Source organism: Dendropsophus ebraccatus, chromosome 4 (assembly GCF_027789765.1).
Source record: "Dendropsophus ebraccatus isolate aDenEbr1 chromosome 4, aDenEbr1.pat, whole genome shotgun sequence".
Taxonomy (NCBI): domain Eukaryota; kingdom Metazoa; phylum Chordata; class Amphibia; order Anura; family Hylidae; genus Dendropsophus; species Dendropsophus ebraccatus.
The window spans coordinates 29,234,302-29,306,390 of record NC_091457.1 but is presented as its reverse complement, the minus strand read 5'-3'; the positions used below and the strand labels follow the sequence as shown (position 1 = coordinate 29,306,390).

General features: G+C 41.7%; 1 protein-coding gene across 1 annotated transcript; it reads left to right on the top strand.

Moving 5' to 3' along the window:
- Positions 1-24,324: 24,324 nt before the first annotated feature.
- Positions 24,325-70,880, top strand: AHNAK (AHNAK nucleoprotein). Its single transcript, XM_069965382.1, has 5 exons — positions 24,325-24,399; positions 44,185-44,262; positions 48,178-48,328; positions 51,460-51,647; positions 52,559-70,880. The coding sequence occupies exons 3-5, from the start codon at positions 48,178-48,180 to the stop codon at positions 69,998-70,000; spliced, it is 17,781 nt and encodes a 5,926-aa protein (XP_069821483.1). The 5' UTR covers positions 24,325-24,399; positions 44,185-44,262; the 3' UTR covers positions 70,001-70,880.
- Positions 70,881-72,089: the final 1,209 nt, after the last annotated feature.

The window sequence follows — 72,089 nt, the reverse complement described above, 5'->3', positions numbered from 1 at the left end:
GTCCTGCTGCTCTAACTGGGGTCTGGGACCAAGTGACCTATGGCTCTGCGGCCAAGTGATTGGCAACACTTGGAATAATAAAGGATTTGGCTGATGTGGTTGTTTAGGTGACTTTGGCTCCTCTTGTTGGCTAGGCGCATAGGGCTGATCTGCTATTCTGAGTGTATTAATGACATCAGCACATCTGTCGTGGTTATTATAGGTGTCTATTACTGATGCATACCTCATTCATTATGAAATCATCCTTACTGGACTATTAACCCTTAGTTGTTTGGGATATTTTTCCATCTCTGGGCTCACATGTAAAAACACCAGATAAACACTAAACTTTTATAGGACAACACATTTGGGCCTAACAATCTGAAAAACAGAATCTGAAACATGTCTCCAGTATAAGGAATAGGGTCAATTTATTCTGTTAAAGGAGAAGTCCGATGAAAATTTTTCTTAAAGTATTGTATTGCCCCTCAAAAGTTATACAAATCACCAATATACACCTATTAAGGGAAATCCTTATAAAGTGCTTTTTTCCCTGCACTTACTACTGCATCAAGGCCTCACTTCCTGGATAACATGGTGATGTCACTTCTTGGATACCATGGTGATGTCACTTCCTGGATAAAATGGTGGTCACTTTTTGGATAAAATGGTGATGTCACGACCCAACTCCCAGAGCTGTGCTGGCTGTGACTGCTGGAGAGGATGATGGCAGAGGGATGCTCAGTGTCCCTCCAGTGCCCTGTGTCCCTCAGTGTCCCCCTGCCATCATCCTCTCCAGCAGCCACAGCCCACACAGCTCTGGGAGTCGGGTCGTCACATCACCATGTTATCCAGGGAATGACATCACCATGTTATCCAGGAAGTGAAGCCTTGATGCAGTAGTAAGGGCAGGGAAAAAAGCACTTCATAAGCATTTCCCGTAATAAGTGTATATTGGGGATTTGTATAACCTTTGGGGGGCAATACAATACTTTAATAAAACTTTTCACCGGACTTCTCCTTTAAGAATGAAAGATGAGGAACATAACAATTGATCCTATTTTATTACAATATCCATGTGACTAAAAGCTCTTTTCCCACCATATGACTGTGTGATGTTTACATGGCCTGGATAACAGTTTTCTAACACGTACAATGAGGGGAAACAAGGATATGACAGAACGGATTTAATCTGACCAGTGATTTACTTATCTCATCTACTCTATTAAATTACCATTTGTGTTTGGCAGAGCTGAATGTACACGTTAATGGAGTAGTCAGGGGTGACGGCCGCTGACAGTCTTCTGTCTATGTTCACATTTAGAAAAAGGGATCTTAATGATTTGTTGCCAGCAGTTAAAAGGGTTCACTACCACTATAACACATGACATTCTGCAGCAAAGGAGTAATGCTGCCATAGTCAGTGACAAACCGTATTTACAATGTGTTCTTCATAAAATGGATCGGAGTAAATGCATGTCATAAATGTTGAAAAGTGAGGCGGTAGGATTTATAGTCCATGAAATCTGTGGGAATGATTGACAGGCAGAGAGGCCTCTAACGGGTCTCTTTGCCTTTCAATCATACTCACAAAGCGCGCTGAGGACTCTCCATCCAGATGACTAGTTCTGCCTTTGTCCCGGGCTTGTGTGGTGGTATAAAACACGTTTTTCCTGCATATACATCTAACACCGAAGACCCACCTGGTATGGTAGGGGAGCTGTCTGGTCAATTTATTTGGTGCAGCTAGGAGCTATATCGGCACAATAGTGCTGATTGGTTCTCATTAAAGGGAACCTGTCGCCAAGACAATGTACAATGTACAATGTAGGTTACAATTTAACCTACCGCCATCATGCTATAGAGCAGGAGGAGCTGAGAAGATTGATGTATACATCTTTATGGGAAAAGGGTCAGTATAACTTATAACATGTTAATTGAAATCCATGCCCATTCTCTGTTAAAGAGTCCAGTGGGCGGTGTCACTCAATGGACTGGACTCTTTAGCATGGAAGCATCAGAGATTTCCATCAATAAATTACAAGATATAAAAAATCTTTTCCCATATAGAAATATATCAATCCACTCATCTCCTTCTGCTCTATAACATAAGGCCCATACCTGTGGATGGGGGAAATAGTTTTTTCCTGGAATACCCCTTTAAGTGCATAGTTGCTAACTTTGCTAATGAGACACCAGGGAGATTCAGAATAGATCCATACAAAGTGGTACACTATGGTAGTCGCCTTTTTTTTTTTTTTGCTGAATAAGGATGAGGCCTACTCATGAAGTCTTTGCAATGTGTCAGAAAGGATCCTGATATGTGTTGTGGGGTGAGTAGCAGCAAGACAGTCCGTCAGACTGGTCAGTCCTGTTAGGTCGCATCTTTGGTGGGAGGATTAGGGCAATTTGTGGCTATGGTAACATTAACAAGCAAAATCTCAGCTAATATGTCAGCCGAGTATCATAATTGTATAAAAGTTATAAAACATTAGGCTCCGTCTTTATAATTATCCTAGCATAAAACTTAGCATTAGGTATAAATATTTGTGGAAGAAGGTGTTCAGAAACCCCAGATGGTGGTTATGTCATTGTTGGCTTTGTAATTGTACTAACATACCTGTCTATAATGGAAACATATAGCTGTTATGTAACCCAATCATATGGAATGTTGAAGACTGTAATTTAATGATGTGAATCTCATATAATCATCTACCGATTCAGCAAAAGCTTCTACTGTGATTGCAAATCTGAGTAAACGTGCTGTATGGTGGCCTGTCATGTGAAAATGTATGTCACTAACCGTGTCGGGTAACCTCGCTAACTGGATTCTATTTCGGCTAAGGCTGGCTTCTTACCGTCACTTACTGGAAGAGCACAGACACCATGATGGTGCCTAATAAAACCTATAAACCAATGGGGTTCAATGAGAGCCATTGGTTTCTGATGAAGTGTGAACAGAGCCTACACTGTGTAATACTGCTTTTATAGAAGTCTGAATGCTTACTATGATGCTTTTACACCCAGACCTGTTGATGTCTATTCATTCATCGCCTGGAAGTATGTGTTAAATGTGTCCGAGCTGCAGTCTGGCCTCCTGGTATCCCTTCTCGGGTTACAAACCTGTGTTTACCAGACCATGCTCCCTTAGCTCTCCATCCACCTCCTATCTCTACTCATGTTGTCCATCGCAGTGCCCACCTATTGTGATTGTGTGCAGAAAGACAAACAAACAAACAAACAGAACCCATAGTATTCCCTGCACCAAAGACTGTAGAAATATAGTAAAATTTAGTAGAAAGGGCAATAACAAGATGAGTGAGAATGTTGTTATAAGGCTTGTGTGACCGACCGCACTGTGTATGTGAGCGAGGTAGATGGCTGTGCAGAAGCGTGGATCCTCCTGCCACCCCCAGCGGCTTGGATCCTTATACCTCTGGGCGTCTGGCAGTGGCTTACCACTCTTCCTATTTAGAAAGCTTGCACACTCGGCTAAGTGATCAAAGGAACCATAGGTGATTTAATGAGCCATTGGCAGTTTTACAGTATTCGACATGAGTGCTTACATATGTATGGCCAAACATGCAGGATCCATGTACAGGAATATTCTGCTTATGGGGAGGGGAGGTCTGCATGCAGCCTATCTCTATCAGAACAAAGGGGTTAGGCAGTGATTTTTCACCATCATCAGTTAGTAGACGGAAGACCACCATACTCTTTACGCCAACGGCCAAACCCACCACAACTGGTGGGTACGCCTGACAAAAGTATAAGGTGTATTGGGACCTTAAGGGCCGTATTAGCTCCATATTTAGGAGCAAGTGAGCATTGACCTGCCATGTCAGCACTCATTTGCTCCTGATTCTCCGCTCTCTGTTAGTGCTATTAGACGCACCAACAGCAAGCAGGGGGAAATGGGTGGGGGGCCCCGGGATGCTGCCAGAGGGGCCGCCTTTAATAAGAGACGACTACCTTCCCCGATATGTTCCCGATGTGGGAACATAGCTTAAAGGTTGCTTGATCACGAATTATCTGGGTAAGTGCAGACAGTGTGAGATGCCTGCAGGTTGTTTGAGTACACTCTCCACTTCAGGGAGAGAGAATGACCGAAATTTAAGGGGGATTCTGGTATTTTAAGAGTGCGTTCACACGTACAGGATCTGCAGCAGATTTGATGGTGCAGATTTGAAGTTGCAGATTCAATGCAAAGTAACTCTGGGCCATCAAATCTGCTGCAGATCTGCTACAGATTCAAATCTGCGCCATCAAATCTGCTGCAGATCGTGTACGTGTGAACGCACCCTAAAAAGAAAAATGCCTAGAGACAAGGAGCAGGGTGAATTTTTTTTTTTTTATGTGGACCAGAAAACCCCTTTAAGTATGTGTATACCGAAATACAATGCTAAAAATTTCTGTGTAATTCTTTCTTATCTTGCTACTATTGTTACAGTCTCCATACAACTGGTGCCTTTATCCCTGGTCTATAGGTATTTATGACCCCTAAAGTCTGATAAGGCCAGAGACATAGTAACAAATATTTGTTTTGATTGTCTCCTGTTCATCTTGTGTATAGAGTTTTGTGCACTTTGTATATTCTTTGCTTTAAGTGAATATAAACAACCACCAGCAACACAATCTTGACATAAATCTTTTTTTATTGGAATTATCAATAAATTGCTTAACTTTTATCTCAACAGTTATCTCTCCCATCCTCCATGGGGAGGAGGACATATGAATGTTCAAAATTTGTGTTCTCTATGAAGCCAGACAGCTGTGGCAGTGGCTTATCTCTCCAACAACAAAGTGGTTTGCAGTGAAAATCCATCACATCATACCCCCTACCTCCACCAACATTATCTGTCTCAGGAGGCCCCATACACTGATGGCTGAACCTTCCAGCAGTGGCAGGTTTGGCTGACATCAGTATGGGGACTGTAAAGGGGAAGACCAGCAAAAAAATATTCCTTCAATTCAACTGGTGTCAGAAAGTTATATTGATTTGAAATTTAGTTCTTTTTAAAAAAAATCTCAAGTCTTCCAGTACTTATCAGCTGCTGTACATCCTGCAGAAAGTGGCATATTCTTTCCAGTTTTACAATGTTCTCCCTGCTGCCACATCTGTCTGTGACAGGAACTGTCCAGAGCAGGAAAGGTTTTCTATGGGGATATGTTACTGTTCTGAACACTTCCCGACACAGACAGAGGTGGCACCACAGAGTACTGTCAGACTTGAAAGAACATACCACTTTCCGCAGGACAAACAGCAGCTGATAAGTATTGGAAGACTTGAGATTTTTAAAGTGACCAGGCCCAGGCTGAAGCACTGGAGGCGGGCTGACCCACCCTTGGTGGGAGGAAACCCCAGCCCCTCTATGATAGGGTTCCATTAATTCTAATGGAGTCACGTCATGGAGGGGCTGAAGTTTCTTCCCACTAAGGGTGGGTCGGCCGCCTCCAGTGCTTCAGCCTGGGCCTGGTGGTACAGTCACTTTAAATAGAAGTAACTTACAAATGGCTCCCTCCATACACATGAATGCTCAATTTGGCTAAGCATCCATGTGTTCTGAATGGAGAAAGGGAGGATAGGCTGCTGCCAGACTCCTGCCAGTGGTTTATCTGCCCCAGAACAAAAGGAAAGGATGGGTCAGCTGAAATTCAAAATGCCCAATACTTTTTCCCTCCAACATCTACTGTCGGGAGGCCCTCATCCACATCTGATGGTCAGCCAGTCCCCTAAAATTGACGCGTTCATCCAAATCATGTCCATGTAAGACAGCTTTCAGCAGACTATACTTAGGCCTCATTCAGACAACTGTAAAGCGACTGCATTTTAGCATCCATATCATGTTTGCAAGTCCCAACCTGACTGTGTGTCTAATGACTCAAACTAACATCAGCATAAAAATCTATAATACTGTAAGTTCAGGTCATTAGACTTGAGGCCAGATTGCCTGCTAAAATACAGCTGCATTTCGGCTGTCTGAATGAGGCTTTGATCTGGCCATAAAGTGACAATCATGCTGAAAATTGTGCCATGTATTGCCAGGTATAGGCCTCCTGGTATTGATTTTTCCATAGAAAAGAGAAGAACTGAACCTAAATGCCGCCATACACTTAAACCACTATCTTGTAACAATCTCCAAGTGTTCATTGTACAACCAGATGCAGGTGTGCGAGGTTTTGACCCAGAGGGCCCGAACGTAGTCATAGTTTTGATCAGTCAGGGTCTCAATGCTAAATAGTCAAGAGAAGTGTGCAGAGTGGTGTGTGTGTGTTTGGGGGGGAGGGGGGGTTGGTTTTACAGTAAAAACAAAGAGAATTGCTTTGTTAGCTCGGCAATCTGCTTATCAGCCTGCTGCTTTTTGAAGTCTGTGTTGCTCCATGCCACTCCACCCCAGGTGACTGGAAACGTTTAATCCAGTCCTGGGAGACTTCTCTCAGGACCGGAACCATCTTTTTCAGGGCCCTGGGGCAGACTTCAAAGGCAGCAGGATGATAAGCAGATTGCTGAGCTAACCAAGCGATTGGCTTTGTTTGTTCTGTAAAATTCGCTCATCTCTACTTTTAGGCTATGGTCACCGCTAGTATGAGACCGGCCGTCCCGGCCTGATGACCTTTGGCGCCGCTGGGTTTTCATGCGGGCGCATCAGAACTCCCCACAGCACTCAACGGAGCATGCGACCGGAGCCGCTTGCTCCATTGTGTGAACTGACAGGGTTTTCTGCGGCCGCTATTCACTGAATAGCGGCCGCAGAAAACTGACATTTTCTACACCGATGTGTAGAGTGTATCTCTGGCAGGGATTCCCTTAGCCTGCAGCACTACACAAGTACCGCAGAAATCATAACCGCTGTAACAACGCCCATGATTTCTGCAGACCTTATGTAGTGTAAATCTGCAAAAGTGCATGTTAAAACGCTACAAACGCTACAAAGCGCTACAAAAACATTGCCACTTTCTGCAGAGACAGCACCACTCATGTATTCAGTTTGGGTGGGGCTTTGCAAAGCAATTCCATTGAAGTGAATGGAGCTTAACCACACCACACCTGAACTGGAGACAACTGGAGTCATATTGTTTCTAGATAAAATTGGCCATAATTTTGTAGCACCTGATAACCACTTTAAACACCTTTGTTTTAGTTATTTGCCATATATGTTTCATATATAGCCAGTACTACAAACATTTGATTAAACAAAACTTGCAGTAGTACATTACAGAGTTTTACACTGTCACATCATGTGAACAAGGCCTATGAGAAATGGCCACTTGTGACGAAGAAGAAAAAAAGTTTTACCATAACAGGATTCATTTCCTCTTAGATCTCCTTGTCTGATGGCTTCTTAAAGACGACAAGTCAGCACAGAAAGAAACCATACCAGAATGCACAGGAGAATACGGAAAAAGCCATTTCCTCCCCATAACCACTGTGTGCAGTTTCAAGACACTTTAAAAGTAAAAGCGACCACACGTGGTTTTCTGTATACATAGGAAATACAGGCACTTGTAAAGTTTATAAACGCACGACGTACAGATAAATCACAACTATACAATGATGGGGGCTAAAGCCTTCAGCATGACAATCCTCTATGAGATAATGTCTACCAGAAATATGGAGAGTAAGCTAGAAGGAAATGTTAGGAGTAGATAGAGATGTCTGATGATATTCTATGGTTTCACTTCCTAGTGATTAGATCTAAGGATGTATTCATACCTGACCTTACAGTGTGTTACATTTCTTTGGAGAATAGTATTCTGTAGTTTCTACACATCTGCATATCCCAAGTCCCTCTCTCTCTCCTAGAACTGATCTGTGGGTCCCACATCGTACATATAAATGGGATGCGGGGATGGGGAACCTTCGGCCCTCCAGCTGTTGCAAAACTACAAAAGCTTTGGCTGTCCAGGCATGATGGGAATTGTAGTTTTGCAAAAGGTGGAGGGCCAAAGGTTCCCCATCTCTGGCTTACAGTATGAGGAAGGTGCAATCCACTATCTTAGGAATACCATGTTTCCCTAAAAATAATTAGGCATTATATAGAAAAATTTTTTCCAAAGAGGCACTCTGACTTATTTTCAGGGGGTTGTCCTATTCCTCTCTCCCCTCGGGGAGAGGGAGAAGAGCGGCACGAGACAAGCACAGGGAGGGAGAGAGGTGAGCGGCACAGGACAAGCATTGGGAGGGAGGTCAGTAGCACGGGACAAGCACATGGAGGGAGGGAGGTGAGCGGCGGCAGGTGGTGGTGGGTGGCCTTAATGTGGAATTACAGCGAACGATTAATGATAATTTTAGGTTCAGATCTAAATCACTGATCAACAGCATGCGAACGATTTTTCGATTACACCGAACGATTACCGTTTAAATCCGAACGATATAACGATATTTCGCACAATAATCGTCCTGTGTAATAGGGCCCTTACTTTCAGGATGCCGTACTAGGACAGTTGGTACACAAGTTTCTGGAGATAATATTTTCATTCAGGGATTTATTTGGCAATTTTTTTTTTTTTTTCCCCTGGATCAACATAGTAGGGTTGTAGGGTAACCCTTTAAAAATGTTTCATGATTGTTCCATGCCAGCAAGCTCCCAGGTAGTGGTCACAAATGCGGACAGAATAGGGACCCTTTTTTTTTTTTTTTTCCTATGGCCCCTGAACATGTGTAGGTCTGCCTATTAAATGAATGGTTGTGCGCAAATGCGGAGCGTTACGCACTCTGGATGTGTGAATCGGGCTTGAATCCAAAACAAGGAATCACAATTGTCTGTCAAATCTAACTTCTCACAATTATACTAACAAAATGTAGAAATTGGGTGTGTATGTCTTGAGATTGTATGTAGCCGACATGTGGTTCATTGGCCCGTGCTTCTACTTGTCCTCGCTTTGTTATTCTACACTTTGAATATTTAAATTAAAGACGGTTGGATTGGGCGTCATTTTCCTTATACATATTTTTCTCCCATAAATCCTTGCAGCACAAGGAGCGGCTTCACTAGGACAGGTTTGACACATCCGTATAGATCTGTGTGTGATGAGCCTGAGGGGCTTTAGAAACCTGTAATTGTCATTGTACAGAGAGAGAAAATATGAGCTCACGGCCTGAGATCTGACAATACGGCTATTGTGCACGTAGAAGAGGCTTTTACAATACTGAACTGTAATGACATGACTACTGAGGTGTCACCAAAGGTCTATAAAAAGTCAGGGTGTCCCCTGCACACATTATATACAGCCATATTGCCACACTAGACGTTATACTGCTCTATAACCCATTTATAGTTATAGGCATGGCAAGCTTGAAAAATGTCAGCATAGTTAAATGTATGGTTGAAAAAGACATGTCTATCAAGTTCAACCAGAAAACAATGGATTCCTTTCTATGGAAGGGCTTCTCATACTTTTCTTACACATCCTTAAAAGAGTATTATAACTTAAAATGGAGCAACTAGTCACCACTAGCACACATGCCGACACTCTCTTCATTCTATATGGGAGAGGTAGCTGAGAATTGAAATAAAGGACAATGAGACTAGAAAGTGATTAAAGTATTGTATTGCCCCCCAAAAGTTATACAAATCACCAATATACACTTATTACAGGAAATGCTTATAAAGTGCTTTTTTCCCTGCACTTACTACTGCATCAAGCCTTCACTTCCTGGATAAAATGATGATGTCACGACCCGACTTCCAGAGCTGTGCGGGCTGTGGTTGCTGGAGAGGATGATGGCAGGGGACACTGAGGGACACCGGGCACTGGAGGGACACTGAGCATCCCTCTGCCATCATCCTCTCCAGCAGCCACAGCCGCACAGCTCTGGGAGTCGGGTTGTGACATCACCATTGTATCCAGAAAGTGAAGCCTTGATGCAGTAGTAAGTGCAGGAAATACAGCACTTTATGTGCATTTCCCGTAATACGTGTATATTGGTTATTTGTATAACTTTTGGGGGGCAATACAATGCTTTAATAAAAATTTTCACCGGTCTTCTCCTTTAACTATGTTTCTAGACACAGAAACATTTTAAGGGTGCAATTACACGGACCTATAAAGGCCTGGTCAATATTGTAAATGAGCGTTGATCTGCTAGATCGCCGCTCATTTACGGGGCTTATGGTGCGCTTACACAGACAGATTTATCTGACAGATCTTTGAAGCTGAAGCCAGAAACAGACTATAAAGAGGGAAGAGATCATAAAGGAAAGACTGAGATTTCTCCTCTTTTCAGATCCATTCCTGGCTTTGGCTTCCAAGATCTGTCAGATAAATCTGCCTGTGTAAACGCACCATTACATAGCCCAATAATCAATTAGCAAGGGATGCACGGACATCATTAGCGATGTCTGTGCAGACCTTGCCCAAACAGTTAATACATTACCTGTCCATGCTTCCAGTCTTCTCCTACGCTCTGCATGCTTCCCCGTCCCGTGCCTGCAGCTTCAAAGGGGTCTCTGAACTGACAGGCCGCTCAGCCAATCACTGGAGGGGACCATGCCAAAGCTGCAGGTGCGGTGCCAGGACGAATGCAGAGCACAGGAGAAAACCAGGAGCATGGACAGGTAATGTATTAACTGTTCAATCATCAGCCGCACATCTGCGCGCCTGACCAACATAGTTTAACTTGTAGGGCATATCAAGTTAAATATTTTTGTTATGTCCCTCTTTTTCTACCATTGGTGACAGCTCATTGTCTAGGTCAGTGATGGCTAACCTTATCACTACAGCTCCCATCATGCCTGGGCAGCCAAAGGCATATCTTTGGTTGTTCAGGCATGATGGGAATTGTAGTTTTGCAACAGCTGGAGTGTCAAGGTTAGCCGTCACTGGTCTAGGTTAACGACCACCACTCTGCTCCAGAAGCAGCGGTCTGGCTGGTGTGTATAACTATAGTATACTTATATATACACCAGCCAGACCACTGCTTTTAAAGCAAAGTGGTGGTCTGTAACCTAGACAATAAACTGTCAACAATGGGAAGGAACCCTCAGCATATCAGGAGAAGAATGCAAGCTTGCTAAATAAATGTATATATTTAACCTGACAAGCCCTACAAGTCTAGCTGTTAGTTGAGATAAGAATATATCTTTAACTTTCTACAATATTTTAACAATGCATGTAAAAAAAATATAGATATCTCCAATCTACGTCTTTCAAGAGAGACAAAACCTGTGAGAGAATCCCTGCTCCTTCTAGTTGCATAGTCCCATACATGTATAGGTAGTAAGGTTGAAAATAACACCCAATTAGAATGACTAGATAGATATGTAGTAGTAGTGATGACTATAGTGCCAAACAGTTGGATCTGAACGCAACCACCACACTGGTCTGAACACTTATTGCTACATGTGGGGCGCTGCAAAGGAATAATAATTCTTCAAATACGATCATGGAAAAATCCTTTAACATAATGTGATTTCAAGCCTCATAGCTTCTGACACCACATGTGGTAACCAGAATGAATTCCTGGGCCAGTCATCCTGCAAGTCAAGTCTGTGCATTGCTTGTCTATAGAAACTTCCTTAATTCTTCCTTCAGTTCAGCAATTTAATGGGAAGTGAACTGCAATAACCCAGCACGGCCACTACTCAGTACACTCAGTATCCTAGGCCCTCTACATAAACTCCTTTAAATGGACATTGTAATTTCCTGGCAGCATGTTGGGCAGTGAGGGAGATGTTCCATCTGTGGGACATCTAACCTATGTTGTCATGATCGGTGGGGGTTCTAGGGTAGGGTCTACCACCAATCAGCTAGTTATCCCCTCTCACACACTCACCTCTACCACTTTCCTGATGCTTTTAAGACTTCCGATCCCAGCGGACCACAGCAAGGATCAGAAGTCTTCCCAGTGGCAGCAATGGCGGAGTGGTGGAGGTGAGTATGCAGGCTCTTTTAACTTCATAGAACTTTTTAGAAGTTTAAGAGTAAATCGAATGGTGGTCAAGCATGTGCATTGTTGTTCCATTCGGGTGGTCCCAGTTGTCAAACCTGTGTGGCTTAGAGGATAACTTTAATCTTGAGACAATCTCTTTTAACCCGAAAGTGGTCAGGGAAACCTCTTTGCTGCTCAGAGGGAAGACCTCCACGCTTTCTGCAGACATTTCCTAGCACTTACATGTGTGTCTGCCGTCACAGAGAGATGGAATCTGTGAAAGCTGCAGTGGCTGCTTACATACATTCCAGTCATGGCACATGCTGTTCTAAGGCCACATTAAACAGCGTTTGGATTTGTACTTCCCCCCTGAATGTTTTCTACAGCATGGTTAGTGGAATAATAGACCAATTGTTGCTGGAAGGAGTGTGGAGAGAGCCTTGTGAGTAGAGGTGGAGCAAGTCAGGAGGAGGCAATTTCACAGATCATGGAAACCCCAAAACAGATTTGCTTTATTACTATCTTGTGAAGGAAAGTGCATAACCCCTTGTGAGATGTTAAGCCAAGCCAACGTGGAACCCACCAAACCATGTTTATTAAATGTTTATTTTCAGGACCATGTTTGTAGACTGTGTCTGGACGGCCAGTTCTCCATGTACAGTGCTATATCTTTTAGCTTATTGTGGTTGTCACATTGTACTAGCTTGGTGTGTGAGCAGCTGCTGTGTCATATTTCTGTTTTTCTGTAGGGGGACTTGACTTTCTACCTGAAACTGCAAGAATTAACTTGTCAAAAAATAGAACGAGGGTCCTTCTGTGTATTTTGGGTTAGGTGCAGATAGTCATGCTTCTGGCTGCAGGTAGTCAATGCATAAGATTTTATTTAGGCCCCAATTTCTTAAGTGTACATGTAATAAGTATTAGCATAACGATAAGGGGTGCAGAACTTGGAGGCATACCGAAGCCCTGGTGCCAAAGGGGGCCACAATACACCTCTACCCTATAAGAAGACAAACAGTCTTAAAAATAGATATGTTACAAATATTGCTTCGGGAGCCCAGAAGCAGCAAATCTTACCTTTATTAAAGGGTTTATATAGGTGTGGCAATAAAGAAAATAATTTGCTATAACATCCTATGCATACCTGTCCGTGGTCCCCTGGTGTTCTGCTGGCGGTGTCTCTGGTGTCCCCCAATGACTGCAGACACTTCACTTCTGACATGTTTTGGGAGTTACAGTCCGTCTTGGAAGTGAAGCGTCTGCAGTCAGCGGGGGTCTCCAGAGGCATTGCCAGCGGGGGAGCGCAGACAGGTAAGCATAGGATTTTTATTATATATATGACTGCAGCTATATAGAGAAAATATGCTAGCGCTGGATAACCCCTCTAAGGAAGTACAGAACACAAAAAACAGCAATGTCTTGCACAAACTTCACACTACGGAATCTGCGCGGATATTTTCTGGCGGATTCCGTCGCTCGTCCTCGGCGGTGCACCTCTCCGCCGGCTCCATAGAAACTATTCTTTGGCCGGACCGATTCTGTTGTCCGCCGAAAGAATTTACACGTCAGTCCTTTCGGCGAAAGGTGGAATCCGCCCGGCCATAGAATGGTTTCTTTGGAGCCGGCGGTGAGGCGTGCCGCCGTTAATGGAAACAAGCAACGGAATCCGCCGGAACTCATGTGCGCAGATTCCGTAGTGTGAACCCATCCTAATAAAGCAAAAAAACCACTCGTAGTATTAGTGTAATAGGGCCTGTAGTGGCCATGGCTGATCAGTCCAGACATCAGCAAATATACCCTGGTCTGTCCAAATATATTTGGCAGAAGGCAACACCTCTCTCTTTGTGTGTCATATCCATTCAAGCTGCTCAGAAATGATATTATTGTCAGGTATGTTTACATAAGACTTTTCTACCATGGCGTTTCAAAAGCAAACATTACAAACCAGACCCGCTATAACTAAGCTGCAGTTTACACAATAAAAGGTAAAATGAGTAGCATTTAGTGTCTTCTCTTATACAGTGTTATGGCACCTGTTGATCTTATAATTACTGGCGTAGGGTCTGGCTGGCCCACCATGGTACCAGGAGATACCTCGGTGGGCCCTAGCTCTAATACAGTAAGGGTCCCAATGATTTCAAGGCATTATCCAGTATTATAAAAAGAACAGCTACTTTTTTTTTTTTTGCAAAAACAGCATCACCCCTGTCCTCAGGTTGTGTGTGGTATTACAATTCAGCTTCAATTGCTTCAAGGAAACTAAGCTGCAAAACCACACCCAAACTAGAGAGTGATGTTGTTTCTGGAAGAAAGCAGACAAGTCAATGACACTTAGGCTGACATTAGAGCCAATATTGGAGCCAACCACTTGCCACTAGGGTCTATTTTTGAACGACTGACAAATCACCTATTAGGGCCCGCTCACACTATGGAAAACAGAACGCTCAGAAATTCCGAGCGGAACCCCCGCCTGCGGACTCCGCTCGGAATACCGCCTGCTACCTGTTTCAATGGGATGCCTCGCGCGCCTCTCCGCTCAAAGAATTGACATGTTAATTCTGGATGTCACTGGACATGTCACTGGATGTAATTATGCTATAATTAATAATTTTTCAGTTGCGGTATGGAAGCAATGTTTCATTACTTCTAGGGTGGTAATATTGGCTCTTGAATACTAAGCAACAATGTTATGTGATAACAATATATGTATATAATTATTTTTTTTTTTTGTATGTGTGATCGGGAGGTTTTGTGTTCTTTGATCATTTCATTAGCACAGTAGTTTAGTTTACCACATAACATACAACAGCCACCTATGCCCTTTGTGTTGTCTCACGCTAGGAGTTGGTCTACACTTGGTAGAGGCCTGTGTTAATTGAGAAGACCTGACAGGTTAACATATCTATACCATAAGCACCCTTTATATGGCACTGGGCAGAAGCCACAGCAACGTGCATTAAAGCTATATAAATGGGCAGGGCATAGGGAAAGCCATTGCAAACAATCCAGCTGATCGGTGGTCATTTGTGGCCACGGACGGACGAAAATTTTTACATGGAAAAGTACCCTAAGGCTCTGTTATACAAGGGCCCACATAAACCTGAAGCTGGCCCTGTGGACATGTTCTATGTTGATGAAAGGCCCTCAAATTATCTTCTCCCAAGAAACCCCCGACACTGGTGTACATAGACGAAAGTTGGTCCCATAGCAAAGATCAAAATGGGCCTCCTATGGCATCTGATTTTGTCCCCCTTCCCCCAGGACAGAAAGGTCTGGTGTTAATTTCCTCTTGCTTTCCTTGACCCTTAGGTCAATAACCCCATACCTTTATTTTCTGGCAATTCAGTCCTGCATAGTTTCTTATCAGTAGCAAAAGCAATAGGACCAACCAGGACTTGATCCCTTATCTCCAAGAGCCCCACAGCAGCCACATGGTCTGTCTTTCTGGTAAGTAGTAGATGCTTGGAACAGACTTCCAGCAGATGTGGTTGGTAAATCCATAGTAAATGAATGTAAACATTTATCTATCCTAAGATCATAAAAAGGAAATAATATAAGGGTGGACTAGATGGACCAGGTGGTCTTTTTCTGCTGATAATTGTCAGGAACTCACCTGACCTGGCTCCTGCGGCGTCTTCCCCGGCCTCTGCTCCGGCGGCCGGCTCGAGAACGCGCCGGAGCTCCGCCCGCCGGAGCAGAGTGACGTCACGGAGACCCGACGGCGTCCCTAGTAACCGGGGACGCCGCGGTCTCACGTGACAGTCAGTCAGCTGACCGGGCAGTGCAGCTGATGCGGCGTGCGGGCTGAGTGGCAGATCGCTCTGCCGCTTGGTCTGCAGCACCGCAGCTGCAGTGATTGCTGGATCAGGAGACCGGACCAATCAGTGTCTGGTCCGGGCTCCTGGTCCAGTATAAAGTAATGTGAAAGCCAGCTGGTATTTGCTGGCTATTAGTTGTTCTGATCCCAGCTCCCCTTGTCCTTCTCCTGCGTATCCCGTCCTAATCCCTTCTGCCTGACTGCTCGTGTTCTGACCTCTGCCTGACCTCCGACTATCCCTTGTATTTCGATTTTGTACTGCGTTGCCTGTGTGGTTTGACCCGGCTTGTTCGACTATTCTTTATTGTGTTTGTCTGTTCGTGCTGTTCTGTGTTTCACTTACGCAGCGTAGGGAACGCCTTCGTGGTTGTCCGCGACCGTTTAGGGTCGGCCGAGGCAATTAGGCAGGGCCAGTGGTGGGTTCAGATTCAGGGCCCACTGTCTCTGTCCTGTCTGTTCTAGCCAGTCCTGACAATAATATTCTATGTTCCACCCCCGCTCAGGATGAACCCAGGCTTAAAGCACTTCTCTAAAGATGCATGAATTCACCAGTGTATATCTCTATGCCTTCGATTTGATAATAAAAAAATCCAACACAAAATAAATCAGGGCACGCTCCATATGTATTCTGTTGAAGGTAGGTATTCTCCCATAGTTGCATTTTGCTAATCTACATCTAAAGTGATGTCTATAGTCAAGTCATGTTCACCCTGCAGATCGTACTGATTCTACAAGGCCTGTGATAGTTCCCTCCCCATACCAACTCTGCGATGACTGGGATTATAGCAATGTGCAAGAAAGGTATGAAGCAAACGTTTAGATTGCCCAGAGGACAACAGTCAAAAAGAAGTCAAAATGTACAATTGTAACTGTATACGTTCTGTCTGATATCCCATTCTGGGATGACAGCCAAGTTTCTAAGGAGGTAGCTTGTAAAACAGCACAAACAAGTAGTGGTGTAGTAACTATGTATTAGAAGCAAACTCTACATTTGCCATTGAGCATAGTGACCACTGTACAGATATGGTCTGTACCATTACCATTGTTATTAGTGTTACTCTATTGTATTGAGGTAGTATCGCCCTGAGTGGTGTGGGCATTCTCCTAACATTTAATATTTTACCTATTTTATATCAGTCCAGGTCAGACTTAGGCCTTATGCACAAGTTCAGTATTTATTTCAAGTCTGTAAATTCCTCCCGCTAGCCACTCTTACAATCCGCAAAAAATTACAGATTGGGCATATGTAGTGCATCTGTATTTCTGTAAATCCCTTTTTTTTCCCACCATGTAAATTATAACTCATCCGTATGTTTAACGGAAAATACAGATGCCAAACAGGTTACAATCGGTAAAAAATAGCGGATCCCATTGATTTCTATGAGAGGATCCATAAAAAAAAATCTTGATCCGCACTAGGACATACCCATTTTTTTAAGCATTTGTTTTCATCCTTGTGATCTAGCCCAATAGACAACAATGATGATACATGATGCCGGGAGTTCCTATACACCATTCCACTATATATGGACTGTGCACAGAGCATGGGAATAAGGCCTAATGCAGATCTTTTAGCTGTGTAAAAGTCTAGTGTAGTGACTTGCCAAACAAAGACACTTATTGGATTGGAACTTAATTCAGAGAATGTAAATGTCATTTCCTAGGGTAGATGGAAACTCTGCAGTAGATACATAAGAAAGCTGCAGTCCACACAATATTTTAGTGAAATGACTCCAGATCAGCACTCGTTTGCACAAGGTCCAATCAATCATGCTGCCAGGCTGCACAAACAATTCCAGGATTGTTTGTGCAGCTATTAAAATGTGTAAGGAAGGCCTATTAACAATAGTTAGATCTTTTTACTGTCAGCCAAAAATCCCCTATTATTGGGAGATATGTGTGGACATTGAGATGTTATTTTTTGATGGGTCAAAATCACTTGATCAGCTGAAGAAAAAGCGCTTGCTGATCGCTGCCCCTATTTTACTGGGCGATATCAGCCTATTTAGCCTCATGTAACTCTGCCCTAAGCCTTTTGTAGCCAGTCATTAAGGTAGTTGGATCCGTGCTCCTATCCCCAAATAGACTGCAGGGCTACACCAAATAAATAATAACATACTATACATATAAATTGGTGCCTCCATAGATTCATCGTAACCTACTTCTTTCCTCAGTTTGGATAAGTTGCAGGTTATTTAATAGGTCATCAGACCTGATCCCTCATCAGATAGCCCAAAACCAGTGCTGTCTGGATGAAGTGGTCCCCACCCTTCTCTCCCACTCCGAGAACCAGGCCCTATTAGAAGGTGCTAAAACCTAATGCAGAGACAAGACTCTCTCTGAGTTTATTCCTGCTATATATAGACGTTCACCAAAACACTTGTGGCATCCTTGCCTACATGGGTCAAAGACCTCAGAGAGTGTTCTGTGATATCAAGTCAAAAGCCATCCCAAGATCCTTTAAGTCCTTTAAGTAACAAGGTGGGGCCTCTAATGATAAGACACCCAGCTTATCCATATACTGTAAATAAAATGCTCTTTGCTGTAGTTCTGATGCTCACATGACTATTGTCGGTATTTTGGGCAGTGGCCAGGGAATAGCATGAGCACTATGCATGATCTGCAGCTACATAACCTCATATGCAGAAAGCTGAGATGAGCTTTGTGTTCCTTCTATCATGGCCAGCATTAATATTTTAATCAATTTGTGCGACACAGGGATTGGTCCATACAGGCTAGCCTTTGCATTGGACACACATCAATGAGCCTTTGGTGCCCTGACCCTGTCGATGGGGTCACAGGTCATCCTTCCTTCGACAAGTTTTAGTAGATTCTAGCTTCTACACACCAGGAATTCCATACAATACCTGCTGTTTTGGACATGCTGTAGCCATCACAATTTGGTCCTTGCAAACTCACTTAGATCCTTATTGTTCACTTAAAAGGAATCTGTCACCTCCTACCGTAATTAAGAGTCAAAGAGGAGTTGTGGCTAGGCGTTTGTTTCACACTCTTAAACTACTCACCACTCTTTCCTCCTCCCATGAATAATTAATGATACACGGCCTCCTGCTTGCTCAGCTGTCAGTCAGTATCTGCCAACAGAGGACTGATCTACACTCAGATATAGTTGAGCCGCCTGCGTTGGAGCTGTGGTCTAGGGGTAAATTACCTGTCTAGAGACCAGTACCAGTTTGTTTTCTTTGGTTCAAATCCCTTAATGGAAATGAAATATAGTTGTTGTTTTTTTTGTTGTTTTTTTGCATTATTGTATCATTTTTAAAAGTGCAAAGAATTCCCAATCAGGTACAAATTAGTTTAGTTTTTTAATACAATGATAAGGAAAAAAATAAATAACTATTTTGTTTCAGGGGATCAGGGGATTTGAACTAAAGAAAACAAACTGGTGCTGGTCTTTAGACAGGTGAGTTACCCCTAGACTACAGCTCCTACACAGGCTAAAAGTTTCAACTATATTTGATTGCAGATCAGTCTTCTGTTGGCAGATACTGACTGACAGCTGAGTGAGCAGGAGGCCAGGCAGCATTGATTATTCATGGGAGGAGGAAGGAGTGGTGAGGAGTGTAGGAGTGTGACACAAACGCCTAGCCACAACTCCTCTTTGACACTTCATTACAGTAGGAGACAAATTGCCAAAAGGTACCACAAGGGGACTGCCAGCTACAGCACACTGTCAGCACCTCAGGTAGGGCCCAAGTGCTGAAAAATTCCTTTTAAGGACCATTGTCTTAGTGTACTTACATATTAGTAATCTTCATTAGAGGATCTTGATATATTTCATCCGCTGATGCCACAATATGATTACTGCATATTACTTATTTCATATAAAAGAAGACAAACTCCCCAACATAGTTGTAAATATATACACTGCCAGAGATACAGATATTCTAGATTTATTGTTTCCTACTTATAGCCATAAAAGCTTGTCTGGGGGTAATCTTTTTGTATGCCTTAGAAATCAAGCGGCCCATTTAGAGATTTTCACAATATTCACTCACTATTTCCCCTTAAATCAGCCTCACAAATGTTTTACGCTTTATTGGTTGTCAATTGGTTGTCAATGATCCACACCTAAGTGTTGCCTTTTATTGTATTGCTACTTTTACTTGTGCCTGTATGAGTAAGCACCCAGAACTTCCTCCCAGGTTACTGAACCTTCCTGTTTCATTGCTATTAGCCAAAAGAGGGAAAAGAGACCTTTGTGTATTTTGATTAAAAATGGCAGATTTTTGATTTTTTATTAAAATTATTAAAATTTACTATTTGCAGAATAAAAGATAAATCAAGATCATCACAGCCAGAACCAACCAGTTTTGTCATTGCAACTTTCTCAGCCAAAACCAAGCAAGGCTTTCATGTGGAGGAATTGAAATTAAGCTATAGTAAATTATATTAGAACACTGCAAATTGTTGTGTTTTTTTTTTCTTTTATAAAGAATAAGGCATGAAAATTAGCCATCTCTATTTTTTACTTTGCTATACGAGATTTTAGTGGCTGTTGGACCCACAAAACCATGGTGTGAAAAGAGCCTTATGTATATAGAGACAGCCTGGTTGTCCTTTATTTCCTGTTGGGAGAAATAAGAATCAGCCATGCTTGGCCATGCAGAGTAAGTATTTGGCCAGCCAAGTGCCTCTTTGAGCATTGGTTATTTGGGCTTTAGTTATTCCAAGCCGTCCATTATATATAAGATTTACAAGCTCTTCCAAAGTGTTACAGGCTGATTGTGGATTGTCACATTTTCTTTATCATAAATTTATTTTTTATTTTTTTCAAAAAACGTTTACAATAATTTCATATAGTGTGAAGCATGTCTTATTAAAATATAGCATTTTTAGATTCCAATGAATAGAAAAAGAGAGCGCTGATTTAGCGGAACATCGCTCACAGCATTAATCGGGCCCTTGGTATTCTAGTGTATTCTAGTTGGCAAGGTGTGGATATGCAAAGTCAAGTACTAAATATATATATATATTGAAAGACAACGATCAGCTGTATCTGCCAAAATCGGCCTAATTCGGCAGTTAATCTCTCTGTGTAATAGAGCCCTTAAGTATCCAGTAGTTTACCAGTTATAATACAAGAGTCTATTGCAGGACTAAGGGGCATAAGGGCGCTCGCTTACAGAGCCTATTACACGGCTCAACTATTCTGCAGCAAGGTCTGCACAGACATCGTCGGCAGCACATCACTATTACAAGTAGCGACGCGCGGTCTGAGACTGATGATTTTTAAACATGTTGATAGACAACGATGCCCAATGATGACTTGCATAACTGTCCTGTGCTGATTTTTGTTCTGGGTATCTGAGAGAGAAACAACGACGGAACAGAGCAGCAACAGCTCCTGATTACTCTGATCACGTTGCCCCCTACTCTGTTTCATCAGGTTTCCAGTCACTACAAGAATAATGCATTGACCTGTCTAATATTTTATAATGTAATTAGAGCAGTGTATGAAATGCTTGATAAATTTCCCCTTAAACAGGTACTCCAGAGACAAAAAAATTATGTTTAATACATTTCTTTAATACAGTTTAATAAACTTTGTTTTAAAAAAAAATGGAGGGGCGGGTGGATTAGATGGGGGAGAGGGGATTAGATAGATATTAATTCTATGAGTCCAAACGGCGGATGGACACTGAAAGTTGTCAAACTAAAAAGTTGGATTTATCGGTGTAAAATGGCCAGATGCGAATAAATTTATTTGCAAATGGCCATTTTGCGAATAAAATATTCGCATCTGGCCATTTTACGCCACCTTTGCCAGTGGGGCGGGGAGGGGGTATGGAGGGAGCAGAATGGGGGGGGGGGGTGCGGACTCTAGGTCCGCTTCATTTATCATTTTTCGCTACGAGAAATAAGGAAACCTAGGCCAGCTCTGAGCTGACCTAGGTTTCAAAATTTTTGCACGGGCGGGCGGGCGGGCAATGCGCCTCTACATAAATTCCCGGAGCTGTGGGGACATTTGCAATCTCGGCGTAAGCCGGACTTCATAAATGTCCCCCTGAGTGTTTATCTGCCAAATCAGGCCGATTTGGGCAGACATTGTCCTGTGTAATAAAGACAATGATTAACTGAGGAACCGATCATCAGTTGATCATTGTCTTTCATCATGTTTAAAAACCATCAGCCGTACATCACTATTTGTAATAGTGATGTGCAGCTTATGAAAGGGTACAGTAAAATAATAACGTTTATACTTACCTGTCCAAGCTCCCCTGTAGTCCAGCAGCCTTTTCCCTGTGTTCTCTACTCACTGCAACCACCGCTGACACTTCTGGCCCTAACTCTTTGGTGACAGGCTGTCACAGCCAATCACTGTCTGTGGGACTGTCCCGTCTTAGTCATGGAAGTGGCTGTGATGAGCAGATTACACAGGTAAAAGGCTGCAGGAAACCAGGGGGTCATGGGTAAGTATAAACTTTTATTATTTTCTGTGTAAAAAGCAAGGGCTGCGCGGACATCGTTAATGATGTCTGTGAAGCCCTCGTTCATGATTATCAAGCTGTAAATAGGCTTGGTAAGAGAGCATTGATCTAGCAGATCTGCATTCATTTACAGTGTAATGTCAGGCCATGTAATACAGCTTTAATAGTATTGCCCTAAGACAGGGGCGTAACTAGAGACAGCTGGGCCCCATAGAAAAATTTTGAATTGGGGCCCCCCGCCTTCCCGACTGACCACTAAGCTGTCAAGTGTAGTTATAAATACATAACTGCAAGAGCTCGTCTGAAGTTCTTTCAATTGAAGGGACATTTGCAGATCCCAGAAGATCTGCTCAGCCACTGGGTGCTGCAAATGATGACAGCTCAGGGGTCCAGTGCATTGCAGAAGCCAGCAATGGGGCCCCCTGAGGCAGTGGGCCCCATAGAGGCAGCTATGACTGCTACAGTGGTAGTTACGCCTCTGCCTAAGTATTAATGGTAGCTCTCTCCGAACATCAGGCAGGGGTTAAAGGACCGTAGGAGTTTATGAAGTCTAATTGGACTGATTGAATATGGCAGTGATGAATTGTCTGTAAGTTCTGCAGGGGAACCAGATTTGTAAGAATTTAGCCTGAGATATAGAATAGTTATAATAGTCCTGAACTATTCATTTTTAATAAAGTTATATTGCATAGCAACATAACTTTATTAAAGCAATTTATTAGCAAATACAATTTTTTCTTCAGTCTCTGGAGTATCTCTTTAAGTCTTTTCTATAACCATTAAGCTTATTGTGCCATTCAGTGCCTCTGCAACCATCAAGAGTTTGTACCATTGCTTTGTGAGAGAAACATTCGTAAATTCATCTATCCCACCTGGTTTTCATCTTTAAAGGTAAAGTATTCTCCATATTCGCTATTGGCCAGATGCAATTTAGGTTTGGTCAGTTTAGCGGTACAGGTAGGCATGCAGGAGGCACATCACCCAGGAAATAGATATCCGTGCACTGGGGGTGCTGGGCTCACCTCCAGTACAACCAGCAGCCCTACTTGCAGATAGAGAAACTGGCGCAGATGTCAGTAAACCGGTGGTGGTTTGAAGAATGGACCATGCCACTGGGATCTATGTGCCAGCACCGACCAGGTGATAGAAATATATTTTTTCCCATTCGGCATAGTGGAACTTTCTCTTTAAGGTTTTGTAATATGTGTAAAGGTCCCCCAAGTACTTACAACTTCTATCAAGCATTTGTAGGGTTTATCACAAGGTTTTATCAACAATTTCTCGTAAAGTCAGCTCCTTCCATTCCTCTTAGCCACAGCCCCTTTACTAGACACTATTCAGAAGTGTTAAAGGAGAGGTCTGGTGAAAATTTTTATTAAAGTATTGTATTGCCCCCCAAAAGTTATACAAATCCCCAATATACACTTATTATGAAAAATGCCTATGAAGTGCTTTTTTTCCCTGCACTTACTACTGCTTCACTTCCTGGATAACATGGTGATGTCACGACCCGACTCCCACAGCTGTGCGGGCTCTAGCTGCTGGAGAGGATGATGGCAGGCGGACACAGGGCACTGGAGGCACACTGAGCATCCCCCTGCCATCATCCTCTCCAGTAGCCACAGCCCGCACAGCTCTGGGAGTCGGGTGGTGACATCACCATCTTATTCAGGAAGTGAAGCCTTGATGTAGTAGTAAGTGCAGGGAAAAAAGCACTTTATAAGCATTTTCCATAATAAGTGAATATTGGTGATTTGTATAACTTTTGGGGGGCATTACAATACTTTAATAAAAAATTGTGCCGGACTTCTCCTTTAAGGCAGGAACAAAAATGTCCAAAACACATTATTTAGCCAGACTTGTTAGACAAAAAGTAGCAAATGTGACAATTTTGCCAAATATGTAATGTGCTGTGTATCTCTGTGTATTAAAACGTACTTTACTTTTATTAAGTTCCCTGGCACAGAGCTGTCCCTATGTGGGCAGAGAACTGCTGTGGGTGAGACTATGTGTGCAGTAAGCCCTATCACCTCTGCATGGGACCCTGGTGTATAGATGTGAGCAGAGTGTGAGCAGCAGTGAGTGCACACACAGGCAGCAGGCTCGTAGCCCTGGGCAGGGCAGGCTCAGCCTCCTCTCCAGGATTGGACACAGACACACCCATACTGTGCTCTATAGCAGCCCTGCCCTGCCTGCACTCATCACTTAGCTCTGCTTACCCAAGGCAGACCAGAGCCGCTGGCTCCCTGCACGTATTGTGCCAGCCAAGGACCACACAGGTAACCAACTGCACGCTTATTCCTCTCTATACAGTCCCTTACAGGACTTTCTGCCTTCTTGTTGCTTCTTATTATTCTCCTTCTTGTGAAGTTTCTTGGGCAAGTTGCTGCAGGAGTTTTCCTTGTGCGTAATGCTTGGTGTGTTATCTCTGCTCTTCCAGAGGATTGTGTGTGTGTATATATATATATATATATATATATATATATATATATATATATATATATATATATATAAGGCTACTCCTGTATTTAGGTTTTTTGCCTATGCTATTCCCTGCTTTGGAGTGTATCACACTTTTCTGCACTAGGCGCACACACTGCACTCTTTGCGCAATCTTGTGACTGCATAGGGAATTCATAGGGATCAGTGCTGGGATTGCATAGGGAATCCATAGGGATCTGTGCACAGGGATAAGCAAGTCTTATGCATTTCCTTACCTCTACCTCCTGTATGTATATTACCTCCCACATCTTCTATTGTATGGAAGATAAAGCCAGTTTCTGCCTTTGCATTATTGGCCATGTTTGCCTTGGACTGGATTCTGTGGCTATTACAACACAGAAGTTTGAGGCACCACACCCTCCCCTGGCGGAGATTTTGGAATGGAGGGGAGGGGGGGGGAGTTGCTGAGATATGCATGCATATATATATATATATATATTATATATATAGATAGATGTATGTATTGTACATGGATAGATGTATGTGTATCATAAAGTCATTTTTATAAGAACCTAGTGGTTGGGCACTATTATGCACTATTATCTCTATCTACTTGGGATTGTTTTGTTGTTGTTTTTGCACCTTTTTTTTCTATATTTAGAGGATTTGACTTGTTTATTGAGCTTTAGGTCGACATTTAGTGGTTGTTTCTATATGCTTTTTTTTGTATACTTTCCCCTGTGCATTACTAAAACGCTCCTCATGGATCTCCAGTATGTTAACAACCTTCTAATGAATCATTTATTAAATGGCTGCTATAATAATCATGTTGATTCCTGTGGTGCACCTAAGTGCCCAGCGTGCTCCCTAGGAAGGGAGGGGTGCACTCAAGTTGATTCTGATTGGCAGAAACTTCTCCCTTAAAATTCTGGGTGTGAATGCCATGTGAGCTGTAATCACAGATAAGGTGCGGTGCCTAGCCAAAGTGCCCAAGGAAGTGCCCAAGGAGTTGTGATCTGGTGGCAAAGAATTCTTTGTAGACTCTAAAAGTTAATGGTGACGATTAGGTCATAAGCGTCTATGGTTTACTAAAAACGTGGCTTCTTACTAAGAGTGCTTTAACCTCTTTTATATTGAAAAAATGTGGAATCCTTTTTGGTGAAAGACGAGTTCTGCTGAGGGATGAAGCAGATGAAATGGTGATAGGGGCTGAAAACATTCCTCCAGCCTCATAAAACTTCATGGCAACTCGTGCTCCATGGAAATAGGGGTGTGCTAAAGGAGGGGAAGCTTCAGGCGAAACGTTTGGTCTGTATATTTCTGGATTCATGATGTGACTAAAAGCTCAGCTTGTATATTGGTTTCCACACTGCTCTGTATATTATGGCTCTCTTCTGTATATTGCTGTGCTCTGGGTGTGTCTGGAAGTACTGGCCCCTGTCCAGAATCCTTCAGGAATGTTGGTTTGGGAGCAGAGTGACTCACAGCAGTTCTGTAGTCTGAGAAGAGGAGGGGGGGGGGTGTATGAGGGAGAGGAGGAGGAGGAGGGGTGGCAGGCACGAATTCACATGGGGAACCCACTCTAGGGCTGCACACGTGTGTGTCACTATAGGTGTAAATATATAGCCGCATCTGTCCCCTGTGCTGCCCTCCAGTGTGACCGTCTCACAGCAGAAGAATTTCAGGAACCTCAGTTAGCTTGCCTTATCTTTCCTTTTATGTGGAAGAATTTTGAGTGTTCTTAAGAAAGCATACAGGTGTGGTATACCTCTGAGCTATAGGTATATATACTGTTCAGACTCAGGATATACATTCCAGACTGAGTACATTCCAGCATTTGTGCTTGAGAAAAGATTCAACTTTATTCTTCAACAAGCTCTGTATCCACGTTCACCATCCTGTGGTTCTTAGCTGTGGCACAACTACAACTCCCATCATGGCATAATTGAAGATTATGATTTGCTCCAGCTAGAAAGTACAATGCCTCAAACTGTTCTTGTAAGTTACTTTTTCCCCACAGTACAATGCATGTTACCCTACTTTTAAAGGGGTTATCCAGCTCTACAAAAACATGGCCACTTCCCCCCCTCTCTTTGTCTCCAGTTCAGGTGTGGTTTGCAATTAAGCTCCATTCACCCAATCTAGAGACAAGAGAGGGGGAAAAGTGGCCATGTTTTTGTAGCACTGGATAACCCCTTTAAGGGATTGCCAGACTGAAGTAACTGGCAGTGATAAAACTTTGGAGGACTGTGTTCTTTCAGAAGGGAGCAAGTGACGTGTAACTTCTCTTTCTTAATCTTATAATCCTGCAGAGGAGAGAGGCAAGATTCAGGGTGTGGTCCTGCCAATAGCTAAACTGGAGATGAGTAACATTGTGAATTAAAATCTCACATTACAAGGACAAGTCTAATGGTTCATGGAAGGGATAGTTCAATTGCTTTAGTGAATGGAGTCATAATGTTATTCTGCTGGACATTACTCAGGCTCCAAAGGCATCCTGTGCATAATATAATAAGGTACAAGCTTAGTGTACTGTCCGCTGAGGGATCATGAAACTTCCATAAAAATAAAAAAAAAGTTGATTGGAGCAACTTGGGCACCAACGTGAAGCTAAGTAGTATGCCTTATAGGTTTACATAGTACAGGCTTGTAATACACAGTTGTAAGTAGCATAATGCAATAAAACTATACTGGCCATGTATAATACAGCGATTTTCCGTGTAAATACCTTGTATTCTCCATAGTGATGACTCACAGTGTGAGGGTGAACTAAGCCTTAATTTACGCATTGTTCTACCTCGCCCTCAGTAAACACAATAACTCCTATTGCCTTATCCATATCTTTTTCTTAATTCATTCACCTCTTGTTTGCAGAATCATTCATGTAGAAAGTCATTGGAATTTGATAAGTAATTATACCTGAGTTCAGTACGAGGAGAAGATATGGTAAATGCCTCATTGTTTCTCTTGGAATCCTATTGGTTCTTGTCTTGTAGCGAACAGGTCCTCTGGCCGTAATTTTAGCCACTTATAGCGCTGCTGGGTCGGCCTGTTAGCCGCTGGGGGAAAGCTGTAGCTCTTGGGAGTGAGGATGTGCAAAACAGTTTTTACTAGAAAAAAATTCATAGAAAGAACGTAAAAAAGTGATGAGAGTCCCGTAATCGGCGTGGGTGTGGTTAGTATCTGACCCTGAAATGGAAAGTACGCAGCCAGTTTTATTTCCTTCATGTGACTGTACATGGAAGCAATAAAGTATCTGGACGGGTTTCCATGATTCAAGAAATCCTTTTTCTGATTTTACGGAAAAATACAGCCAACTTCAATATAAAGATTTAGCCGCAACACGTTGCAATCCCATTAACGTGACTGAACTATATGACTGTACAGAGAGGTTGTGCAATAACTGGATAGGAGTTCTGTATTACCGGATCTCCGTGGCTTTTTCACACAATTACCTATATTCTTCTTAAATAATCCTGCCTGCAGCTTTAGACTTCCAAACTATGATGGGGTTGTCCAGGATTACACAAACATGGCCGCTTTCTTTTAAGAACAGACCACACCTGTCCACAGGTTAGGTGGGGTTTTGTAGCCAATCCATTGGCGACAGGAGTTGTGCTGTGTTTGGGAGGAAGCAGCCAGGTTTTTTAAATTGTGAACAACCCCTTTAAACCCTCTCATGCATTTTGGCAGTAATTTCAATTAATAAGAGACACCAAGTCTATAAGGATGACTGGCGAAGGACATTTGGAGACACATTTTGTCACATGAGGATACAGTGAGTCATTGCAGAATATTGCATGTTGCACAATTCTGCCACTAACATGCTTTTTTATGCCTCAATTGACTAGAATTTATAATACAATGCAAAATTATAACAAAAAAAGAAAATTCATGCTGCATGACAAGTGTACAATTGGTAGCCCCAAAAGATGGGACTGCAAATATAAGAAGAGCTCCCCAACTTCACGCCACAGATATGACGTAGATTATCTAAAGGGTAAAGGCCTATTAGTGGGGTATTCTCATCTCCAAAAGTTATGACCTCCAGCTTTGGGCAACGTTTGGAAACCCTATAGAGAATGAATTGAGTTGTGGAGGAGTACGGCTAGTGTGTGTGTTGATTACGGAGGGGGGGGTGCGGTCTTCTGTTCTTGTGATTGGTGGGGATTAGAGATGAGCGAAACTCGAGCATGCTTGAGTCCATCCGATTGTTCGGCATTTGATTAGTTGGATAAAGCTCTAAGGTTGTCTGGAAAACATGGATACAGCCAATGACTATATCCATGTTTTCCACATAGCCTTAGGGCTTTATCCAACTTCAGCAGCCACCACTAATCAAATGCCGAACGATAGGGTTCGGATGGACTCGAGCATGCTCGAGGTTCGCTCATCTTTAGTGGGGATGCCAAATTGGCTTATTATCCTCTATCCTGTCAACAAGGCATAACTTTTGAGCATTTGGGATTTATAGGGGTTTCCTAAGGAGAAATATATTAGTTACAATTCTTCATTGGCGTTACAGACAGGAAGCCCATAAGATTAGGACAACATCATTTCCACAAAGTCATTTCTTCTTATTGGACTCTCATGCCAATGATTTCTGTGCCTACGTCCTTCTTTGTTGTCTCTGGTCCTCTGTTCATCTCTTCTAAGGTTTTAGAAAAAAGTGCCTTTTTTGCCGACAGTAAAATCTAGTTCTGTCTTCTGTGCCTGCTCTATAGTATAGTGAAGCAAAAGACTAAATGGTAGTTAAAATAAAACTCCCATAGCTTCAGGCTCTTCCTCTTTTTTTTCTATCCATTGAGTCTGTGTTTATTCTGGTTTTCCTCTGATCCATTAATAATTATTTGTAACTATCGACTTGTGCTTCATTGTTCCTTTTTATGTCGGTGTTTAGAGTGGTGACCAATGCTTAGTAACAGGATATATAGCTTGGCTAAAATTTGAGAAACCTCTCAGTTCAGAGGATCTACAGTAGTCATGTCCATTACTTGTTGTCTATATAGTGGCTAAGTAGCTGTATGTGACACCTGTGTAGCAGTATGCAACACACACATCGGTTTGTAGTATTTTTTCAATCTCAGGACTTTTAGCATTTCAGCACTAATGTACATAGTAACGTAGAAGCTTCTGGTCTTGGGGATCTAGAAGAAAGTCCTTGATAGGGCTCTCTCTCAGTGAGGTGGGGCTGGGATTTGGCATAGGATATGTTTCTTGGAAAAGAAAAGTTTATTGTGAATGTTAGAAAGTCAGTATGTAGTAGTGAATTCCACTGACTGGGCGCAGCGATACCTTGAGGCCCCTCCAGGGTTTTCTGCTTTTTAACTACATTGAGAAACATTTTCTATGTTATTTTAAATCTATAGTCATTAAATAGATATTTATTACAGTACAGTTTCTATCGGGCCTTTATTTTCAATGTACAAAAGCAAACTGCTTGTTGAACATATATGCTATAGACTTATATAGAGTCACTCTTATGGTCTACTATATATACACACACACTGTATATATATTTTATATATATCATTTTTTTTTTTTTTTTTTGCTGTGGCACTCCATATAGGAAAGCATGGTTTGCACGTGCCTTCCTTTACAGTTGACAAATAAGAGCCTGATAGGGTTTAAGGATACATATGCACATTAACCTTTTTCTGTCAAATACAATAAATCATGCTATACTATATTGTCACTTCTAGGGTCCTGTTGTATAATATATACTGTTGTATGAAGTAGCATCATCTCCTATGCTGTTGCATACCTGCCACATGGAGACCAAAGTACACTCTATTGTTCTCTATTGGGCCAATGTTTAGTGGTTATGTCGGGAGCTTTCTTGTACTACATGTTAAATGTACATGTCAAATGGGATGTGATCACATGGACACTATTTCATAGTTGTAGGAAATAACGTGATTATCCTTATATAGGATAGAAAGTTGGCAGAAAATAGGAGCAGCCATCTACAATTTCCAAGGTGCTTAGGCGTGAGTGGGCCCATCCCTAGGCCACTTATCTGCTCAGATCTCCTCAGTTCAGAGGAACTGCCTGGTTTGCATACAGCAGGGGGGAATTGGTCTAAGGGTCATGAAAAGGACACAGGTGGAAAAACATAGACTAGACCCTCACATCCTGGTGGCAATACCCAGTCCAGCAATGGGGGGTTTACACTTCTATTTTTGGTAAGCTATATATCGTTCGAATATACAAACTAGATGTGACCCTAATAGTAATAGTGAAGCATAATAATAGTAATAAAGTAACATAATCTGTCAGTTATTTGGGTGAACCCAGGCAAGTATTGTATTCTGTAACACATGAAGAATAAATACCCACAGAAAACTGCTTAAGATCCTCCATCCTTATATACGACTGTATTGATTTCAAAGATGTTCACACAAACGTTTGGCTTGGTTTATTATAAAGGATTGATAGATGTTTTATTATTATTATTATCATGCAGTATTCAATATGGACATTATATGTTAAAGATAAAGAATTTACAATAAGATGGAGTAAAATATAATGCTAGTTTAGAACAACATCTGGCTGGATGAATAGACAATCCACCATACGTTGTTATTATTATTATTATTATTTATTTATTTTTAAAGATTTTTCACACGATAATCACCCCATGTAATATGGCCCTTAAAATCCATCATCGTCAGTTCTTGGGGTACAGTCATGTTGCCCCAATAGTAATGTATAGGCAGGATGTACCAGTATGTTATCTAATGTTTATAAGCAGCCTTTGAAATGTAAATGTGTTCTGTTCTCTCCACACAATTGGCATTGTAGTGAAATAATGCATGGGTTGTGATGGAGACTTTTAAGTTCTACGCAAATGTTTGGCTCAGAATGAAGTTATAAGAATTGTGAAAGCTCAGGGGTGAGAGTTGTGTATACAGCAGGAGTGCTGATAAATGCCATTGATAACCTATCTCTCTGATTGTTTGTATTACTGGCTTGTGTAAATAATAGCACACCCTTTTGACACCCGGCTAAACTCACACCCTCCCTGTCTGTGCGCCCTGTTCACCTATGTGTTGTAAAATCATAATCATATTATCTTGTGTTTTGGCCAATTTGTATATGTGTAGAGATATACAGTATATATAGAGGAAAAATATTTAACTGGACAAGGCCTATATATGTTTAGGTGTATTAGGTAAGATGGTAAAACACCCTGTACATTGTATCGATCCCAGTACTGTAATTTGACATTCATGTACCACCATATTGTCTTTGTACTTTTCTGCTATACCAACATTAAGTCTGAGCAGACAACTATCCTTGTGGGAGAAAAATAAACACAGACGTGAAGCCCGTCACATGTGAGCTCAGGAACTCCTCGGCTGTGTTTGTTTATAATGGAAACACTTGTTACCAGGCTCATTTGTGTGTGTGTGTGTGTGTGTATATATATATATATATATTAGTGCCTGCCTTCCTTTTCTTTGACTGCACCTGGACAAGAGACCGGACAGGTTTGCTGACCTATGACTCCGCATTTTAATAGCTGTAAAAATGTTAAAGACAAAGTGGACAAGCCCAGTGTACATCCCGGTATGGCATGGAGAGTTTTAAAAAAATAACGATTGTTACTATATACTTAGACAGTCAGTAATGGTGATAATTCTTAAAGATAATAAACATCCAGTGTCCATAGCGCTGTGTGTGTGTATATATATATATATATATATATATATATATATATATATATATATATATATATATATAATGTAAACACGTCTGACCCTTGCCTGCCATTCTCTCTGTACACACCCTCTCCTGCTATTCCAACAATCTCTGCTGCCTGCACTCAGGAAGGTGAGCCGTGTGGGGTGAAGCAGAGACAGGAATCAACCTCATTGTTTTTACTTTTCTTTTCTCTCCAGAGAGTCAATATAATTCAGTTGATTTAAAAATTTTAGGAATTCTCATTGTGCCAAGCCCTGCTCACTTATGTGACTACCAGCAGAGTCCACATTTCACTGACTTTATAGACTCTCTACACCCTTTTCACATCATAATATCAAAAAGGTATTTAAAGTTGTTCAAGATTAGCAAAACATAGCTGCTTTCTTTCAAAAACAGCACCACACCTGTCCTCGGGTTGTATGTGGTATTACAACTTGGCTCCATTTACTTCAATAGAACTGAGCTGCAATGTCACACTCAAACTGGGAACTAGAGTGGATCCTTTTCTATTAGAAACATTAGGCAAAATTGCTTTCTTTTGAAATTTGGCCTCTTCCTTCCTGCCTAGGTTCCCAACCACCACTCTCTGCTCTGAGTACGGTGGCCAGGTTGAGACGTCAGTCAGGTAAACTGCGACCTCGGGGGGTCTCCCTCTGAGGTCACACACACGTCTTTGGGGCTTTTATTGTCCCTGGAAGACGTGTAATCTCAGGGCGAGACAAAGTGATGCAGAGCTGATTCAGTGCAGAGCTGAATTCTTGGCAGATGAGAAAAACTCTTTAACGGTACCTTCACACCTACCGGATCCACAGCGGATCTCACTTCTGCGGATTCGAAGCGAGAACCGCTGCGGATTCGAAGCGAGAACCGCTGCGGATCCGGTATCAATGCACCCCTATGATAGCACATATTCGCAGCGGGATTGACATCCCGCTGTGAATATGTGCTTTAACTCCCTGGTGCCCGCAGCCCCGCCGCCGCATCCCGCATCCCCCCCCCATCCCGGCCACATTCCCCCATCAGCCCACCCCCAGCCCGCCGCTGCCCGCATCCCGCCGCCGAGAGCATACATTACCTGCTCGGCGGTGCGGCTGCAGTGAGGCTCCCGGCTCCGGTCCGGCTCAGCTGATCTGAGCGGGACCGGAGCCGGCAGCCTCACTGCAGCCGCGCCGCCGAGCAGGTACTGTATGCTCTCGGCGGCGGGCTGGGGGTGGGCTGATGGGGGGATGCGCCAGGGATGTGGCGGTGGGGCTGCGGGCACCAGGGAGTTAAAGCACATATTCACAGCGGGATGTTAATCCCGCTGCGAATATGTGCTATCATAGGGGTGAATTGATACCAGATCCGCAGCGGTTCTCGCTTCGAATCCGCAGAAGTGAGATCCGCTGTGGATCCGGTAGGTGTGAAGGCACCCTTAGAAATAAACATTGACCATTTTTGCAAGTTTGAGAAAGTGTCATGATTGTTCTATAAGCCCTTTATCACAACATGCATGCCATCTGACCTCTCCAAGCTCCTAGTAAATTTGGTGCATCTTACTCCAACGTGTTTTCAGATAAGATTGGCATGAAAAATGCTTAAAGCGTAACTGTCATTTCAGGGCCATTTTTTAAAAAAAACATTAAATATCAAGAGTTCAAGCGATTTTAAGAAACTCTGTAATAGGTTTTATAAACCAAAAGAGTTTCCTTCTGGACTGAAGAAAGCAATCTCCCAGCCTCCCCCCTCACTTCAGAAGCAGCAGGATTTCTGTCTCCATTATTTGGCTATGGAGAGGGGAGGGGCTGTTAGGAGTGACTGAGCACGGAGCAGTCTTGCACAGCACAACACCCTGCAATCTTCTCTCAGTAAGTTCATAGATAAGCACTGACCTTTCTGACCCCAGAATCCTGCGGTTTAGGTGCCGAGAGAGTCTACAAACAGCTGACCTTCATGTCACCTCTTCCTGCTCCCTCATCTCCCTCAGCCCCTCCCCCCTTCATAGGCTTACAATGGAGAGAGCAGAGCCCGTCTTCACTGGCTTCTCTGTAATGAAGACGTGTTTGCCTGATAATGCACAGAAGTCAGGGGGGGAGGCTGGGAGATTGCTTCTTGAGTACAGAAGGAGGCTTTTTTAGCTGATAAAACCTATTACAGAGTTTCTTAAAATCGCTTATACTACTGATTTCTGCAATAAAAAAAAATGACAGTTACGCTTTAAGATTTATCCCATTATCTCAAATACACAAGATCCACAATCACTAGTTGATCGGTGCCTGGCAATGTTTTGGAAGCTCCATAGAAAATGAATGCCAATCCACCCATTCTGGGGACAGTTGTCCTCGGTTCTCAGGACAGTGGCCAAATCCCACCTATGAGTTACTTGCCTCCTTTTTAGTGGATAGAATATGACTTTGGATCTTGGGATAACCAAAATAATAAATTCACCCTTGAGGGTTCCAATGGGCCAAACATGGTGTACCTTTGATTATGTTTGGTCTGTTTTACTTTACAAGTTCTAAAATAAATCTTTTTAGTGGACAAAGAGGCGCAAAGTGTTATCAAGTTACTAAAAGTTTGCATTGTTAACTAGCAGATAGTAATGTGATATAGGGGCTGTGGTTCGTCTCGGGGGTTCCCTGAAATGAAATCAATGATAATTATCTGTGGACTTTTGTATGGAGCTGGCAGAGGCCGTGCACCATGTGTCTCTCAGCTGCCTGGGCCGAGCCGCTCTGCAGACTTGCCTTGTGCATGGGTGCGGTCTCAGGAAGAAACAGTTTAATGAGTTCCTTTCTGTTTTCGCAGTGTTGGGGGAGAAGATATCTTCTACCTCAGTACAGATGTTGTACGCAGCAGATTGTATAATAGTGATGTGATTTCATTGCCAGTCTTTGTATACATTGTAGTCTGATGTTAGAACCGGCATTGTAAACCTGCTTTCTTCCATACAGTAAAAGTGTTTATTACAGTATGCATTACATTATATATACTACGTTCTTTGTTTTTGTGCTTTGTATGTGTCTATCTGTTATCAGGAAATTGTGCTTTGTTCTGATAACATCTGGAAATAATTCTGGTCTGGGTCACAATGAACCCCCCTCCTCAGATTTACACAGCAGGGGCCAGGAAACCCTCCCTCAGAGCTGATGCCTGTGCCCATGTGCTCACAAACATAAGGTTGGAGAGAGCCGTCTGTAGGCTGTGTGCACCAATATGCTTGGATATGTGCATTTGTCTTAGGGTGTGTCTGGCTTTGAAAATATATGGGTGTATCTGCTTCTGTGTTTGTAGAATTGTGTGTATCTTTTATTGTGTAGCCCTGTGTATCTATGTATTAGTGCATCTATCCTTCTGTGTGTGTCTCTAGGCGTAACTCTTGGTCTGCACACCTTTTGTTGTCACCATGTGTGACCTTGCATACGGAAGTGACACTAAATATATTCTAAACAAAAACTGTACGTGCAGTGACGGAGCTCGTAGGTTGGGGATAATCTAACCGATGAAGCTGCCTATACATATTAGCTGTCTCCAGCTTATACCACCAGGCTCTCCCATAAATGTGTTTGCAATTTGGTAGATGAACTGCTGCCAGACACCCAGCCTGCCTGATCCTCCTTTTTCCTTCCAGTCAGGTATTGCCCATAGAAATCACATGGCCATCTAATCAATGGCGTTTCAGTCAACAGCAGTCAGTTTGGGTCATCAGAAAACACTGTCGGACTTACAGCAGTAATACGGATGCTAAACAAAGTGCCCAAATTATGTCTTTGTAAAACCAGCCTTATTCTGGTAGAAGGCAGTATTACAAACCAGTAGCCACCCTACAAAATGCTTTGTATTCTAATATTTAGTTGTGTCAATAAAAATGCTAAACCTAGATGTCTCTAGGGAAAAATAGTTTTAAGGGTGTGTCCACTTCTATATTGTTTTTTCTATGTTGCCAATAAATTTAAAACATAAACTAAAGATTTTTTTGTCTATATTAGAAGTATCCTACCATTTGGTGTGTACAGCTCTCGTGCAAAACTATGGGTCTCCATAGTTACGACTACAAACAAACCCAGTGTAGTCTGACCCTGTATTCTTACTCTTTTCCATCTTTCCCCTACACCTGACAATATACATGTGGTTCATTATGGATATTAACAGATAGGGGGACATGTATCATCCGGCGTACGGCGTACGGCGAAAGTTCCGATTTGCGTATTTTTTTATTCGCAAATGGCCGATTTGCGAATAAAATATTCGCAAATCGGCACTTTCCGCCAAGTACGGGGAGGGGGTGTGAAGGGGGCGGAACGGAGGAACTCAGAGTCCGCGCGATTCCCCATCCGTTCTGCCAAAAGATACGCCGAAAACCTACTCCAGTCCTCAGCTGGCGTAGGTTTTCGGCGGTGCGTACTAGAGCGCATGGGATTTATGTAGAGGCAGTCCGCCTCTACATAAATCCCCGTAGCGCCGGAGATGCAGGGACATTTATAAGTCCGGCATAAAAAACGCTGTTTTTAATAAATGTCCCCCATACTGTCCAGTATTGGATTCATGGCCTATATGTCCTATAAAGAGTCCAATCATTTGTGTAGTTGTGGTGGTATTGTGACTTACTGTTGAGCCATTTCGTTTACTTACAGTGGTATTCCCAGCTGGATAAGTTACTCCTGGATGAGCAGGTCTCACCAGTGGGACCCCTAAAGGAAGATTGTCCTCTGATTGAATGGAGTGCATTGGAGAGCTTTTTATTAATTCTTGCAAAGCGCTAGTGAATAAAAGCATATGACTGCTATAGAGGCACACCATGCAACTGCTATTAGGCCACAGCAACATCATTTACTTAATTTGGTCCACAGTGTACCGTTTAAGGCCATACCCCCTCCATTCCCCACACTGCGGAAAAGTGTCTATAATCTCCTATAAAGTGAGTACGGATATTAAGAAAAACTTTTGGCATGACCCAGGGAAGCATGCAGTAGTGCATTTTACTTCCTGGCTTGCAGCAATCTCCCTCCAGGTGGCTCCATTATAGGTCTGTGGGGCTGCTGGATGGTGAAGAATTGACAGCAGGGAAATGAGGTGCAAAACCTTGTGATTCTCTTGACTTAGGGTGGTATTACACGGGCCCGATAATACCTGTAAACGAGCGCCGATCTGCTAGATCATTGCTCGTTTACTGGCTTTATTACACGGCCCGATAATCGTTTGACAAGAGCTGCAAGGACATTGTTACCGATGTCCTTGCAGCCCTTGCTAAACTGGCATACATTACCCATCCACGTTCCAGGGCTGCTCCTGCCGTCCACTTCACCCCGGGTCCCGTGCGCGCTCTAGCTTCACAGCGGCCTGTCAGCTGGTAGGCCGCTTAGCCAATCACAGGCCGGGACCGCCGCGGCCTGTGATTGGCTGAGCAGCCTATCAGCTGACAGGCTGCTGTGAAGCTAGAGCGCGCACGGGACCCCGGGAGAAGTGGACGGCAGGAGCAGCCCTGGAACGTGGATGGGTAATGTATATAGTTAGTCGCCGGCCACGCACCGCTATTACACGTAGCGGTGCGCGGTCGGCGCCCGACAAAAATAGGGTCTAACCTATATCAACGATCAGCCGATGATCGTTGTCATCGGCTGATCGTTGCATTTATTACATGGAGTGATAATCGGCCTAATCGGGCCAATTCGGACGATTATCGTTCTGTGTAATAGTACCCTTAGTGGGTTTTTTTTGTTTGTTTTTTTTATGACAAATACCCTTTAAGGGTTTGTCTGTGAAGATAATGTAGATGCAACTAGACTTATGTGTTAATACAAGAAACGGGGTAACCTAGTAGTATCCGCGGCTATGGCCCGCACTACGGATGTGCATCTGTAGTGTTCCGTCCTTTTTTTTGCGGCATGTATTGTGGCCCTGTACACATGTACAGACGTGTGAATGGGGTTATTGAATACCATTGGTCCTCAATTGCAAACAGAACAGCGGATGTGTGAATGTAGCCTTTTATCTTATGTTTATTCCTCTGTTCAGATGAACCCCCAATGTGCTAGTTAGGAATACCCCTTTAAAGGAGAAGTCCGGCGAAAATTCTTATTAAAATATATTATTACGCCCCAAAAGTTATACAAATCACCAATATACATTTATTATGGCAAATGCACATAAAGTGCTTTTTTCCCCCCCTGCACTTACTACTGCATCAAGGCTTCACTCCCTGGATAAAATAGTGATGTCCCGACCCGACTTCCAGAGCTGTGCAGGCTGTTGGAGAGGATGATGGCAGGGGGACACTGAGGGACACAGGGCACTGGAGGAACACTGAGCATCCCTCTGCCATCATCTTTTCCAGCAGCCACAGCCCGCACAGCTCTGGGAGTCGGGTCGTGACATCACCATTTTATCCAGGAAGTGAAGCCTTGATGCAGTAGTAAGTCCGGCAAATTTTTGCCGGACTTCTCCTTTAAGCTACAATACAATGAAATGTCTTGCCCAATTTAGTAATGACGCTTCACTCTATAACACTTCAGTCTATAGGCTAGATAAATGATGATACTGTAGCATAAAGAAGACTTTTCAGCTTGGCCCATCACTGCTGTTGCCGGTTTCTAAAGCCACAAGGCATCTCCAAACTCTGAAACTGGAATGGGCACAATCTCTCCCCAGACACTATCATTAGGATGGCACTGTAGTTTGTTACGTAATATTTAGCAATAATTGCTTTCTGTAATTTTGACTTCTGTATGTTTGTGTTTGTTTAGCTTTGCTAGCTGCATAAGGCTCTTTGTTTGAGGTAGCTGCGTGCCTCAGCTTGCCCTTCGTATACCATGGTGTATTGGGTGGGGTCAGAACCTTGCTATCCTTTTCTGCCCTAGAGCTGGTCCTCCACTTGCATAAGTTCAGGAATGTGGTTTACCTGGCGCAGAAAAAGGGGGAGGTCGCTCCCAGGCCTCTCCTGCAACTATGGTACACGAGAATCATCTTATCATATTACAACTACTCTGCCATACACAGATTACAGCGCCAGCTCTTCAGATTAGAACATTGGATTTATTTTTTATTCATTGCAAACAATTCGCATTGGAAGCATATACAAAGCATATTCTTTAATATTCACATGCATATATGTGTATAATGAGAATGAAAGAAACCCACCCCACTGCTGCTTGTCATCTCAAGAGGGCTGTTATAGGACTGCTGCGGGTTTGGTTAAGTCATTTATCCAGGCGGGTATGGTGTCAGACGCACACATGTGTACACACTCCCTGGTAGTTAAACAGCAGCTGCCAGAGAAATGTAACACTGTGATTCACACCAAGGAGAGGCCGAGGGTGGTTCTACCAAGACAAGGAGCGGAGTGTAGTGTATATACTTGTAGTTGGGCCAGAGGCCATGTCCTGTGAGGGCCAATGAGCACTCACCACCCACCTTATGCGGTGGTCAGAAGAGCTATGTGACCCCTTATATCTTAAAGGATTTCCTGTCAGTTTTTGCTAACAAAATATCTCTTGCATTTGGGTATAGATAAAGTTCTAGAGAAAGACAAGTAACATGCACGCTACAAGGTACCTGGAGATGCTACATTTCATTACCAAAATCCGGTTCTCAACAAGAGTGAGAACAATTTGAGCCCCATCAGATTCCCCCAGGCTAGTGATCTTGAGGGAACTAGCAAAAACATTACAAGAGTAATAAACTGGCCTGCACGCGGCTCTATATCCCCTTCAGCTTTCAGTGACATATATACAGGCTAATAGAAGTAGGTAGGCCACGGCACACTTGAATTTTGCAGGTGAAAGATTATTTAGGGTGCGTTAACACACACAGGATCTGCAGCAGATTTCATGGTCCAGATTGGATTTGCTTTGAGTCTGCAACTTCAAATCCTTCTATCAGAATATATAATAGAGTTGTAATGTATAATCATTAGAGCCGTCTTCCTGGTCAGGCAGCAGACTCCCATTTTCTCCCAGGTTGCTCTGGACATAAAGTCGGTAATCAGGATGTAAGAGACTTTCAGACTAATGACCACGGAAATGAGTATAACCTAGTCAGAGACCTTATTTGTAACCTCATGCTGGTGACTTACATACAGCAAGCTGTGATCGTTTCTATTTGTTTATCCCTCGGATTGATCAGAAAAAGTGTTGGGATTATCCACGTATCCCTGTGATTTATTAAAAGCAGATTTCAGGGAACTGCAAACCTTGTATGTAGCAATTCTGACTATTTCAGGGACACTGAAGCTCCTTTCTAGTAATTCCAATGCTGACTGACCGAGAGAGACTTGTGTGTGACACTTGATGTCCCTTGAATGTCTCGTGGACATACAATCCTGCTGCCCCCTGTGCCCTAAAACATGTGACTAAGTTGAAAATAGCGTCAAAACATTCCATGGAGCATTCCACCTCTCACATTACCTGGAATCCAGCTACGACATTCAGAGGCAGGCTCTTACACAATCCACTCCACTTAAACAACCCCTTTCATCTGCCCCATACCCATTATAAATGAAGCTTATGGTCACTAAAGACTCCTAATATCCATTTAAAAGGAGATCTCACCGCCATGTTTGCAGAGTTTGGAATTGCTTAGGCCTGGAGTGGTCAAAATGTATTACGCCTAGTCTTCTAGAAAAATTTATGGTCTACGGTTGGATGTGTATGTGCAATAAGCTGTACTTTCCAGTAAGATGTCTACATTGGATTGTACGTCATGGTCTATAGAGCTTTACAGGTTAGAGAACTACATTCATTTTGGGACCAAACTCCCCCAGCTGTATATAATAAAGTGTCCATGATTATAGATAAGTGGGTCCTAGTAAACTTGCTAAATATAGTGTGTTTCCTTTCTCTATTCGACCATTGAAACATGATATACAAGTGTCCATGACTGAGAAGCACATGGAGGTGGGAACTGAATATCTGAAACTTTGGGCGGAGTGTAGTGAAGAGGTGATGGAAAAAGGAATTTATTTATTTTTTTAGTTCCAGGCTATCTTTCCCCTGGTAAACCTAAATTGCACCATTTTCCATGTGATAAATGCGCCAATTGATTCTGAATCCTGTAATGAATAGCCAGTTGATGTGACCTATATACTTGGTATGCAGCACTTGCCATAAATGTTCTATTTATGTGGATATCCCATCATTGTTGGTTAGGAATGTATTTTTTTATTTGTTTTTTTCAGACCTATATGCTAAAATGGGGGTCAGTATATAGCTGCAGTTAATGGCACCAGGGTCAGCAACATGGGTATGAAGTCATGGCGTGTTGTTTCTTAAACCAGCTTTATCTACCAGCCTCAGGGCATTTGGCATCATACAATATACTGTATATACTTCATCTGTGTTGTTAGGATACGCCTTCATTTTGAAACGGCTTGTTCTTTGGCTGGTTCTTTGTGGTTGTCTAATTGTGCCAACCATTTCGGCTCAGCAGTTCTCCACTAAACCACTCAGACGGTGGAAATTGCTAAGTCATAAGAACGGCTCTTTAATAACAATGCAGAGTTTTATGAACATTTGTCTCCGATTGTGTCATAAAACCACCCAGTAGAGACTAGCCATACATTTCACATATAAATGGTTTTAAAGAAGCTCCGGACTGGACTCCATTACCGACACTGGTTTATTTGCTTGGTCCTAGTATACTCAACACTATATAAACTCCCTGCATTGCTCTTTTTGTATATTTTTATTATAAGTAACTTATTTCCTCTTGCCATTTTACCTCTTTTTAACCACGTTGACTATGAGGTTGCTTTATAGATCGAGAAATGACATTAATGGTAATTTCTCAGTCTTACGATGGAAAACATTCCACTGAAAAGCATTGAAAAAAATTTAAAAGGGAAAAAAAAATCTATTTTATATAAGTTAGGAAAAAGCTATAAATAATGTCATGGTAACTAGGCTTCGAAACATATCTGGGGTATGGAGGAGGGGTTTGTAAAACCATTGGCCATTAATAATTCCAAGAATGTGGGATATAAAGGGGATTTCTAATCTGAGAAATATTTTCCTTCTATTGGAGTGCAGGGAAGGGGGTGGGGGGAGTTTATCAGCTGCAGATGTTGTAGACATGTACTCAGGGCAGATTCCCTCCTCTCCCTCTCTGTAATTGGAGAGGTATATGTGGCATTATACATGGATAAACCAGCTCTGCTAGATCACACAGCCTCCCCTGCATGTCTCTGCATGGCCTCCCTGCATTCCACTACCTCAAAGCCTCTCTGTTCTCAGAACACAACAATCTTGCTTTGTTTCTAAACCCAGTCTTCTCCCTTTTTTTTAATAACCCCATATATTTTTTTAGTTGCTGTAGAGTTTCTGCCAAACACATTTTCCCTTGCCCCCTCTCACACCCCTGCTCTGTCTCTGCACGTCGTCGCAGAGCATGTCAGCCCCTCCTCAGTCCCGTCTGGTGAGAAATCAGATATTAGGATTATTACTATTAGTTTAATGTGTTTATCTGTGTAAACAAACACTTTTGAAGAGTTACAAAAATGGCTGGAGGGATGGAACATGTCACATTATTTTTCCCCCAGAAGTAAATATTGTACTCTGCATGAAATAACAATTCTGGGGGATCTTTTCTTAGAACCCTCGACTGTATTGTTTCTCTGTAATTCTTCCTGGAAATCTATAGATAAATGAACATCTGGGTATTCCATCAACGGGGGGGTGTCCCGTAATAATGTGACAGTGTCTGGACACACCCTATTGACACAAGATATGGTACAGCCCACATTATTTTTTATTTATACAGAAGTAAAAAAAAAAAGCAGAACACCTCAACATAAAAATAACTTTAGAATTGTGATTTGGGGGGGGGGGCTAAAAGTATATACTAAATGAAATGTCTTCAATGCTAAAAGCAGACTCAAGTTTTCACCTGTCATTCAAGCTACACATCTTCTCCATCAAAAGGCATACACTTTTTCAAACATGTCTCATTGTTTTGGATATAAAACTTATATCAGCAAAAAAATTTCTTTTTAGGCCTTTATGTATAACACTTAGTGTAAAACTTCTCTCACTCAACCTCTTCTTTTGTTGGAGGCTCCATATATATTAGACTACCAGCCGCTCCCACTGAAATCTGTGCATTCATTTGACCTTTTATTTTTTTATATACATAGTGGTCTTAGGGGCTCAAGTCTTGTTGGCAGCAAATCCTTAAGGCCATATTACGCGGCCTGATGATCCGGGGGAAACAAGAGCTGACCTGTTAGCTCAGCGCTCGCTTCCCCCTCAATCCCCACTCGTTGTCTGTGCTATTACATCCTTAAATTGTTCGGACAGCCCATCAGCGGTCTGCTGCCACCACTCCTATTACGGGGAGCAATGCTCTGCAGACCGTCACTGACAAAATCAACATTGTGCATGTCCACTCGCCATTGCCTTTCAACATGCCCTTTTACACTAAATGATTATTGGCCTAAAGGTCGGTAATCAGCCAATTAAGGACGATACCTGGAGAATAACGTATATCTCTATAGTATCTGTATAGATCCCAAGTAGCCAATGTTCAGTGGGGATCCTATCGACTGTGATGAAATGTAAACTGTTCTCTCCAATTCTGGATGTGAACTGGTGACAGGCTTGTGTACATCAGGCATTTTAATCCATTAGCACTGGTGGAGAGGGTAGACCCAGGCCAGCTTTATACAGAGTCCCAGTGTCTAGATAATTTGGGGCATATGGTCCGTTGATATGTGGTCAGAGTCATGGGAGAGGAACGATCTTCAATTCTTTGTATAATATTTACACAGGGAGGTTTGTTTAATGTCACATGGCTTTTATAGATATCCACGTTTTATAAGATCTACGCCCTGCCCGTCTGTCTGTCCGTCTATATACACACAGTATTAACATACCTAATTGTTATCATGGGGAGCAATGACTTGCTGTGCCTTTAATGTTCTTTTTTTTCTCTTTCTTGTCCAACAGCCTGAAGTCCTCATGCAAACAACGGTGCAGACAGAGCCAGCAAGGTCTTGTAGAAGGTAACCGACTCACAATAACAAGGTAATTCACTATCACATCCTTCCCATCTATTGTGGTAGATCAGCCGATGCCCCTTACAGTAATGTGGTACAGCGTGTGGTAACCAATCAGGTTGGTTGTTGTAGGCGATTGGATGAAGCAAACTCGCTCTGAATTTCCAATAAAACTCTGAAGTTTTGTTGCACATGATGTTAATATTGTAGGGTGCCATGGAAAGTACACGGACTCCTCTACACTGAGCAGGTAGACATATCAAAAGAGTGCTCGGCAAATAAGGTGGCCATACATCTTCAAAAATTCTAGGCCAAACAATAGTTATCCCTCTCACTCTCCACTTACATGTGATTGTTCCTGTGTTCTCTGTGGAGAAGGGTAAGCTGCAGCCAGATTGCTCTAGCAGCCAATTCTTTCTCCAAAAACAAAGGGGTCATGTAGTGAAATACCATCACGCCTGAATCCCATCTCCACCGACATCACCTGGAGTCACTCGTTATACTGACATAAATATAAAGTATATGGAGTCTTTAAAGCAAAAGGACATTCACTTTAATTGTAGTGCAAGTCTATTACCGGGCACCAGCTCGGGCTAAAGCACTGGAGGTGGCCCGCCCCCAATGGGAGGAAACCCCCGCCCCTTTGTGACGCGGCTCCATCGATTCTAATGGAGCCGCGTCTCAGAGGGGCAGGGCTTTCCTCCCACGGCACCGACTTCCTGGTGGCGTTCTATTGTTATGCTACACTTAAAGCGAATGTACCTGATCACTGTGGTCAGGCCGGGTTACTGCAGCTCAGTAGTTCAATGGGTGATGACTTGTCATCAATCTGATTTGCCTAGAAACGTTTGAGGCGTACAGTGTGCATGCTTCTCCACTCAATGCTTATTGACATGAGTCACTTCTCCTGTACATACTTTCTGTGGGGCCCTACACTAATAATTTAGTGTATCACAGAGAATACATACAGAAGCAAGGAATCTTGTCAAAGGTAGTCCGTGGACACAGAGTGGCCCGAAGGGAAGCAGAGATGTATTTATAGCTACCTCCCATCATTTCACTCTGTAATTGTAGCACCTCTAAGCACTGCCCCCATTTAAAGGGAACCTGTCACCAACACAATGCTATCTAATCTATGGCCATCATGTTATAGATCAGGAAGAACTGAGCAGATTGATACATATCTTTGTGGGAAAAGATTCAGTATAACTTGTAACTTGTTAATTGAAATCCCTGATCATTCTGCGTTAAGGAGTCCAGTGGGCGGTGTCACTTAATGGACTGGACTCTTTAGCATGGAAGCATCAGAGATTTCAATCAATAAATTACAAGTTATATGGAGTATTTTCCCATAAAGATATATATCAATCTGCTCAGCTTATTCTTCTCTATAACATGATGCCATTAGAATAAGTAGTATAATAATGGTGACAGGTTCCCTTAAAAACACCCCTTTTTTGGCAAATCTATACAAATTTTGGACAGGAATCTTATAGATTGCATATTTTTTAAAAGCTTAAAGGGAACCTGCTAGCTGTAATTTATGTATCAAACAACTGACGCTTATATAGCTGTTAGATCAGGGAGAAACATGGTACCTTTTATATATTTGTCTGTGCTTCCAGAAAAATGCTTTTATTCTCTGGCTCAAAAAGTCAGAGGCTTTAGAAACCACCTGAATAGCTGCAAGCTGGGATACCTCCTCTCACATTTAAGCACACAATGATATATGTAAGATACCATGTATCTCCTGATCCAAACAGATATCTTACAGTGTCGGTAATTTGGAAAGTGAATTGCAGCTGGCAGATTCCCTTTAACAAAAACTCCACTGACAGTTTTTAAAGTTAGTATGACTCAGACTCTTAACCTCCATTTTAGATCTTCAATAGTTAGTATATAAGCCATGAAATGTGTTCATCATACTAGTGCTACATATTTGTTCATAGCACCCCCTCTGCTGGTAGAATAGAGTATTGCATCATTTAAAGATACAGTAATATACTGCTTTTATTGATCCTGTTTGACCAACGGTAACTGCTGTGGCACAACATTCTACTTTGCTGCCAGTTTACAGAAAGTACCTAGTTTAATCTTTTTTATTTAAATCTAGGTAGTATTTATTATAGATATGGTATAATTTATAGATATTCTGAAAATTTGGTGGAATTTGAATGCCTAATGTCAAATAAATGTTTCAGATTTTACTTAAGGTACTATAATATATTGAAACAGTCAGCACATACAAAATGATGTGGAAAATGTGCAGCTTTGCTACACCAGCATTGCCAGCGGAAAATCCACTGTGGGTCTTGGTGCTAATTATGAAGATGATGAAAATTGTGTAAACCAACGTGGTGGACGTCACTGGCGAGACTAATGGTGCGTTTACACAGAGATTGAAGCCAAAGCCAGGAACAGACTAAACAGAAAACAGGTCATAAAGGAAAGATTGAGATTTCTCCTCTTTTTAAATCCATTCCTGGCTTTGGCCTTAAAAATCTGTCAGATAAATCTGTCTGTGTAAATGCACCATAAGGGAGATGGAGGAAAAAGTGCTTCATGCAGTTGTGTTTTTCACGTAGAAATAATAGAAACCTTGGTGGAACTTAGAGCCATATTACATAGCCCGATCTGCAAGATTGTTACTCACTTACTGAGCCAATTACACGGCTCGATAATAGTGCAGCCCTTGCTTTAAAGGTGTAAAATAATAAAGTTTATACATACCAGTCCATGATCGCCGGTGTTCTTCTTGCTTCTGTCTAATATTTGCAGCCACAGCTTGGAACATCAGAGCCGGTCTCTGAAGCAACAGGCCGCTCAGCCAATGACTGGCTGTGGGGGTTCCGTCTCAACCAGTGATTGGTTGAGCAGCCTTTCACTTCAAAGACCGGCTCTGAAGTTCAAGCAGCTGCTGTGAGGACTGGGCAGAAGCGAACAGGACACGGGAGATTGTGGACAGATATGTAGAAAAGCCGCCACCCGCGTATTGCTATTACACACAGTAATGGTTCTTGGTGGCAGATGATTTTTAGGCTGGAATAAACCACAATGATCAGATGATTTGGCAGATTATTGATTCATGTAATAGGACCCTTAAATAGGTACTCTGGCGAAAATCTTTTTCTTTCAAATCAACTGGTTTCAGAAAGTTATATAGATTTGTAATTTACTTCTATTGAAAATTTTTGAGTCTCCCCATACTTATCAGCTGCTGTATGTCTTGCAGGAAGTGGTGTTTTATTTCCAGACTGACAAAATGCTCTCTTCTAACATCTCTGCTCGAGACAGAAACTGTCCAGAGAAGCAGCAAATCCCCATAGAAAACCTCTTCTGCTCTGGACAGTTCCTGACACAGACAGAGGTGGCACCACTTCCTGCAGGACATACAGAAGCTGATATATACTGGAAGATATGAGATTTTTACATAGAAGTAAATTACAAATTTATTTAACTTTCTGAAACCAGTTGAGTACCCCTTTAATGGACATGATAAATAAACATGACCAGACAGACCAGACTTCTAGCTTGCATCATATATGAAGGATCCGGCAGAACTTTTGGGTTCGGAAAGATAATAAGTTAGAAGATAAAACAAACTCCTCTCCACTACATCTGTTTGTTTGTCATTACCACTTGGCTACGCATAGCATCTGGGTTTTGGCCAGTGTTAAGCGTGCCGTTTTACCACTATTCAGAGCTGCTTTGCAATGCATATTTCTGGCTGTGTGGTTTTTGCAGGTCTTAAGGTTGTTTTACCTATAAAAACCATGTAGACAAAAACAAGCATTACAGAACTGATTGGCGGTAAAACTTCACACATGTGCCCAACCTCAGCCAAAAAGTATGGCTGTAACCTAGTTACAAGACTAATAAATATAACGCCAAGTTTAGTTATAACGGAGATGTTTCGTTAAAAAATATATGTTTTTACATATAGATGGAGGAGGAGGATACCAGGGAACTTTTGCTACCCAACTGGCAAGGAAGTGGGACTATGGGTCTCACCCTTGACCAAAATGAAGAAGGAGTTTTCGTTAAAAAGCTAGTACAGAACTCACCAGCTGCCAAAGCAGGAGTTGCTCATGAAGGTGAGTGTTTCATCGGCCTATATAATGCTATACAGCTGTATATAATAATTGTTGTAACCCCCTGCTATTATTTATTTCTTTTTATTACCAAAAAATTGCCCTGTTCACTCAAATGGGATAAAGTTGTGCTACTTTGCACCACCAGTAATAAAAGTATGGCGATGCAGATAAAAGTGCTGGTAAACATTTAATGGGCTGTGGCACCCATTGGCAAGCAGCTAATTGGCAGTGGTGTTAGGAGACAGACCTCTGCCAGTCTGATATTGATAACTGTGGGTATGTGCACACTGAGGAATAGGCTAGGAATTTGAAGCGGAATCCACTCATAATTTTTCACTTGAAATTCTTCCTGTGAAATATAAACAGAGCAATGTGTTCAATGGGATTTCCGCTCTGTTGTTCACAAGGAAGAATTTCCGAGCAGAATTGACATGTCTGCATGCAGCATGTGAGCAGCAGTAGTCCAGAGTCTGTGTCAGCTATACAAGAGCTCCAGGCACAGTTCCGCGCGAGTACTCCTGGAGCGGGCCAGTGTTTGGGAAAAGACTGCTGACAGTTAATTAATGTAAAAAAAATAGCAGCACTGTCCCTGATGGAACATTCATTTTAAGAAGCTCCTCAAACTCTGCACTTATTACCTGTATTAATTACACCTGTATGTAAAAAAAACAACAACAAACACCTGTATGTGTCATGGTGCCAGAAGCTGCCAGTAGGACAGTAAGTGATAGCGCAGCATCTGGGTGGAGTCAGGCTTGCCCCCACAGACGTGCCTCCACAATCCTGCCCTGTTCTCCTCCCCCCTTTATAGGGTCCTATGTGCTAATGTATGTATGTTGCTTTTTACTATGATTTTGTTTTGAGACGCTCCATTCACCTGTGTCGTCACCATGTGTCGTCACCATGTGGCCTTGCCACTTTATTTGTTTTTTTTTGGCATCATTTTTCAAGCTGATAAAGGCCATGTCTGGCCGAAACGCGTTCTTGCTGTAAACCCATGTATCATACACCAGAATAAATAAGCATAATCTGGTCAGTGCTCGTCTATTTACCTGTTGCTTGACAAAATTGTAGACCTGCGCAAGACTGGGATGAGCTACAGGACAATAGACAAACAGCTTAGTGAGCAGGCAACAGTTGTTTGTGCAGTTCTTAGAAAATGGAAAAAAAAAACAGATAAATCTTGCTTGGTCTGGGGCTCCATGCAAGATCTTGCCTTGTGGTGTAAGGGCCGTATTAGGTGGCCCGATCACTACAGTAAACGAGTGCCAATCTGGTAGATCGGCATTTGTTTACTGAGCCTATTACACGGCTCGATAATTGTGCAGCAAAGGCTGCACAGACATCGTTAGCGATGTATAAACTTGTATGTATGAACTTTCTAATTTCATTTACAGAATCGCCAGCCGTCGGAAGTGCATCTTCGTTACACGTAGCGATACGTGGTCGATGATTTTAGGTCAGGACCAAAAGACGCGATTAACCAATGATCGTTTCCATCAGCTGATCATTGTCTTTATTACACGAAGCGATAATCTGCCGACTCTGATTTGGCAGATTATCGCTTCATGTAATAGGACCGTAAGCCTATATTTGCACACCCATAGTGCACCCTAAGACCCGCTTCACTACCATAGCAATCTGGGCCACAAAATGTGGTCCGAATTACAGCAGGTCCTTTTTTTGCGTCACGGATCGCGGTCCCACGCACACGTACGGACGTGTGAACCGGGCCATTGAATACCATTGGTCCTATGTTCTATCCGCAATTCTGCGGACAGAATAATGGATGTGTGAATGTAGCCTAAGGATAGTTAAAAAGAGGAATCGGCCCAGAACTGCACAGAGGTCTGTAGAAGATCTGTATAGAGGAGTGGGCCAAAATCCCTGCTGCAGTGTGTGCAAACTTAAAGGACAACTCCCGCTGGACCCCCCCCAAAAAAAAAACACAGACACACACAGACACCATACTCACCATCCCTCCGGTGACGATCGCCACTCCATTCGCCCGCCGTCCACCTCACCGTCACCGCCGTCCGCCGTCCAGCGATGTCTCTGATTTCCGGGTCCTGGGGATGGAAAAGGCTGCCAGTGCGCTTGCGCACCGGCAGCCTTTTCATTGGCTGGAGCGCATCACATGGCTTCCAGCAACCTCAGCCAATCAGGGCTGACGAAGCTGGAAGCCATGTGGTGCGCTCCAGCCAATGAAAAGGCTGCTGGTGCGCATGTGCACCAGCAGCCTTTTCCGTCCCATTCACTCTCTATGAAGACGCCGAGGAGGAAGAAGACCCGGACCGCCCCCCGGCTCTGACGTCGTCGTCACCAGATGCCGCCCGGGAGAAGAGGACCGTGACGATCGTAATAGGTAATGTATATATTCTTTAACTTCCGGGCGGGGGGGGTCGGGGGTCCGAAAGTGGGGGAAGGGGGCCAGACCGGGTATTTAACCACATTACAAAGTTATATAACTTTGTAATGTGTGTTAAATAAGCTAAAAAAATTTTTCGTGGGAGTTGTCCTTTAACCAAGAACTACAAGAAACTTCTGAATTGAGAAGGAAAAGCAGAACATAAAAGCAAGTGCATGCCCATATACCTGAATACGGTTTATTAAAAATGGCTACAGAGAGTTAAAAAAAATTAAGAAAAGACATACATACGCACCCCTATATGGGGGATGTGTAACAACAGTAATGTAGGGCACAATATGTCACTATAGGGTTCCCAGGTACACTTTTCATTCTTAACAGATACTAAGGAAAATGAAAGGTGGAATCTGATTGAGCCAATTCTACTTCACTCCAGTTTAAAAAAATCTCCCCGGGTGAAGTGCATAAATGTGCAAGCAATAATATGGAAAACATGGAAATGGGAATAACATGGAAAATCATCAGTGTGTCAAATACTTACCTTCCCCACTGTATATAGGAGTGCATCAATATATTAGTAAGCGTATTGACCACTTTTTCCCATTTTAGTATAGCTGGTATAGACCTTTCTTGGACTAGATTCAGAAGATTCAGAACTGAAGAGGAGTTGTTTACAAATTTGATCTTTGAAATTATTTAGAATATTGGAACTATCTGGAAGTGAAAACCTTCTTTGTAATTGATGTATTCTATATCTGTTTAGGTGACCAGATTGTAGGTGCGACTGTCTACTTTGATAACATGTCATCAGAGGATATTCAAAGGTTGCTGTCAAACGTAGGACAACACACTGTGGGCCTCAAGTTACAGAGAAGAGGGGACCGATCCCCTCAGCCTGGTATGGCCTACTCACATGACGTCTTCAGCCTGAAAAGTCCTGATGTTGTTCTGGTGAGTGAACCCTGAACCTTGAGAAAATACTGCATATGGAATGGAGAGAACACTAGTTTAAGATATGGTACAAAAGAATAGAATGTAGACAGAATGACAGTTTCACCATCTTGCCATGAAAATAAAAATCCATGAAAATAAAAATCAGGAGGAGATAAGTCTAATAATTTGTAGGTTAGGGAGGGAATTGGCAGCAGCCATCCCCTTTAATACACAGGCCAATTTTCAGTGTGCATGCCTTTAAAAAGTAGAGTGCCCACTGCTACTTCATTCACTAGGGTCCCAGCTGTCACCCCCCCCCCCAATGAGCTAGTCTAATCTTTAAATATTTGAGAGTCAGCTGTAATTCACAATTGAAAAAACTTCTAAAAAGACAACTAAATGGGACAAATGGTACCTTTCATATATCCAGCTGTGCTTCCAGAATGTAGACAAATGCTTTTAATCTCTGGTACAAAGAGTCAAGGGGGCTTTTTCAAGCTCCTGAATAGCTGCAAGCATTCTCTCTTTTTCTCCCTTCTTGACACCTGGAAGTTGTGTCCCAAGCAGGTTCAGGTATGTGACCAGGTAGTAAGGCAGTGCTACAGCCTGCTGCACTTCAGGAGCTCGGAAAAGCCTCTTTGACCTGTACTATAGAATAAAAGCTTTTCTACAATCTGGAAGCCCAGATGGATATTTGTAAGGTAACCTATGTCCTAATAGCAGTTTGGAATGTGAATGCAGCTGACAGATTTCCTTTAAACCTATAAAGGGTTTTAATTGAAGCTTCGAAACACAACAATATTTGGCCTGCTAAATTGTGCTTCTGATCTGTGCGTTTCTTATCAGTCTCCTTGGAATATTAGTTTTTACTTGCAGTTGTATTTCTTTTTCTAGTTATTACATGCTCTAACTATATATGTGTTTTACAGAGTGGAGATGATGAAGAGTACAGACGAATCTACACAAAAAAGATTAAGCCACGTCTGAAGTCTGATGAGACTCTAGAACCAGAGACCCAGACAAGGACCATCACCGTTACCAGGAAAGTCACTGCTTATACTGTGGATGTGACAGGATCAAAAGACTCAAAAGAGATTGATATAAGTAGTCCAGAATACAAAATCAAGATTCCTCGTCATGAAATAACTGAGATTTCAAAAACCAGTGTAGAAACAGAAGAAGGTAAAACCGTGATCAGAATACCTGGTATGGATGTGTCCGGGAAAAGCTTGCAGACCAGTGGTGAGTACAGTGTTTCCCTGCCAGGAGATTCTTACAATGTTCATACCACCACTATGAGATATAAAGGACAGAGCGGGTCGTTTGAATATCCTGAAGGTGAATATGATGTAAATTCTCAAATAGGCAGACAAGCCTCAGTAGGCATGCATATGCCTGATATAAGCGTTTCTGGACCAAAGTTCCAGAGTTATGAAAGGAAAGTTGATGTCAAGATGTCCAGATTTGGAGAACATGATGTTGGACTGAAGGTAAAAACACCTGATTATGATACTTCAGCAAGTCAGGGTACAACTTCACTTACTTCTACAATTGGCTTCCAATCATCCACTACAACAGTAAAAGGTTCCCAGTTGGATGCAAAGAAGCCCGAGGGTCTAAAAATTGAAAGCTCAACTTCAAGTGTTAAAATACCAGAAACCGATATAAACATTTCTTCAACACAGTCCCGGTTTATTAATGTGACTGGAGATATTCAAGGACCTAAATTAGACTTACACAGCCAGGATAAAAGTGGTAAATCAGTAGAAATAGTGCTCCCAGGTCAGGACATTACAATGCCAAAATTTGGATCTGCAGGATCAAAATTAGACAGCCAATTCAAGCTCACTCAGTCTAGTCAAGCTGGATTTGCAAGTGCTGGTGCCCATGTGGACATTACTCCTGGATTTGAAGGAAAAGTAAACCTAACAGGACCGACCGTGGATTTGAAAGGAACCAATACAGAGCTTGAAGGCTCTACAGGGAAGATAAATATGCCCTCATTTAAGATGCCAAAATTTGGTTTCTCAGAAACAAGTGAAAAGATTACTTTACCTGACTTAACCCACAAAGGAACAACTGTACCAGAGGGTAAAAGTGACACATGGGGTATTAATGTATCAAAAATTGGTATGCCTAGTGTAAGTATAGATACTGAAGGGTCTAGTAGGAGGGTGGAGACTGGGATTTCAGGTATTGAACTTGAACATGATTTAAAACTTGGTGGAAAGAGTGGAGATGTTAACATTGCATCTAAATGTGTAGAAATGAAAGGTTCTAGTGTTTCTATTGAGGGGCAACAGGGACATGCAGATGTAGAAGGAAGACTGAAAATGCCAAGGTTTAATACATTTGGTGTGTCAGAATTGAAACCAGAGGGTGGGATTCACTTAACACAAGCAGATTTTGTAAGTAAAGGTGGCATCCATGTGAAAGGTCCCAATGTTGACTTAAAAGCTCCAGTAAATGTTGAAGGAGTTAATTTCGCTAAGCCATCTGTAAATGTCTCTTTGCCAAAAATATCTGAGCCTGATATGGACCTTACTTTGAAAGGCCCTAAAGGAACAGATATTTCAAAGCCAAAAGTGGACATTACAGGTGACATAGATGCTAAAGGTTTTAAAGTTAAGGTGCCAAAATCTGAAATTGATATGAAAGCTCCTACAATAGGAGTTACAGAAAGTACATTTAATGTGCCCAAATTTAAAATGCCAAAGTTTGGAATTTCAGAATCAAATGTGGAAGTTCCACAAGTTGATGTAACAGTACCCAAAGCAGATGTAAGTACCATTAATGCAAACATTACTGTGCCTGAGGTTGATCTTAGCCTAAAAGGTCCTCAACTAGATAGAGAGTTGAAAGCTACCACGTTTGACATTAAAGGTCCAGAGGTCAAAATGCCTTCAGTAGGTCTTCCAACAATGTCCATTCCTGATGCTGATCTCAGTCTTAGAGGCCCCAAACTAGATGGTAGTTTGAAGGGCCCTAAAATTGATATAAAATCCTCCAAAATTGATATTGAAGCCTCAGACTTAGTTGGAAAGGTAAAGGACTCCAAAATCAAGGTTCCATCAGTTCAACTTCCAACAATGTCCATGCCTGATACTGATCTCAGTCTGAAAGGTCCTAAACTAGAAGTTGATTTACAAGGTTCCAGTCTCAATATGAAAGTGCCAGAAGCAAATGTTGAGGCTCCAAATATAGACCTAGAAATGCCAGATATCAGTCTTAAGGATGCAGAAGGGAAACTTAAAATGCCTAAGTTTAAAATGCCACAATTTGGCGTTTCTAAACCAATATTGGAAGGTCCAGATCTAAGCCCCCCAGCAGGAAATATTGCTCTATCAGGTCCAAAAGTAAATATTGATGTCCCAGAGAGTGTAGTGAGAGGCCCTAACTTTAACATGCAGACACCAGATATTAGTTTGCCATCGGTATCAGTGCCTGACATAGATCTGAATCTCAAAGGTCCTAAAGTAGGAGGTGGTTTTAAAGGTCCCACGGTTGACATAAAAAGTCCAGATCTTGATGTTGATCTAAACTTGAAAGGTCCAAAACTAGAGCGAGATTTGAAAGGTAAAATTAAGTGTCCAGATTTAGATGTTAAAGCTCCAGAAGTTGACTTAGAAGCACAAGATATAAGTCTAAAAGAGGCAGAAGGAAAGCTTAAGATGCCTAAATTTAAAATGCCTAAGTTTGGATTGTCTGGTTCCAAAGTTGAAGGTAATGTAAAAGGTCCAGAAATTGATATCGACACACCAGAAGTTGAACTTGGTGCTCCAAATGCAGATTTGGAGGGCAAGGGTAAAATAAAAGCACCTAAATTTCACATGCCAAAATTTGGCTTTTCTGGTTTTAAAGCAGAAGGTTCAGACCTTAAATTTCCTAAAAGTGACATTGAATTAAGTGGTCCTCAAGTAGATGCTGAAATTTCAGTACCAAAAATTGAAGGAGAGGTAAAAGGTCTAGATGCTAATGTTGACATACCAGAAATTGATATACAAGGACCCGAGGGAAAAATAAAAGGACCAAAATTTAAAATGCCATCAATGAATATTAATATGCCAAATGTTTCTATGCCTGATGTTGATTTGAATTTGAAAGGCCCTAAATGGAAAGGAGGTGCAGAAATTGCAGGCCCTAAATTAGAGGGTCCAGAATTAGATCTTAAAACTGATATTAAGGCACCAGAAGTAGACCTTGATGTAAACATTGATGGCAAAGTAAAAGGTTCAAAATTCAAAATGCCTTCAGTAAATGTTCCAAAAATGCAAATGCCAGATTTTGATATCAATGTGAAAGGTCCTAAACTTGAAGGAGATGTGAAAGGCCCCCAAGTTGACATTAAGGCCCCAGAGGTAGGCCTAGAAACTGAAGATGTAGACATGGATGGCAAAGTAAAAGGTCCCAAATTTAAGATGCCATCAATGCATCTTCCCAAAATGTCAATGCCAGATTTTGACATTAATATGAAAGGCCCAAAAGTTGAAGGAGAATTAGCGGGTCCTAAAGTTGACATAAAGACTCCAGAGGTCGATGTTGGAAGTTCTGGTTTAGAGTTTGAAGGTCCAGAAGGAAAACTGAAAATGCCCAAATTTAAAATGCCAAAGTTTGGTATTTCAGGACCAACTGTTGAAGGTCCTGAAGGGCAGATTAGTCTTCCAAAAGCTGAACTTGATCTGTCTGGGCCAAATGTAGAATTTGAAACACCTGAAGTTAAGGCGAAGGGTTCTAAATTTAAGATGCCCTCAATGAATTTTAATCTGCCAAAAATGTCTAAACCAGATGTTGATCTGAATATGAAGGGTTCTAAGATTGAAGGTGAGGTAAAAGGCCCTAATGTTGACATTACAACTTCTGGTGTTGATATTGAATCCCCTGACATTGATGGAAAAGTAAAAGGTCCAAAATTCAAGATGCCTTCAGTTAATTTTCCAAAAATGTCTATGCCTGATGTTGATATGAATGTTAAAGGCCCAAATTGGAAAGGAGGAGCAGATGTTTCCTTACCCAAAGCAGAAGGAGAAGTAAAGGGTTTTGATGTTGACTTAAAGGGTCCAACGCTAGATGTTGAAATGACAGGTGTTGATGTAGAAGGTTCAGACGGAAAAGTGAAAATGCCTAAATTTAAAATGCCAAAATTTGGCTTTTCAGGGCCTAGTGTTGAATCTACTGAACTGGATGTTAATGTTCCTAAAGCTGATCTTGATGTGTCTGGGCCAGAATTAGATGTTGCTGTCCCTGACGTTAAAGTAAAAGGCTCCAAGTTTAAAATGCCCTCAATGAATTTTAATCTCCCCAAAATATCTAAGCCTGATATTAGTATGAAAGGTCCCAAGATTGAAGGAGAAGTAAAGGTTCCTAAAGTTGACATAAAAGCACCAGAGGTAGAGATTGAAGCCCCAGATGTAGACATGGATCTCAAAGGTAAAGGTCCAAAATTCAAGATGCCTTCAGTAAATCTTCCAAAAATGTCCATGCCAGATTTTGATTTAAAAGGACCCAAAATAGAAGGAGATGTTAAAGGCCCCAAAGTTGACATTAAGGCCCCAGAGCTAGACATTGAAGGCCCAGATGTAGACATGGATCTCAAAGGTAAAGGTCCAAAATTCAAGATGCCTTCGGTAAATCTTCCAAAAATGTCCATGCCAGATTTTGATTTAAATTTAAAAGGACCCAAAATAGAAGGAGATGTTAAAGGCCCCCAAGTTAACATTAAGGCCCCAGAGCTAAACATTGAAGCTCCAGATGTAGACATGGATCTCAAAGGTAAAGGTCCAAAATTCAAGATGCCTTCGGTAAATCTTCCAAAAATGTCCATGCCAGATTTTGATTTAAATTTAAAAGGACCCAAAATAGAAGGAGATGTTAAAGGCCCCAAAGTTGACATTAATGCCCCAGAGCTAGACATTGAAGCCCCAGATGTAGACATGGATCTCAAAGGTAAAGGTCCAAAATTCAAGATGCCTTCGGTAAATCTTCCAAAAATGTCCATGCCAGATTTTGATTTAAATTTAAAAGGACCTAAAATAGAGGGAGATGTTAAAGGCCCCAAAGTTGACATTAAGGCCCCAAAGCTAGACATTGAAGCCCCAGATGTAGACATGGATCTCAAAGGTAAAGGTCCAAAATTCAAGATGCCTTCGGTAAATCTTCCAAAAATGTCCATGCCAGATTTTGATTTAAATTTAAAAGGACCCAAAATAGAGGGAGATGTTAAAGGCCCCAAAGTTGACATTAAGGCCCCAGAGCTAGACATTGAAGCCCCAGATGTAGACATGGATCTCAAAGGTAAAGGTCCAAAATTCAAGATGCCTTCGGTAAATCTTCCAAAAATGTCCATGCCAGATTTTGATTTAAATTTAAAAGGACCTAAAATAGAGGGAGATGTTAAAGGCCCCAAAGTTGACATTAAGGCCCCAAAGCTAGACATTGAAGCCCCAGATGTAGACATGGATCTCAAAGGTAAAGGTCCAAAATTCAAGATGCCTTCGGTAAATCTTCCAAAAATGTCCATGCCAGATTTTGATTTAAATTTAAAAGGACCTAAAATAGAGGGAGATGTTAAAGGCCCCAAAGTTGACATTAAGGCCCCAAAGCTAGACATTGAAGCCCCAGATGTAGACATGGATCTCAAAGGTAAAGGTCCAAAATTCAAGATGCCTTCGGTAAATCTTCCAAAAATGTCCATGCCAGATTTTGATTTAAATTTAAAAGGACCCAAAATAGAGGGAGATGTTAAAGGCCCCAAAGTTGACATTAAGGCCCCAGAGCTAGACATTGAAGCCCCAGATGTAGACATGGATCTCAAAGGTAAAGGTCCAAAATTCAAGATGCCTTCGGTAAATCTTCCAAAAATGTCCATGCCAGATTTTGATTTAAATTTAAAAGGACCCAAAATAGAGGGAGATGTTAAAGGCCCCAAAGTTGACATTAAGGCCTCAGAGCTAGACATTGAAGCCCCAGATGTAGACATGGATCTCAAAGGTAAAGGTCCAAAATTCAAGATGCCTTCGGTAAATCTTCCAAAAATGTCCATGCCAGATTTTGATTTAAATTTAAAAGGACCTAAAATAGAGGGAGATGTTAAAGGCCCCAAAGTTGACATTAAGGCCCCAGAGCTAGACATTGAAGCCCCAGATGTAGACATGGATCTCAAAGGTAAAGGTCCAAAATTCAAGATGCCTTCGGTAAATCTTCCAAAAATGTCCATGCCAGATTTTGATTTAAATTTAAAAGGACCTAAAATAGAGGGAGATGTTAAAGGCCCCAAAGTTGACATTAAGGCCCCAAAGCTAGACATTGAAGCCCCAGATGTAGACATGGATCTCAAAGGTAAAGGTCCAAAATTCAAGATGCCTTCGGTAAATCTTCCAAAAATGTCCATGCCAGATTTTGATTTAAATTTAAAAGGACCCAAAATAGAGGGAGACGTTAAAGGCCCCAAAGTTGACATTAAGGCCCCAAAGCTAGACATTGAAGCCCCAGATGTAGACATGGATCTCAAAGGTAAAGGTCCAAAATTCAAGATGCCTTCGGTAAATCTTCCAAAAATGTCCATGCCAGATTTTGATTTAAATTTAAAAGGACCCAAAATAGAGGGAGATGTTAAAGGCCCCAAAGTTGACATTGAGGCCCCAGAGCTAGACATTGAAGCCCCAGATGTAGACATGGATCTCAAAGGTAAAGGTTCAAAATTCAAGATGCCTTCGGTAAATCTTCCAAAAATGTCCATGCCAGATTTTGATTTAAATTTAAAAGGACCCAAAATAGAGGGAGATGTTAAAGGCCCCAAAGTTGACATTAAGGCCCCAGAGCTAGACATTGAAGCCCCAGATGTAGACATTGATTTGAAAGGTAAAGGTTCAAAATTCAAGATGCCTTCGGTAAATCTTCCAAAAATGTCCATGCCAGATTTTGATTTAAATTTAAAAGGACCCAAAATAGAAGGAGATGTTAAAGGCCCCAAAGTTGACATTAAGGCCCCAGGGCTAGACATTGAAGCCCCAGATGTAGACATGGATCTCAAAGGTAAAGGTTCAAAATTCAAGATGCCTTCGGTAAATCTTCCAAAAATGTCCATGCCAGATTTTGATTTAAATTTAAAAGGACCCAAAATAGAGGGAGATGTTAAAGGCCCCAAAGTTGACATTAAGGCCCCAGAGCTAGACATTGAAGCCCCAGATGTAGACATTGATTTAAAAGGTAAAGGTTCAAAATTCAAGATGCCTTCGGTAAATCTTCCAAAAATGTCCATGCCAGATTTTGATTTAAATTTAAAAGGACCCAAAATAGAAGGAGATGTTAAAGGCCCCAAAGTTGACATTAAGGCCCCAGGGCTAGACATTGAAGCCCCAGATGTAGACATGGATCTCAAAGGTAAAGGTCCAAAATTCAAGATGCCTTTGGTAAATCTTCCAAAAATGTCCATGCCTGATGTTGATCTCAATCTGAAAGGTCCTAAACTTGAAGGAGATTTGAAAGGTCCTAATGTTGATATAAAAGGTCCTAAGTTGGATGTTGAAGGTCCAGACATTGAGTTTAAACCACCAGATGTCAATTTGAAAGGTTCGGAAGGAAAATTTAAAATGCCCAAGTTTAAAATGCCTAAATTTGGAATGTCCGGGCCAAAAGTAGAAGGACCAGATATAGATATTAGCTTACCCAAAGGAGAAGTCGATTTATCTGGTCCAAATGTAGATCTTCAAGCCCCAGAGGTAGATGTTGAAGCCCGAGATGTAGACATTGATGGAAAAGTAAAAGGTCCAAAATTCAAAATGCCATCAATGCATCTTCCAAAAATGTCAATGCCTGATGTTGACTTAAACTTAAAAGGTCCAAATTGGAAAGGAAAAGCGGATTATACATTACCCACGGTAGAAGGAGAGTTAAAAGGTCCAGAGTTGGATATAGGAATGCCGGATGTTGATGTTGAAAGTCCAGAAGGAAAATTAAAAATGCCCAAGTTTAAAATGCCAAAGTTTGGCTTTTCTGGTCCAAGTGTTGAAGGTACTGGGGATATTAATCTGCCAAAAGCTGACCTTGATGTATCTGGACCAGATATAGAGGTTGATAGTAAGGTGAAAGGTGGAAAGTTTAAGATGCCATCAATGAATATTAATTTACCTAAAATGTCAATGCCAGATGTTGATCTGAATATAAAAGGCCCTAAGTTGAAGAGTGGGGAAGCAGATATTTCTAGTCCAAACTTGGATTTAGACCTAAAAGGGCCATCTCTTGATGTAAAAGCTCCAGATGTAGACATTGAAGGCCCTGAGGGCAAACTTAAAGGTCCTAAAATTAAGATGCCTTCATTGGATATTAACATGCCAAAAATGTCTATGCCTGATATTGATCTTAATTTGAAAGGACCAAAATTAAAAGCAGGTGCTGATATTGAAGGGGGAATTGGTGATATTAAACTCCCTAAACTTGAGGGAGATTTGAAAGGTGCAGATTTTGAACTTGAAGTGCCCAGTGGTAGTCTAGAAGGACCTGAGGGGAAGTTGAAAATGCCAAAATTTAAAATGCCTAAGTTTGGCTTTTCAGGCACCTCTGCAGAGATGCCTGAGGTAGATCTTAATGTAAAAGGACCCAAAGTAAAAGGAGGAATAGATGGCCCTGACGCAAAGTTTGAAGCCGATATAAAAGATCCAAAGATTGAAATTAAAGGTCCTGAGTTGGAGGTTCCAAACCCTTCTTTATCTGTTGAGTTACCAGAAGGTAAAGTTAAAGGCTCAAAATTCAAGCTACCATCATGGGGGTTTTCAAAACCAAGTGTATCTATGCCTGATCTAGATCTTAATCTAAAAGGGCCAAAAGTTAAGGGTGACCTAGATGTTGCAGCAAAGGGAGGAAGTCTTAAAGGATCAGAAATTGCATTGCCTGATGTAGATATTGATGTACCTGAGGCAAAGGTTAAAAAATCTAAATTCAGACTTCCAAAATTTAATTTTTCAGGGAGTAAGTCAGCCAGTGTTGACATTAAGGTTCCAAAAACTGACATTGATGTTAGCGGACCTGATGTAGAAACCCCTAATTTGGAAGCAAAGGGTAAATCTCCAAAATTTAAAATGCCATCATTAAATATAACAAGCCCTAAAGTTTCATTACCAGATGTAGAATTAAATATGAAAAGCCCTAAATTTGAGGGGGATTTGAAAGGACCTAAAATTGACATCAACAGCCCCAATGTTGAGGCGGATATAGATATTGAAGGAAAAGTTAAAGGTCCCAAATTTAAGATGCCATCAATGCATCTTCCAAAAATGTCCATGCCTGATGTCGATCTCAATCTGAAAGGTCCTAAACTTGAAGGTGATTTGAAAGGTCCCAATGTTGATATAAAGGGTCCAAAGTTGGACATTGAAGGTCCAGACCTTGAATTTGAATCACCAGATGTCAATTTGAAAGGCTCGGAAGGAAAATTCAAAATGCCAAAATTTAAAATGCCTAAATTTGGTATGTCTGGGCCAAAGGTAGAAGGTCCTGAAATCGATGTTAGCTTACCCAAAGGAGAAGTTGATCTATCTGGTCCAAATGTAGATATTCAGGCCCCTGAAATCGATATTGAGGGCCCAGAAGGAAAGCTGAAAGGTCCGAACTTTAAAATGCCTTCAATGAATATCAATTTACCAAAAGTTTCCATGCCAGATTTTGACTTAAATCTGAAAAGTCCAAAAGTTGAGGGAGATATGAAAGGCCCCAAAGTTGATATCAAGGGCCCAGAGATTGACCTTGATGCTCCTGAAATGGATATTGATGGAAAAGTTAAAGGCCCCAAATTTAAGATGCCATCCATGCACCTGCCTAAAATGTCCATGCCTGATGTTGATCTCAATCTGAAAGGTCCTAAATTTGAGGGAGATTTGAAAGGTCCCAAAGTTGATATTAAGGGCCCAGAGGTTGACCTTGTTGCTCCTGAAATGGAAATTGATGGAAAAGGTAAAGGCCCCAAATTTAAGATGCCATCAATGCATCTTCCAAAAATGTCCATGCCTGATGTCGATCTCAATCTGAAAGGTCCTAAACTTGAAGGAGATTTGAAAGGTCCCAATGTTGATATAAAGGGTCCAAAGTTGGACATTGAAGGTCCAGACCTTGAATATGAAACAACAGATGTCAATTTGAAAGGCTCGGAAGGAAAATTCAAAATGCCCAAATTTAAAATGCCTAAATTTAGTATGTCTGGGCCAAAGGTAGAAGGACCAGATATAGATGTTAGCTTGCCCAAAGGAGAAGTTGATCTATCTGGTCCAAATGTAGATATTCAGGCCCCTGAAATTGATATTGAGGGCCCAGAAGGAAAGCTGAAAGGTCCAAATTTTAAGATGCCTTCAATGAATATCAATTTACCAAAAGTTTCCATGCCAGATTTTGACTTAAATCTGAAAGGTCCTAAAGTTGAGGGAGATATGAAAGGCCCCAAAGTTGATATCAAGGGCCCAGAGATTGACCTTGATGCTCCTGAAATGGATATTGATGGAAAAGTTAAAGGCCCCAAATTTAAGATGCCATCAATGCACCTGCCTAAAATGTCCATGCCTGATGTTGATCTCAATCTGAAAGGTCCTAAATTTGAGGGAGATTTGAAAGGCCCAAAAGTTGATATCAAGGGCCCAGAAGTTGACCTTGATGCTCCTGAAATGGAAATTGATGGAAAAGGTAAAGGCCCCAAATTTAAGATGCCATCAATGCATCTTCCAAAAATGTCCATGCCTGATGTCGATCTCAATCTGAAAGGTCCTAAATTTGAGGGAGATTTGAAAGGCCCCAAAGTTGATATCAAGGGCCCAGAGATTGACCTTGATGCTCCTGAAATGGATATTGATGGAAAAGTTAAAGGCCCCAAATTTAAGATGCCATCAATGCACCTGCCTAAAATGTCCATGCCTGATGTTGATCTCAATCTGAAAGGTCCTAAATTTGAGGGAGATTTGAAAGGCCCCAATGTTGATATTAAGGGCCCAGAGATTGGCCTTGATGCTCCTGAAATGGATATTGATGGAAAAATTAAAGGCCCCAAATTTAAGATGCCATCAATGCACCTGCCTAAAATGTCCATGCCTGATGTTGATCTCAATCTGAAAGGTCCTAAATTTGAGGGAGATTTGAAAGGCCCCAATGTTGATATTAAGGGTCCAAAGTTGGACATTGAAGGTCCTGACCTTGAATTTGAATCACCAGATGTCAATTTGAAAGGCTCGGAAGGAAAATTCAAAATGCCCAAATTTAAAATGCCTAAATTTGGTATGTCTGGGCCAAAGGTAGAAGGTCCCGAAATCGATGTTAGCTTACCCAAAGGAGAAGTTGATCTATGTGGTCCAAATGTAGATATTCAGGCCCCTGAAATCGATATTGAGGGCCCAGAAGGAAAGCTGAAAGGTCCGAATTTCAAGATGCCTTCAATGAATATTAATTTACCAAAAGTTTCCATGCCAGATTTTGACTTAAATCTGAAAGGTCCTAAAGTTGAGGGAGATATGAAAGGACCCAAAGTTGATATCAAGGGCCCAGAGATTGGCCTTGATGCTCCTGAAATGGATATTGATGGAAAAATTAAAGGCCCCAAATTTAAGATGCCATCAATGCACCTGCCTAAAATGTCAATGCCTGATGTTGATCTCAATCTCAAAGGTCCTAAATTTGAGGGAGATTTAAAAGGCCCCAAAGTTGATATTAAGGGCCCAGAGGTTGACCTTGATGCTCCTGAAATAGATATTGACGGAAGTGTCAAAGGCCCCAAATTTAAGATGCCATCAATGAATCTTCCAAAAATGTCCATGCCTGATGTAGATCTCAATCTGAAAGGTCCTAAACTTGAAGGAGATTTGAAAGGTCCGAATGTTGATATAAAGGGTCCAAAGTTGGATATTGAAGGTCCAGACCTTGAATTTGAAACACCAGATGCCAATTTGAAAGGTTCAGAAGGAAAATTCAAAATGCCAAAATTTAAAATGCCTAAATTTGGTATGTCTGGGCCAAAGGTAGAAGGTCCCGAAATCGATGTTAGCTTACCCAAAGGAGAAGTTGATCTATCTGGTCCAAATGTAGATATTCAGGCCCCTGAAATCGATATTGAGGGTCCAGAAGGGAAACTGAAAGGTCCGAATTTTAAGATGCCTTCAATGAATATTAATTTACCAAAAGTTTCCATGCCAGATTTTGACTTAAATCTAAAAGGTCCTAAAGTTGAGGGAGATATGAAAGGACCCAAAGTTGACATCAAGGGCCCAGAGATTGGCCTTGATGCTCCTGAAATGGATATTGATGGAAAAATTAAAGGCCCCAAATTTAAGATGCCATCAATGCACCTGCCTAAAATGTCCATGCCTGATGTTGATCTCAATCTGAAAGGTCCTAAATTTGAGGGAGATTTGAAAGGCCCTAAAGTTGATATTAAGGGCCCAGAGGTTTACCTTGATGCTCCTGAAATGGAAATTGATGGAAAAGGTAAAGGCCCCAAATTTAAGATGCCATCAATGCATCTTCCAAAAATGTCCATGCCTGATGTTGATCTCAATCTGAAAGGTCCTAAACTTGAAGGAGATTTGAAAGGTCCCAATGTTGATATTAAGGGTCCGAAGTTGGACATTGAAGGTCCAGACCTTGAATTTGAAACGCCAGATGCCAATTTGAAAGGTTCAGAAGGAAAATTCAAAATGCCAAAATTTAAAATGCCTAAATTTGGTATGTCTGGGCCAAAGGTAGAAGGTCCCGAAATCGATGTTAGCTTACCCAAAGGAGAAGTTGATCTATCTTGTCCAAATGTAGATATTCAGGCCCCTGAAATCGATATTGAGGGTCCAGAAGGGAAACTGAAAGGTCCGAATTTTAAGATGCTTTCAATGAATATTAATTTACCAAAAGTTTCCATGCCAGATTTTGACTTAAATCTAAAAGGTCCTAAAGTTGAGGGAGATATGAAAGGACCCAAAGTTGACATCAAGGGCCCAGAGATTGGCCTTGATGCTCCTGAAATGGATATTGATGGAAAAATTAAAGGCCCCAAATTTAAGATGCCATCAATGCACCTGCCTAAAATGTCCATGCCTGATGTTGATCTCAATCTGAAAGGTCCTAAATTTGAGGGAGATTTGAAAGGCCCTAAAGTTGATATTAAGGGCCCAGAGGTTTACCTTGATGCTCCTGAAATGGAAATTGATGGAAAAGGTAAAGGCCCCAAATTTAAGATGCCATCAATGCATCTTCCAAAAATGTCCATGCCTGATGTTGATCTCAATCTGAAAGGTCCTAAACTTGAAGGAGATTTGAAAGGTCCCAATGTTGATATTAAGGGTCCGAAGTTGGACATTGAAGGTCCAGACCTTGAATTTGAAACGCCAGATGCCAATTTGAAAGGTTCAGAAGGAAAATTCAAAATGCCAAAATTTAAAATGCCTAAATTTGGTATGTCTGGGCCAAAGGTAGAAGGTCCCGAAATCGATGTTAGCTTACCCAAAGGAGAAGTTCATCTATCTGGTCCAAATGTAGATATTGAGGCCCCTGAAATCGATATTGAGGGTCCAGAAGGAAAGCTGAAAGGTCCGAATTTTAAGATGCCTTCAATGAATATTAATTTACCAAAAGTTTCCATGCCAGATTTTGACTTAAATCTGAAAGGTCCTAAAGTTGAGGGAGATATGAAAGGACCCAAAGTTGATATCAAGGGCCCAGAGATTGGCCTTGATGCTCCTGAAATGGATATTGATGGAAAAATTAAAGGCCCCAAATTTAAGATGCCATCAATGCACCTGCCTAAAATGTCCATGCCTGATGTTGATCTCAATATGAAAGGTCCTAAATTTGAGGGAGATTTGAAAGGCCCCAAAGTTGATATCAAGGGCCCAGAGGTTGACCTTGATGCTCCTGAATTAGAAATTGATGGAAAAGGCCCCAAGTTTAAGATGCCATCGATGCACTTGCCAAAAATGTCAATGCCTGATGTAGATCTCGATCTGAAACGCCCTAAACTTGAAGGAGATTTGAAAGGTCCCAATGTTGATTTGAAAGGTCCAAAGATGAACGTTGAAGGACCAGACCTTGAATTTGAAACACCAGATGTCAATTTGAAAGGTTCGGAAGGCAAATTCAAAATGCCCAAATTTAAAATGCCTAAATTTGGTATGTCTGGGCCAAAGGTAGAAGGCCCCGATATAGATGTTAGCTTACCCAAAGGAGAAGTAGATATATCTGGTCCAAATGTAGATATTCAGGCACCAGAGATTGACATTGAAGGACCAGAAGGGAAGTTGAAAGGACCCCATTTTAAAATGCCATCTATGAATTTACCAAAGGTTTCCATGCCAAGTTTTGACTTAAATCTGAAAGGTCCAAACGTTGAGGGAGATTTGAAAGGCCCCAAAGTTGATATCAAGGTTCCAGAGGTTGAGCTTGATGCTCCTGAAATGGATATTGATGGAAATGTCAAAGGCCCCAAATTTAAGATGCCATCAATGCACCTGCCAAAAATGTCCATGCCTGATGTCGATCTCAATCTGAAAGGCCCTAAACTTGAAGGAGATTTGAGGGGTCCTAATGTTGATATGAAAGGTCCAAAGTTGGACATTGAAGGTCCAGACCTTGAATTTGAAACAACAGATGTCAATTTGAAAGGTTCGGAAGGAAAATTCAAAATGCCCAAATTTAAAATGCCTAAATTTGGTATGTCTGGGCCAAAGGTAGAAGGACCAGATATAGATGTTAGCTTACCCAAAGGAGAAGTTGATCTTTCTGGTCCAAATGTAGATATTCAGGCCCCTGAAATCGATATTGAGGGTCCAGAAGGGAAGCTAAAAGGTCCGAATTTTAAGATGCCCTCAATGAATATCAATTTGCCAAAAGTATCCATGCCAGATTTTGACTTAAATCTCAAGGGTCCGAAGGTGGAAGGAGATATGAAAGCCCCTAAAGTTGATATTAAGGGCCCGAAGGTTGATATTGCCACACCAGATTTAGAAGTTGATGGAAAGATTAAAGGATCTAAATTTAAGATGCCTTCACTAAATCTACCAGATGTATCCATGCCAGAAATAAGTTTGAAAGGTCCCAAAATTAAAGGGGATACAGATTTTTCTGGTCCAAAGCTAGAAGGAGATATAAATGTAAAGACTCCAAATTTAAAAGGCGATCTTGATGTTACTGGACCAAAATTAGAAGGTGAGCTAAAAAGCCCTGAAATTGATGTAGATCTTGACCTCCCTGAGGGTAATTTGAAATTACCAAAAGTAAAGAAACCAAAGTTCGGTTTTGGCATTAAGTCTCCTAAAGCAGAAGTCAAAGCCCCTTCTGTAGATGTTGCTGTTCCAGAAGTAGATTTTGATTCTGAAATGCCTGAAGTCAGCGTCAGTGGTAAGGGGAAAAAGGGAAAATTTAAAATGCCAAAAATTCACATGAGTGGCCCAAAAATAAAAGGCAAAAAAGGTGGTTTTGATGTAAATGCACCTGATATAGATAATGATATAAATCTTAATGCACCTGATGTGGATTTAAATGTGTCAGGTGGAGATGCAGGAGTTGCCTTAAAAGCACCTAAAACCCGAAAACCATTATTTGGAAAAATTTATTTTCCTGATGTGGAGTTTGATATTAAGTCTCCAAAATCTAAGGGAGATGGTTCTCTTCAAAGCCCTAAAGCAGACATAAAAAGTCCTGATTTAGATATTAGCGGTGGAGTAAAAATGCCAGAGTCCAATTTATCATCTTCAGGACTTAGCATTGAAGGTCCTGATGTAAAAATGAAAAAATCCAAATTTAAACTACCAGGATTCAGTATGTCAGGTCCTAAGGTAGAAGTTCCAGAGGCAGATCTTTCCCTTTCTAAAGGAAATGTTGAGCTATCTGGCCCAAAAATTGATATGGCAGCCCCTAACCTAGATGTCAAACCTGGTACAATTAATATTAACAGTCAGTTACCAAATCTTTCTGTTGACACCTCTGCACCCAAAATTTCCGTTCCGGATATTGGGGTGAATTTGCAAGGACCAAAAATTAAAGCTGATAATGTAGGCTCTATAAATGTTGATGTAAACGCTCCCAACATAGACATTTCTGGGTCAAGTGGTATTTCAGGCCGCCTTACAGGTGGTTCTGATGTAAATTTTGATTCAAAATTCAAAACTCCAAAGCTAGATGCCAGCCTCCAAGGCCCTTCCTTTACGGCACCTGCAGCTGACATCACTTTGCCAAAGGTATCTGGGTCAGACATTGGGATGAGTTTTAAAGGACCAAAGATTGAAGGAGATTTTGGAAGTTCTGGTGGAGTTGATTTGTCAGGTATTAATGTCAAAGGATTTGGCACTCAGGTAGGACTGTCTGGTTCACAATTGCAAGGCCCTGAAGTTAAGTTACCTAGAGGGGAATTTTCTCTAACTAGACCAGAAGCTGAAATCTCTGGTAATGCTGGAGTTTCAGACTTGCATATAAAAGGACCTTCATTACAGACGTCATCAGGAAGTAAATTTTCTGCTCCAGGAATTAATGTTGGTGGACAAGGTGTAGATCTGAAAGGTGATTTTTCAAGTGGTGCAAGATACCTACAAGGGCCAGATGGTTTAAGAATAGAAGGGCCAAAAGTAGAAGGTGATCTGTCTGGTCCTAAAATTGAAGGAGGATTGAATGTGAAACCTGTAGATATAAATCTAGAAAGTTCTGCTGGTAAAATTACCTTTCCCAGGCTTATGATGCCTAAATTTACATCTTCTGGACCTGAGCTGTCAGGAAGAGAGGTGGGGGTTGATGTAGACTTTCCCTCTGCACAAGTACAGCTTGCAAAGTCTGGTCAGGCAGGTGTGGATTTAGAAGAAAGTGACATAAAAATTAAAAAGTCTAAAATAAAAATGCCAAAGTTAAACTTTAAATCCAAAGGAAAAGCTGATGTTAGTCTCCCAGATGTCTCAGTGTCTGGTTCAAAAAGTAACTCTCAAAATTTAAAGGCCAGTTTAGGTTCTGCTGAAGAACTGGAGTGTGGGACTGGGGGTTTTGAGGCAGAGAAGCCAGCAAAATATGAGTTTTCCTTGTTTACTAGCAAAAAGACAAGACATAGATCTTCCTCATTAAGTGAGGACAAGGATGAGTCAACACACTCCTCACCAAGTGGCACATTAGAAGCAGAAGGTTCATTGTCTGCAGAGGGGGGTAAAAAGAAGGGAAAACATTCGAAGATCAAATTTGGCACATTTGGTGGCTTGGGATCTAAATCAAAGGGTTCTTATGAGGTCACATTGAGTGATGACGAAAACGTCCAAGGAAGTGGAGCTTCTCTCTCTTCCCGTAAGTCCAGAGTGTCTTCATCCTCAAGCAACGATAGTGCAACAAAAGCAGGAGTCCGTCTTCCAAAAGTGGAACTTACTGTTGCTAAAAAGAAAGAATGAAACTCCTCTTCAGACCTAGCATGTATATAAATATATATATCTGTGTGTTTGTACATACATTTTGCAGCCTTTATATAATAATTCTTTAAGTGAACAGTAGAGATAAAAGTGATAAAGTAAAAACAGACAAATGTTTCAGTTGTCTATTAAATTCCATGCACACATTAACCCCTTCACTACTTAAATTTTTATACATGTAAACATGACTGGCAGTGAACGGTTTAATAGTCTGTTGGAGTATAAGAATTTGTACATGGAAATATATTTTTCCATATTATTTTTTTAACTTGCTTTTACAGTCTCTGTTTTCTTTTGTGGGGCTTTACAGATAGATGCAAACAAATTTATTAAGAATAATACACTGTAAATTGCATTGAGCCAGGTGGACAGCTGAAATTCAGGGAATTCCTGGAAATAATATAGTCAATAACCGAAGATAGACGTAAACCTTTAAAAATTGTACAATTTATGGTTTTAAAAGAGCTTACACAAAAGTCTAAAAATGTCTCTTATTTATAAATCTGGCATTTGTTCAAATAGTGAAAATAATTGAGTGAAATGTAAATTATTTAAAATCAAGCCTAAATGTCTTAATTATCATCAATTGTTTCTTTTTTTTTAAAGAGTTTTATCCCTGTCTTAAGCAGTCACTGGTTCAATGCTTTTTTTTTTCATCTGTACTATAAGAATTTCTTCTTCTATTGTCATACCTAAACTGCCGCTTATATTTTGTTGGACATAAACAAGATTTTCTTTCATTTTTAGTAAATATATGATTTTAAATAAACAGTTTTAACTTCAGAAATCTGTAAGCACTTCATTAAGAAATGTGTTACGGTGGATTGTTTAAGTCAAAATAAAGCTTCTAACCTTTATAAAAAAAAAATCTTGTGTCCGTGTTATGTTGCAGCACCCTTATGCACTGTGTAATGAAGGATATCAGAGAGTACAACACCTGTGATGGTGGAGATAGACGGAGGCCGCAGCAGCTGGTCCAGGGAGTCAATCCAGGATTCTAAGCCACGGAACTGAGGACGTGCATATGCAGGAGATTGTCAAGACCTCGGAGCTTACAGAGGATGACGCGGAAAGGACCAATATGGGTGCTGATCTACCGTCACCACTGCTGACCCATGCCGTTAAGCGTCAATATCGGCCCTTTCCGCACCGTCCTTGGTAAGCTCCAAGGTCTTCACACTCTCCTACATATGGCTTTGTGTGAGGGACCTATAGGCCCCCAGGTAGATCTGCTTGAGAGAGGAGTATACAGCTATGAGGAAGGTGGTGTTTAAGAATCAATATAACTTTCTGTCTTGTCTCCCCCCTCCTCTATTTCACACAATACGATCTGAAGAAAGGTTTCCATCTCCGATATTGCTGTCTTCATCCAGAGTTACACATCTGTCCTCTCTTATAGAGGTTAAGGAGCATAGCAAGTTAATGGTGGTGAGCTCCCTGCTGCACATGTTTTTATCTTCTAAAGTATGAGAGAAGAAATTACATGTCATATAGTAATGAGGCATTGGGGCACAGAGATAAAACTTTAAAATGAAACAGGTATATGATTTTAGCAGGACTGCATCTGAGATAAAAACCTAGTGTCATTTATAGGCATATTGCCAGCAAATTTGGGACTCTTGGCAATTATAGCTATGCAATATCTTTTCCTTTTTTATAATAATGGTCATTATAAGCTCAATATGAGGTTGTTGCCTTTGCAAAACCTCATATTTCTAGACTAGAATGCAACTTACAGTACTACAATCCCTTATACCTCTGTAGTGCTGCCACCATTTCTAATTGTTGTCTCAAATGTATGCATACTGCTCCAGAGATAAAATATAGACCTCATAGAAGCTACTAAACTGACATATGGTATTAGAATGGCAGCTACTAAGGATTAGCGAATTTGCAGTATTAACAAAGCACTTCACTAGGCTCAGACATCAGCTTGTAAGTCATCTGCCTTTAAACTTTGTGCCGTTCCTCTCCGGGTGCCTGGAAAAGCTGTATCCATCTTCTCCACTCACCTGGAGCAGAGCGGCATGGAGATTAATGGCAGCCGGCTGAGGAGCTTCACTTCGGTAGT

Bases quoted from the DNA above. Each gene is read 5' to 3' on its own strand.
- AHNAK (XM_069965382.1), top strand. From the start codon at position 48,178: ATGGAGGAGGAGGATACCAGGGAACTTTTGCTACCCAACTGGCAAGGA. The intron at 48,329-51,459 runs GTGAGTGTTTCA...ATATCTGTTTAG, and splicing joins AGCAGGAGTTGCTCATGAAG to GTGACCAGATTGTAGGTGCG. The intron at 51,648-52,558 runs GTGAGTGAACCC...TGTGTTTTACAG, and splicing joins AAAGTCCTGATGTTGTTCTG to AGTGGAGATGATGAAGAGTA.